General features: G+C 37.7%; 1 protein-coding gene across 1 annotated transcript; it reads right to left on the bottom strand.

The window, feature by feature from the left end:
• Window positions 1-1,115: 1,115 nt before the first annotated feature.
• glra4a (glycine receptor, alpha 4a) lies at window positions 1,116-46,719 on the bottom strand. The gene is made up of 9 exons (XM_084430139.1): window positions 46,339-46,719; window positions 20,372-20,505; window positions 19,595-19,662; window positions 18,772-18,995; window positions 12,802-12,884; window positions 9,793-9,930; window positions 9,328-9,542; window positions 6,479-6,628; window positions 1,116-2,061 (listed from the first exon to the last, which is right to left on the bottom strand). Exons 1-9 carry the CDS (start codon window positions 46,404-46,406, stop codon window positions 1,768-1,770), a joined length of 1,374 nt encoding a protein of 457 aa, XP_084286265.1. The 5' UTR covers window positions 46,407-46,719; the 3' UTR covers window positions 1,116-1,767.
• Between the last annotated feature and the right edge of the window lie 14,229 nt (window positions 46,720-60,948).

Here is a 60,948-nt window from a genome sequence, read left to right as displayed (position 1 = left end):
GATTTATTAAGATGAATGTTTAGTGTTTTTTTTGGAACTCAAGCCATTTGGGGTATGTAGGACTATGTGTTCGAGGGCAATTGGCTCCGACTGGTTTTGCTTTTTTAGAGTTGGAATTGAATGCAGCTGATGAATAACCTTAAGGTCATGAAAATGTAACAGAAGTAGAGACAGATCTTTTCTTCCATATGGTGCATACATCTGAGTGTACATCCGAGTGATCAAAAAAGAAAAAATGCGTGGACTTGGTTTTATCCATCAGTTGTTGATTGAATGGAGGATGATCTAAGATTAGGAGCTTGCAGTCGATTGTAAGAAAGGAGCTGGGTGGTTAAAATGATTGTAGAAGTTCCACAAATACTTTTTTTGAAACATGCATGGGTGAATCATTCTGTTGGTTGTGTTAGAAACCAGGGTTAATCTGTTAACAAATGCATGACAGTAATCTGAATCTACCATTTCCTGCACTAAGCATTTTGTTTCCTTCTCCGCAGGCTCGTCTGTACATATGCTCACTCACCCTTGAGAGACAATCTTACAGAAGACTAGATTAGTTACTCCTCAGACAAAGGGCTGTGTGCAGAGGTTGACGGCCTTAATTCATTGTCATTAGCAAAGAACGCATAGTCCTTTTCAAACTCATTAGCTGATAAAAAACACCTTGTGATTCCCATTAAAATCCTCATCCGTCCTTCTCCAGAGCAAAGGCTTTTCTCCTTCACCATGCATCTCTGCACATCCTCCAACGGCTCTCCGGACAGGACAATAAACGACGGCTTTTATGTTTGACTGAGGGACACATTTGGGGCTAGCAATAATAAAGAATGGCTGTGATGCATGATACATGTCTCTGTTTGTTGACAATTAAAGCCTAGCGCTGCCAAGGTGACAGAGCGTCACAAATCATCCGTTTCTTTCGGGCATTAGTTTAAACGATTTAACACATGATGGAATGATTTAGATATTTAAGTTTTCCCAAATAGCATGAATAATGTTAATGAAAAATAACAGAAAAATGACTATGAACAGAGTTTGTAACACATCAATCCTGGAAAAAACCTATTTTTGTGCTTTTGTGTAATTTTGTGCACCAAAGTACAAAACAACTCTGACTTCCTGGTAGAATATCCATTTATTCAAATTCAAAAGACAAAAAGAAATACACATTTGTGCTGTCTGCAGTCTGTGAACAACTCTGCATATATACACTTTATACAGTCATATATATTTATAATCTCATTATTTAGTAAAACAGTACACCATTCCCCTGTAACTGTACCCATGAATAATAAATCCCAATCCTCCCCTTCACAGCCCATTAGTTTGGCATTTTAAGATGTAAAAAACACATTTGTTTTGAGGTTTTCAAAAACATTCATTCAAGGATGCGCCTTGTGGTAAAATTCAAGTGAACGTTTTCTATCCAACCCAGAATCTTTCAGCCAATAACTCAAATGGAGCCTACAAAATAAGGGCAATAGCACTGGCTATTAGTGCAATCCACTCGAATGAAGATGTGAAAGAGAGGAGAGCCAAGTCCCCAACAGCAGCATTTGCATCTACGAGCCCCTTTCGCTCTAAGTGGGCACTTTAAATTCCAGAAGTCACACCTGAGCACATGGTTTTAGCACTGACGGCATTTCTGGAGTGAATATGCCTTTAAAATACACTTCTAGTGTGAGTATGACAGGTGGTTTTGTTTAAAATTAGGAGATATAAGGAAAGAAAAGAAGCCGTAATATGAACAAGTGGCATAACCAGGAGCGATTACAGGTTGGCGTGGATGTCCTCGTGTCGCAGCACTTTGTAGGTGATCCAGTAGAAGACGTTGAATATGAGGAAGCTGAGAGGAAATACTGCTCTGGATATGGTATCGATTCGCTTGGCTCGGTCCACAAACCGCTTCCGGATGGCGTCTCCGTCGTACAGCACTTGCACTGGGGGTGGTGGGGCGAACACGGTGGACGCCTCCACAGTTGTCCCATCTTTAGCTTGTAAGCAATGGCCCAGTCCGTACCCACGGAAGTAAAAGCCACGGCTTTCTCGAACAATCTCTTCCTCCTTTAACAGAAGAAAAGCATTCTTAGTGTTTTTAGTGCCAGGCATCAAAGAACATTTTTTTTAGAGAGGGGGGGAGGGGGTAGTTATACTGAACTGTAGATATGTAAAAAGTCAAATGTCAAGTGTATGTACATTACTTGCTTTTATGCATGCTACCTATGAAGCTTCATTCAGATCCTTTTTATGTCCCGGATCATATTATTATAACACAAAATAAGCTTGTTTTTTGTATAGGCCTAACCCGTATAATCAAGTTTATATGTATTTTTTATTTATTTATTACTATTATTTACCATGGTCCATTTACTGAAAAAAGTGAGTTTCTTGTATTTTTTGTCTTGTTTTGCTGTATATAAACATTCTTAAATCAATATTTACTTATGAAGCAAAATGACATAAGATATTAAGTCTTGTTTTCTGAAAAATGAAGTGAAGATATGCTTAAAATAAGAAAGAAATCTGCCAGTAGGGTAAATTCATTTTTCTTACCTCATTTTGCAGATTTGTTTTTTTGTTTTAAGCATAAACTCACTTAATTTAGATAAATTTCTTAATATTTTGTCATTTTTCAAGTAAATGAATCTTGATTTAAGAACGTTTAGATATTTCTATTGGGAAACATGAAAAAATTGCTAAGTAAATCCCTTTTTGCAGTTTAAAGTTTTTTTTCTTTTTCTTTTTTTTTTCGGTGCCAAAAAAGTAATTATGTAGTTATTTCATGACAATTTTCCTCCCTCTGTCTGACGCTAGAATGAAACGGACTGTTTTGAACAATTACTTGAAAGGATTCTGTATTTTTCTCTCTTTCCTCCATCCATACTATGTTACCTCTTTCCTCCATCCATACTATGTTACCAACCATGTTTGATGTTGTTGTTCGATGTCAGTTGTATATCTGCCGGCAAGACAGAATGCGCTCAAAAAAATGGAACAAAGCACAAATACATCAAGATGTTTAATATTTTTTTTTTATTATTTATTTTTTTTACAGTTGAACGGTTTTTAATTTGACACAGCATCATGATTTTTTAAATGACAATTTGAAACATCAGGAAAGATGGACGCAAGAGCGCTTCCTGCATGGTTTCCTGACAATAAAGAAGACTGTATGTTCTTTAGTATTCTACTTGGTCTACTTTTCCACATGTGGCACTTTGGCCTAGTTCTTGCCTCTAATGCCAAATAAATTAGTCATTTGAATCAGTTTATCTGTCAATCTTTGACAAATTACCCCTTTCCTCGAGAGGATAAGAAGATTAAGTTCTCGTTTAGTTCTTCATTAAATCCTCTGCTTGCACCTAAAAACAATCCAGTCAATCACATGCCTAGGACTAATGATGTGTTTGGTTAAAGATAAAGACACCATTTAAAGTGAGTTTAAAGTCACCTATGAACACAGTTTGGGTCAGTGCTTACCTTATTAATCATGGCCAGGCCGTGTCCAGACTCAGAGTCTGAGTCTAGCGTGTAAAAAGAACTCTAGGCTTCTTCCATTTGTATGAGGACTGAGGGGTGAATACTACACAATGAGGGTCACTCAACATGGCCACAAGAAAAGAAACCATACTGGGTGGAGGTATAAGCACACTTGAGCAATACTCTGTGCATTTATGTATTTAGCTATTAGCTATTATTAATCATTTAAAAATGAGCTTAAATACATATATGCTGAATTTCCAACAAAATTTCATGGCAATTCATAATATTTTACGTTTTGGCGAATTGATGGCTAATTTGTGTGAATTCGTCCATTTTTGTATGATCTGCTTACGCCGCAGTGACGGGTATGTTTAGGGGTGGGGTTAGTGGTGGATCTTCATGCTTACTTTTTTCTACTTATCATACGTTTTTGTACAATTCACATTACATGAATTCATATGAAATTGCCACTTTGTAACAATTACATTTTCCGTGAGATCATGTTGGAATTTGGTGTTATTTAAATCGCTGTACACATTTGAGGGGTATGGAAAATGTGTGAATACTAATGTCCCGTTTTACATCTGGCTTTAACATCCATTTCTAATCAAGTGGTCCCATGAGACGCATTACTATAAGGAATAAACGACAATTGTAAGCGGTTCACTTATGAAGTGTTTTCATACCAGCTGTGAACTGGGCCAGTAGGACGGAGGGGGTTCTGGGTTTATGGGACTCAAGTGTTTTCCCGTGGGCAAATAAGATGGGGGACACAGATGTTTTTTTTTTTTTTTACCCTGGCACAGGTGTTGCAATGCTGGTTGAGTTTGCTGGTGCTGTTCCCAGGGAGCTTGTTCACTCTCCACAGTGAGTCAAAGCTTCCTGCAGGCTGCCTGGCTCGAACCTCCATCAAGGAAGAATGAAATGTTTTGTTTCTTAGTTCCTCGTATATAACAGTTTGGAACATCTGTCTTTTTCTTTCCCTAAATTAACTTCTGGGGATCAATAGAGCACATCCATCCATCTATCCATCAATCTGTCATTCTTATGTATCTTGCACAGTTCAGTGCACTTTCAACCATAACATTTCTAGGCAGGCTGAGCAGACTCATTTTCATTAATATTGGCAACTGTGTAAATACTTCAACAAGAATTGAACAGCTATCAAGCCGCTGCTCTCCAACACCATCCAAGTTGCTAGGCAACACTGCTTATGAGTGTACACTTCTTTGCAGGTTGATTATGAACACTCCAATAAAGTACACACACTCAAGCTAAATCCGACCGTCACAGCAAAACTTGATAAGGTCCTAAGACAAGAGGATAATGTTCATGCTGATGTTTAAATCAGACACAAATAGCTTATAACTGGGTCACTATGGATAACTAATCGACTAGTTGTCCAAGATCTGGGATAACTTGATCTAGATTTTTAGATTTCCGTGGTGGTGCTTTAGCTGTTAAACAGTTTGCATCCCCTTTAATGTAATACAGTTGGAGAGACGTATTTTACCATTGTGCCACATTTTGTCCTTTTTTTGTTTGTTTGTGATGTTTTTTAGGACGTGTGCCAAGTTAAAAATAAAGTTAAACTTTTAAAAATGCATCGAGACACCACCAGTCTGTTCCATTTCATTGTGCTCCAACTAGATGTTTTTTGAAAGCAGCAACGCTCATTGTGGTTATTGTTAACTAAAACAATTTAAATTGTTACGAAAATAAAATATGAATAACTAACTGAAATAAAATAGTACTAAAATGACTAAACCTGATTTTTTTTTTTTTTTACCAAAATAGAACAGGATATTCTATAAAAAAAATTGAATATATATATATGTATGTATGTGTATATGTATATATGTAAAATCGAAAAAGCACATAAAAATATTAAAGCTGATTCAAAATATCAAATAATATATTAGTATAAATAATACTAAAATAACACTGGCAATGTGTCTTATTTAAACCCCCCTAAGCAATGCATCCCATGAATCTGAAACCAGTGTAATTAAACAGGGCTATCTTACATCCAATATGTTAATTAGTCATTCAGGCAACTCACAATTGGTCATTTTGAAAATATGTCCCTAAAACAGGCACGATCCTCTCAGCACCCATTTGTTAGTGTTTTCTTGAGCAGGAAAATGTGGCCTAATTTGTCTATAGTGTTATTATGGCAGGATGAAGCCAAGGATTTGTTGTATTGATTATCCTGGCCAGTAGTTGGTCCATCAGCCTAACAGCTCTCTCAGCCAGTGACCCATGCATCGATACCACCCAGATTGATCGTTCAGACCAGAGACTTTCTTGGCGGGAGAGAATAGGACAAAGAGTAATAGCCGCCAAGATCTCCGAGGCAGGAGGGGGAGGAGAACTCGCTCATTCTTAAAAGGAGTTATTCTCATTTTTCTCTCATTATTGATTCAGATTCAGCGAACACACTCGTAAATCTCCAGCACTGTGAGCTTGGACAGCAAGTGCTTTTGTACAAGCCCGGAAAGTGCCCTAGATGTTTTAGCCAACAGTTTTAAATGTGATTGTTGGGCTTTGATATATTGCAGTATTTATAGAAATTACATTTAAAATCTGTTAAACACATTTCATGTGTTCAGAGTGATTTGACTCTCCGAAGCCCTGGGGGCATTTTCTAAGCTTTTCGTTTAGAAGCCTCTTTTTAGCATTTCAGGCAGTGTCTGTGATCTTGGATCAGGAAGCAGGTTGTTGGCCTTTGGAAATTGGCTGTAGCGAGGCTTTACAAGGTGGCACAAATGGTGGGCTCAGCACATGGGACTGCTCACTATGGAAACAGGCTGATCTGAATTCCCCCACACGAGATGTGACAGCCAGCTGTAGTGTGGCCGTTGCCAGTATTTGGATGTGGCTGAGCACAATGAGAAGAGATGCGAGTTAAAGTGTAATCCAGGGTGACAGAACAGCCTGTATTTGTTTGTGTGTGTGTGTGTGTGTGTGTGTGTGTGTGTGCGTTCATCGCACTTACTATTCTCTGCCTTCGCTGCTTCTTGCGCAGCCTAATGAATTCTTTGTGTTGCCTTGAGACGAAGTTGACTGCTGCGTACTCCAACAATGCAGCAAACACGAACAGCAGACAAACGGCCATCCAGATGTCAATGGCCTTCACGTAGGACACCTGGGATGCACAAGGTCAGAGCAACATCAATAGATAATCAATAATGGCATTGCTAGGAATAATGAGGCTGTGTTGACTTTGGACACATATTTTTCATTAGCCAATTTAAAACAGCATATTTTACATAGGGCATAGGGCTACATCTGAAGAGGACATTATTTGAATTAATATTTAAAATCTCTTACATTTATAAACAAGTAGGCTAAATATAGGCAAAAAAAAAGAATGAAAGAAAACATTTCATAATTTAAAACGTGGTCTGTGCAAGTATACAATTAAGTTTTAACATGTTTAATTTTACATTTAGTTTATGACTTGTGTTCAATTCATGTAAAAAAACAAACATCCAATCAATTTTTTTCTTGCTAGGTTCACACAAATGTCAAGTTTATGTCAAACCTCTGTGTTATTCCTCAGTAGGTCGCCTTGTTCTGCACGTGCGCGTGCACGTTGACTACGTCTGACCTGACAGGAGTGGCGGGTTTTCCCGTGTTTTTTTCCTGATGTGGCTTAAGTGGTTCACAAACAGTGAAGATTCATTCACACCGAAAGCGTTCAAAAACGCGAGGATTTTTATTTATTATTATTTAAATTTGAACGTTTTTAAACTTGAACTTGGTGTCTTGAAAACGCGCCGACCATGCGCCAGACGACGAAAAAGCAGCTAGACGTGGCGCAGCGGTCAGACATGTAGGCCTACCTACTGCATGTTTACATCATGTGTGTGTGAACCAGCTCTTGGAGTCATAATATATATTTTTTTCTAGTTCTTATAACCTACAGGAATCATGTAAGTGACAGTTTTTAATTAAAAACAGTCAACAGAGTAATCAATCAAAAGTAAGCAATGCATTGTTGTAGCCTACATTTAAGTTAATCGGAATAAAGTTGAAAGAATACCCCAAATCATAATTGCAACCAGTCACATGTTTATTAGACCTATTTAAACCTATGTTTTCATTCACTCATATAGTTTTAAACGTGTAAGTTATGACTAATTCACAAAATGTAATGTAAAAGAGTAATCCTGTCCTCTCAGGCTGCCAAACACTAAAATGACCCAAAAAAAGCGCCATAAAAGTATTCTAAAAGTACTTTATATGACTCAATTAAGTTATCTGAAGCCATAATATAGCTTTATGTGAGGAACAGCTTGCAAGCACCCTTTTTAAACCTAAAAATGACAAATGGGACACCCTACGCTATGGTCTCGTAGACAGCCATTGTAAGTCCACAAGACCTTAAGTGCATATGAAGTGTGTCATTTGGGACAGGGCCCATGAGACTGTAGGTGTCCCATGTCAATTTAAGTGTCAGAAGGTTGCTTGCGACCGCCCCCTTTGTGGTCGATCGATATGCGCCCTCGCGGCGCACTTTTGCTGAGCCCGCACTGAAGCAAGCTCTGCAACAGACTTCTTCCGGACAGTCAAAGCTGCTACGTCACGAAAGTGTGGACTCGTAGGAAGACCCCGAGTGCTTAGGATGCCATTTTAGACAGGGCCGGGCGAGGGAGGTTTATTTGGACAGGTCCTCGACCCCTTGATTTTGACCGATTGAGCGAGTCTACTTAATATGTACACTTCAGGCAGATCCATAGACCACAATGCAACATGATTGTGATGTCACAGCAGATAATGCTTAATTTACCCCCACCCCACACAATTCTAGTGTGTGATATTGGAGTTATTTTTACATTTAACCGCATAATACTTGTAGCTACCTTAAGCTGACTGTTTTTTTTTTTTTTTACTGTCATAATGTATTGTATTGTTACCATTTTTGTTTGTGTAATTTTTTGTATTTTCTCCAACAGCACAAGCATACAAACCTATAGAATGGTGCGTAAAACAAATTCATAAGGAAAAAAACGGCAGATTCCTGTGATCAAGGGCTTAGAGCGTTCCATTGAACACATTGCAAGGGTTCCGCCAGTAGTGGACACTCGTGCAACGTAAGCAATAACGTACATCTGAGTAAACAAGGCGGAGAGAAGATGGCGAGGGTAGGGCATAAAAGAATGGACAAAAATGCGTTCCCAAAAGCAAGATTGTAGATCTTAACAAAAAGTAGATTGTAGAGCCATTGCCACCAATTGTCTCTGTGATCAACTTGCTTTTAAAAAACGAAGTGCTGATCTAATAGTAGTCTGCTTTCTAATTAATGTAAAATCTGAAATTATAATTTGGCAACAGATTACTGAGGACAGTAAATACAGTAAAAATTGCATCTCCCCCCCCCCTATATGTCTTCATTTAAAGCAGGGGTGGGGAACGTTGATCCTGGAGGGCCATTGTCCTGCAGAGTTTAGCTCCAACCCTGAAAAAAAACATTCAGCTGCCTGCAACTTCAGTAATCCTGAAGACATTGATTAGCTTCAGGTGTGTTTGATTAGGGTTGGAGCTAAACTCTGCAGGACAATGGCCCTCCAGGATCAACGTTCCCCACCCCTGATTTAAAGTGTTAAAATAATCGTTTATGTGACCGTTAAGGAACTGGAATTCGTTGAGCGGAATCATGTTTAGAACAACAAAACAAACAAACAAAAAAATATTATACATTTTTTATTATTCAGAATTCATTCATTTTTTCTCGTGTTCATTGATTATCTCATTATTTCACTCATTATCCAATAAGTGCACTGGTTTCTGAAATGTTTCTCTTTTTTTTCTCTTAGAACTGAGTAATTTTGGTTATGTTACCTTGGGTAGAGAGGCTCGTGAGCCGGAGCTCTGGGTAGTCATGGTCAGCACAGTGGTGATACCCAAGCCTACCCGAGCAGGGGCAGCATCCATGTTGATCCAGAAAGACACCCAAGACAGAATGACAATCAGCAGGCTGGGGATGTACATCTGAATGAGATAGTAGCCCATCTGTCTCTCTAAGTGAAACTTCACCTCAATACAGGTGAATTTACCTGGGAGAACACAAAGAGTTTCATAGGTAAGTAACTATGTATAGCAACTTTTAATGTATTGTTGTTTACACCTGGTTAATTATTATTGTCATATGGCTGGTTTATGTAGGGGCAACACCATACATGCATTTAAAAATTCATTAGAGGACCTTGAAATCAATTCTGTTTGCAACAGTGTACAGTATATGATGATTTTTTTTTTATATAGAATATTATTTGATATGCGTGAAGGTTGTAGTGGAACGTGTACCTGTGTTGTAATGCTTAGTGCAGTAGCCGAGATCTTTTTCCTCCTTTAGTAAAAACTGAGGAAGAGTCAAATCATCCGCCACCTGCACTGGGCTATCAGAAAGCCACTCGAAGATCAGATCGTTCATGGTGTAGCCAACTGTGAAAAGGGAGAGAGAATGAAATAGAAAAATGCATATCTGTGCATAAAAGTGTGAATTGCAACTGTCAAGCTTCCACTCTCATCCCACACTTTATGTACGCTGCATAAAAGGTCATCTGACAGACAACAAACCAAAGGGGTAGATTGATAGATTGAATATCTGGTACAGACCTTTGAATAGTGAAGATGTTTATATACTCTGGATTATTACATCCAACATATGACCAACATGAAGTATTTGAGCAAATTAATTGGAAATCTTTCTTTCTTATATTATTTTTTTCCTTATCCATGCTACTTGCCTCAAATTCTTCACATCCCCCACATAATTTCTAACAGGTCTCTCTCTCTCTGTAGAACACGTTGAGATTAGGGGCCTATTAAAAATGCATGAGGCATGCAATAACAGTGTAGAATACTTGACAAATCTGAATAATATTGATGTCTATCAGAGACCCTCAGGGATTTACCAAGACATCTATTATTCACAAACCTCCCCGTCCCCTTCCAAAACAACAAACCTATGAAAAAAAAGGATGAAGACTGAAAGTCCTTGAATATCATGGTGTCTTTGAAAAGTTTGGTGTGGTTCCAAACATTGCATTCAAACTAATACAAGAAATAGGAATGTTTTTCCAAGATGAGAAAGGATTTTTTTTGTGCCTATTCTAGCCTCAATTGTCAATATAAAAAAGGTATTATTTGCAATATATTCTTCAGTGCATCATAATTCTTCAGAAATCATTCTGATATGTTTATTTGATGCTCATTTTTTTATTTTTTATTATCTATATTAAAAGCAGTTGTGCAATAATTTGTGGAAACTGCATTTTTTGGGGGGGATTCTTTGAATGCAAAGGTCAAAGAAACAGGATTACACACACACTTAGATAAATTTAATGCATTCTTGCTCAATGAAAGTATTAGTGTCCTTGAAAAAAACTGACCCCAAAGTTTTGAATAGTGGTGCGCTGTATATTTCAGAAAGACTTTCTTTATGCGTTCCATGGTCACTCTTGGTCATATAAGCATAACTGATTTGTGTGCCCTTTATAATCCACAAAAGCTCATATTAATCTCTGTGTATAATACCTAAAAAACATTCATTTTTGAAGCCTTTATACTAAACTTTACATTAATATTCCATTTGTCTACTTTCCCAATTCTGCTTCATTTTTTTTTGTGCCTTTGTCATCTGGGTTTTTCCACTTGTATTTCCACATATCTTCCCTTGACACTTTTGCATACTAAGTGCCCCAAACTTATTCCTCCTTTGTTTTTTTGCTTACACCTTTGCTTTAACACTGAGATTTCTCTACCTGGATGTGTCCTTCCCAGACAAGGTGATCCCACCCCTCGGCAATGTCCCAACACTCGTCAAAACGGTGTTCAGCGGGCCCTTTCAAAGCCCTAAAAAGGTGCTCTTGACTAATCGGAAATGATTATGCCCTCAGTAACGGCTTTTGTTAGACAGTAAACCTGCCCGTCTTCCTGTGTGTGTCTCACTCTGTCTGACCCCACTCCTTAGAAGAGGGCGATTTTAACTGCGACTACAGAGGAGGGCTTTTTCCACTCATTGAATAAATACTGTAGACATACAGAGGACGCAGAAAGGACAGTAAAACAATATCTTGTAGTGCGTCCCCTAAATCTTTTAAACCATATGAGTCACTTAATGTAGAGGTGCTGCCTTTGGTCACCACACATAAATCAAATAATCCAAAAGGCAAATCCAGATGTAAAGCTAAGTGGCATCTGCAGTGCATTTCTGTATTGCATGGATATCTCATTTGGCTCCTCTTGTGGTTAGAAAGGGGAGTTCTTTTGTCTTAGGGATGTGGAATTAAAAGCCTCTTGGGCAAATGAGGTGGGCCACATAATAAAGGGGACACAAAATGAAAGTTTCATTATTGATATCCTTTAAATTGGTTCTAGGAGTTAAGATGCTATCTGCTCTCAGGGCACTGGGGTGGTGAATTATCTATTTCTTTGCCTGCCTCTTCCTTTTATCAAGGTAATAAGGAAGGGCACTAGACACTACGCACAGTTTTAAATTGAGGATGCTGTATCATTGAAACTTCCTTTTGCCGATTCTTCTTCTTTTTTGTGGAGTGAGACATTGAAAACTGTTTTGAGTAATCTCTTTTGTACACTTTTTTTTCAAATCCCATAATGCTCAAGGTTATCAGGCTAAAGTAGAAAAAGAAAAAAGTTAATTGTCATTGCCGTCTTAACAGGATATAAATGGCAACAGTTCATGATATGCTCTACCATTCAAAAGTTAGGGGTCAGCAACTTTCTATAAGAATCCTAAAAAAAAAGAGAGTTTCCACACAAAAATTAAGCAGTGCAATGGTTTTCAACTGTGATGATGATAATAATAATAAATGTTTCTTGAGCACCAAATCAGCATATTGATTTCTGAAGAATCATGCGACACTGAAGACTGGAGTTAAGGATGCTGAAAATGTAGCACTGAAATGACAGGAATAAATTACATTATATAATATAATAAAATAGAAAACAGTTATTTTAAATTGTTTTATTACTTCACAATATTACTGTTTTAACTGTATTTTTGATCAAATAAATGCGGCCTTGGTCAGCATAAGAGACTTTTCTTTTTATAAAATGACTGACCCTAAACTTTTGAAAGGTAAAGTATATGTTCACCATACATAACAGTGTACATAGGAAGGCTTTTAAAAACATGTAGAGTTATGCGTTTACTGCGTTTCAACTTCATGGCTATTGCTATCGTGCATTTATTAAAACAGTGTCAGAAGAATCGGAAGCAGCAAAGTGTGAAGCGGGGAAGGCGAGGAGAGATGGGGGAGGGAGAGATGAAGAGTAGAATAGAGTACTCACAGCTCTCTAGCTGCATGGTACAAGTCTGAATGTCCATTGGGAAATTCTTCAAGTCCATGGGACAAGACAAGATGAGTGTTAGCCTGAGCACAGAGCACAAAACAGGAAAGCAGAAAGTGAGGAATAGTCAGTAGAAAGAGTGAAACCACAAAGGGCAGAGAGAGACCAAAAAATTGTTTGCAAGGAACACTGAGGAGGAGAAGCAGAAGCAAAGAAGATAGTTGAAAAAAGTTAGTTGTCATTATTTACTCTTGTTTCTTGGCCCTCATGTCTCTTTTTTTTAGCGAATATCTGACCACTCTTTGGCAATAGAATTAAAGTGAAGGACGACGCTTCAAGCTTCAAAATTACATTTTACAAAAAAAAAAAAAACACCTTCAGAAGATTTTGAATATAGTGCATAAGTTGTATGCATTACTTTTATGATACTTCATAATATTTAACCTTTAAAGCTCTAGACCCCAGTTACAGTAATTGAAATTGGATCTATAAAACAACCAGTACATTCTTTAAAATATCTTCTTTTGTGTTCCACAAAGGTTTGGAACAACATGAGTTTGAGTTTGTTTTTATTTATGCATGAATAATTGTTGTAGAGGCAGAATTATAATTTCAGAACGCACCATTAATCAAAATATCAGTTTATACTGTCTCCGCATGAGTTCAGATCTATGGTCGTACACTTTTTCCCTTTGATTTGTGATTACAAAGTGAATCCCTAAATGTGGTGTGAATTGCTCAGTTTTTATCACATGCCTTTTTAGTAAAAGCAAACTATCTTTTCTTTACTCTTGTTTATCGTGTGGCTGTTACATTAAAGTTTTAGCCATAAAGATCAGTCGCCGCTATTAGAAACGTTGGATAGAGGAAACAGTGTAATTACCTGCTGTAATGCAATGTCTCAGAGAAAGACAAAGCCACCAGTGTTTTTTTGAGGAGCCAATTTCTTTTGTGCTGTGATAACCCTAAATTCAAACCCCAAAATATCCACACACACTGATGTGGAGACCTTTTTACGCTCTTTAACGCGTGATTTTTTTTTTCCTCCTTGCAGTTTCCAAAGTGGGACCAGGGCACGATAAATTGCAATCAGGGAAGGGCAGTATTTATGACATGTATTCCAAATATGTATTTCAAATATAAATTTGTATTTGATAGGGTTGATGAAAATGGTATTTTTGTAGTTTTAAAATACTGTAAAATACTTTGTAAGAAGTCTACATGATGACATCATAAAAATGCGGATTGTGCCTACTCGGTAGTTTGCCCAGACTTGTTGAGATCAGAACAGAAAATTGATCCATATGGAAGAAGGTGGTCAAGGTAAGAAACGTGCAGGCTGTCAGCTTTCCATACATTTTTTTGCATAAATTGGTATTATTTTGTAACAGTTCATGTTAAGTTTGGTGTTCGTTTTAGTAGCCTTGGCTAAATAGTTTACCAATTTACATAATGTTCTTGAAAACTATTATACCGAGCAGCAGCCCCACAGTTAATGTTAGCTTGCTACTTTCATGTTAAGTTCCTCAGTTGTGCACGAAAATAATTATAATAAAGCTTGAATGACTACCTGACACATAATTATTATGTTTATGATTAACAATGAAATTATTAATTATTTAGAAGCTAGTTGCTATTAATAAAGGTGCCTTCAGTTGTCTTCTTATGAATGACTTGTTTGTCAATAGTGGCTTTCGCACCTTTTCATAGTTCCTAGAACTATTGGCGGAAGTACCCGGATTTTGGTGTGTTCGCACCGCAGGAACTAGGAACGATTTTAGTTCTAGGAACTCCTTTTGGAGGAACTAATTTAGCTCTTACTTAAGAGTAGGGTCTAAACCAACACTTGGAACTGCCAGTGACGTTAGTGTGCGCTGATTGGCTGAACGCATGCGAAACACCAGCACCCGCCATTTTTAAAAAGGCTGTGTAAACACACAGATTATAGCCTATATATTTACTCCAGAAACTAACTCTATGAACATGTAAAACAGTGATAGATGGGCCTCTTAACCTTTACGCTGAGGAGAAAATCCTGGCATGGTCTAAAGTGCAAGTGCACTTAGGGCGTGTCCAAATCCACTTTTGCTAGTTTAACGACGGGAAAAATGGTCAGCGCGCATGGTCTAAAAGGGTTGTCCCTATTCTCTTAAAGCTACACTGTGTAATTTTTTTTAGTTGATTCTTAGCAAAAAACACTTAGTTCTTTCAAAAATATATGTGCTCATTAATGTATATTTGCTTCTTTCAAGTAATAAAGTATTCTCGTAAGTTTATAATCTGCCATTGAAAGTACATACGGGTGAGGGGTTCGAATGCCGGTCGCCATGTTGCCCCTCCATCTTGAAACTACATTAGCCAAAGAGGGACATAACTGTAAATTCAAGCTTCGCCTTTCGCGGTTTACACTCAGTGACTCAGAAACGAATGCGAGGGGGAGATTACTCGCGACGGCCGGCAGATTTGAAAGATTGCTGATGGAGGATCACGCCTATTTTCGAGGACATGTAGCAGAGTCACCAAGGAAGCGAAAGAGAGAATTAAAACGTCAATGCGACAGGCAAATCAGCAAGACCAAAGTCAATACTGGAGTATTTTTTCCCAGATGGAAAGAGCTCATGAGGAGCAAAGATTTTAAAACGGACGCCGAAGTTGCCTGCTTTCTTCTCGACAGGTAATTCAGCCTATTTGTGTAAATTCAAAGTTTTATAGTTGCTTGTCTAACCATAGCATGGTTGTGCATAACGCCAGAACGACCTCTAGTATAACTTGCGTTACTTTTCCTCACGTCAATGGTGAAAAAGTATTGTTTACCTTGTAACATAAATCTGTGCTGCGACGGATCACAGGTGATAGTTTTAAAGGCGCAATTGGACGAAGTCGAACTGAAAGCCATGTTAATCTTGGAATAATACGGCCACCTAAGGAGTTAAAACGCCCTCGAAATTGAAAGGAACAGAAACTAATATTCACTGGGTAGTCATACAATTTCACCGCTAGATGGGGGAAAATATCACACAGTGTAGCTTTAATGAGTAATGGGTGTGTTTTGGGCGTAACGTGCAATAAACCAATCAGAGTCTCATCTCCCATTCCCTTTTAAAGCCAGTTGCGCTCACGCCTTGGCGGAATTTACAAGCAAACTTACTTGTGCGCAAGATTAAAGTGTGCGAGCAGGGGCCCGTTTCAATAAGGAGGTTCAACCAACTCTGAGTTGAAACTTGAACTCTGAGTTGACTTACCCTGAGATGGGAAACTCTGAGTTTTCGGTTTCAGAACAGCTGAAATGAGTTAGTTCAATCAACTCTGAGTTGACTGACTCTGAGTTAAGCACATGCACCACAGCTATAAAAAAGGCATTATCAATGGAGCGCAGATATTATGAGTCACCATGGCAACAGCGCCAGACAAAAAGAGGTCTTCATATTTCTCACCAGTACGAACATTATTACTGTAATTTTACAGTATTAGAACATTAATACTGTAATTTAATTAAAGGGATTACTCTTAATTCTTCTGTAATTTAAAGTAAAATCTGATGTAATTGCATTACACTATACAACAATTCTGTATATTTAACATACATTTTTAAAAGGTATATTTTTAATGTAACCTTCTCCCTCTACACACTTTGGTCAATTCAAGAATAATTCATGCAATTGTATATTGTTTATTTGAAAGCATTAAAAGTGCAGTTTCTTGTCTCTCCTTGTATTGTTCAAGTGGTTGAGGTTGATATGGGATTTAGTAATTAGTAATAAGTAGACCAACGCTTTCTAAAGATAGTCATTATTACATTAATCTAATTACAGTGCTGAAGATGTCATTTGTAGTTAGTAATACAAGTAACTTACCCAACTGTTATAATATCAGAGGTTAAACTGGAAGAACAGTATGTTATTCAACCTAATTTTAATTTTCATGTAGGGGCAATCCTGCAGGTATTAAAAGAACATGGCAGCAGCTGAAAATTAAATATAAAAACATAATTCAAACTTTTTTTTTTTACAAACATTTGACATATTAAATAACTAAAGCATCCAGTGTCTAGCAGTGCAGCAGCATTTTTGGCTGAGGGAATTCCTGGAGGGACTTCAGAGCCAGTCCCAAAGATCCAAGGGCCTTCATAAAATGTAAGAGTTTTACATATGTGTTAGTTTTTATATAGGCTATTTTTGATATTTCCATTTATTTTACTTTGGGTTGGGTTTTTTGTTGGTCCCAACGGATTCTGATGGTAATATCTGTCTTTTGGAGCCTCTTGTCCCAACAGAACCACAGGCAGTTGTAAGTAGCCTACTCAATACACCAGAAATTATGACAAATAGTGTTATAAAGTGTACTCAACCAAATGCTCATCTTCGATGGGGATAAAGAGTTTCTGCTGCCACAGAGAGGCCTACAGAGGTAATGTTAATAGTATGTGTCTACACATCAAACAATCTACACATTCTGATTATTTCACATTTTTATGTGGAGTAGCCTATAGAATCAAAGTTTAAATCTAAGTATAAACAGGTATTCTTATCTCTCCCCCCGCCCCCAGAGTGTGGAAGAACAGCAGGAGGACGGTCCATCATCTTCTGTTGCACAGATGAACAGTTCAGTGATTTTCAGTAAATGCCACAGTTTAATTCTGTAGAATTTGTTTAGAACTGCATTATGTAACTCTAATCTACTACTGTGTTGTCAGTTGCCAGTTAAGGAGTTATATAGACTTCATCTTATAAAAAAATAAAATAAAAAAGCAGTAAAAATAGCAATATTTGATTTATTAATAAAAGATTAATTTTATTAATAAAAAGGTACTGAAAGAATGAATGAGGTGTTTAAACACTGCTTCCTCTTTAAAAAATGGGAGGAGACCGAAAGAAACTCTGGGTTTACCGAAGAAAACCTGCTCCCGACCAGGTTAGGTTCACAGAGTAAGTCACCATGGTAACTGACTCTGAGTATAAGTTACCTCTCTTTCAGAAACGGGCTTGACTTACTCTGCTTTCTCAGGTTTAACATAACACAGAAAACTCAGAGTTTCCCTCATTTCAGGGTTAACATACTCAGAGTTTTCACTTAACCTCCTTTCTGAAACAGGCCCCAGACCATCTACGGGACAAGCCGGATGTACACAATAATAATCTTTTACATTGTAATCCTTTTATCTTTTAATATTTGGCATGCTTGTGTGCTGCTGTATTACACACACACACACCCTGTGTATGTAATAAGCAGAGTGTACGCGCATTGTGCGCCCGCCCATAGGTGCATATTACTAATGCGCCCTTTAAATAACAAAGTAAATACTGCGCCATTGACTTGATAAGGATACAATTATGTGTCATTCGCAAACTGTTAAACATTAAACTGTTGGTTACTTTAAAACTAACCTTTATCTGGGAGATCACAGGGATATATGAATATTTGATCTGTTAACTGGTTGCAGATGTCAGATTTATTGCATGACTCGGGCAGAGAAAAGCTGATGCTATCAAACAAGGCATCAAGGCATAGATCAAATAGGCCAATTTCATAGGACATTCCATGCTCCCTTGTGTTGATACACTTAATTAAGGTATTTGGTATTTTATTTTAAAATACATTTTGATGTATCTTTGCCCAACCCACAATTACATCCATCATTAGAATCAACTTAATGAATTTTTTTTCTAGGGATGTTTCTTAGGTGTTTTTTAAAAGCAAAACAAAAATAGAAAGAGTACTTGGCATTAACAGTCAAGCATTTTTGTTTTGTTTTTTAGGCCACATAACATTTCTCATATTACGCATTTTATATTTTCTGCCAATTGTGATCTCCATTGTGATCATTGTGCATTCCTATTTATTTTGGCCCAGCTCACTTCTTTAACGTATATTTTGCAATAATATTTTAATGCAAAACCCTATCGCCCTTCGTCACAAATCTTCGTTAATTCCCCTTTGTTCTCTGAAATCTCTTTAGACTTCTCTGCTTACCTAATGCTGTAAAGCACATTCCCATTCTGAAATATCCTCAGCAGCTTGTTGTCTGTTGTGACTTCATGGAAGTTTGCACCTTTCTCATTAGCAAAGAACAAGTCGGGTTTCCATATGGAATCCAACATAGAAGGGTCCAGGTCTAGAGATGCATCAGGATATTCACTATAGGCCAGTCGAGGGTCGTTCCACTGCTGGCGTAGAAAGACGTTAAGCCTGTAATCCTGTAGGAAGAATAATAAATGTGTTGGGTCCTTGGGACTTGTTTCTGGACATTATTCATGTTCTTTTTAGATCTAATGTTCTTTTTTTTAATTTGCAAACCTAACACAGACTAAATCAAATATGCCCTTAACATGTTCTCCCCTGACATTCATTTCTGTTGTACAGTAAGTCCTCCATTTCCAATGATCTAACCTCAGGTTAGCCGACTAACAGACCGCTGACAATCTGTAACGGTCAACTGAAACATTCTGCTGACAAAGACACTTTGAGCACAGGCTTTAGAGGATGGTTGTATCACCTTTTCATTTCCCCCCTTAAGTTCCTGGTCGTTCTCTCAATTTCTCATTTTAATTGCATGGTGGACAGTTCATTATCCGCACATCAGCTGACCCACTGGACTCTAAACTTCTAAGTGATTTGCTCCTCGAGAAGTCAGGCAAGCAACTAAAACTCACCCAGCAGAAATATAATATAAATATAATAGAGCATGCTTCCCAAAACAATGAAGATAAGAGAAGGAATTCAGCTTTGCATTTTAGACAAGATAAGCTCAATCCTATTTGATTTTAAATTAAAATGAACCAGTGTTGTTACATACCATAGTTGTCTCAGTAATGGATCCAAAGCTGTTGATGAAAATATTACAGGTGACATTTACTGGTGGTCCTGTTGAAATAGAGTAGAGAAGTTTCTTATGTTTAGACTTGAATATACTTTTGTCAATGTTTGGAAAGTGAATGAAAAATAGATACTATTTGGGACTAGTAGAACTTAAAGGGATAGTTCACCAGAAAAATTGTTCTCACAATAATCAAATTTTCTCCATATTACCAAACCTCCAAAAATGACTAAAAGCAACATAAAAGTGGCCCATGTGACTTGTGTGCTATATACAAAGTCTTCTGAAAACATGATAGGTTTGTGTGAATTAAGATTGAAATTTAAACGTAAAATTAACTCTAAATTAATTTACCTTAAACATGAAATATTAAAACGGAAATTAGAAATGTTGAATTAAAAAAAAAAAAAAAAAAGAAGGAAAAAGCTATATAAACAAGCACATAACAAAAGCTGAAATAGTGTGTGTGTGTGTGTGTGTGTATATATATATATATATATATATATATATATATAGACATCCCCTAGTCATCATTCATCAAAATAATTATTATAAGAAGAACAGAACACCTTTTAAAGAGCATTCCCACTCTTTAGTGTATCTGAAGTAGTAACACACAGTCAGGTCACCGGGTTCTATCTACTGTCACCTCATTTAAGTTCCCAGGAGCCACTGCTGTCAAGCTGCTACCAGTTTCACAGTAGGTTATGTTGTATATAATCTGACAAAAGCTTGTTTGTTTACGTTCTGTCACACCTTTGAAGTTGGGTCTGATGCGAGCGTCATAGCCGGAGGTTCTTCCCATCAGCTTGTCCAGAAAGTCCGATGGGGACATAGGCTTCGGGCCTGGCCTGCTGGAGGACTTTATCTCCTCTTTACAGGAGCCCAGTCTGCCAGAGATAGAGAAAGCAAAGAGGAAGGAGTGTAGAAAGAAGCCAGAAAGAGAAAGGTGAGGTAAAGGACGATAGATACAGTCAGTGATAATGACAGAGAAAAACGTCATGAATCATTTTAACAGAACTTTTATAAAGAGCTGTTCAAATAGACTTGCTGAAAAGACCAGCATGCATTTTAATTCTAGTCTAGCTGGTGAAAGTAGTAAAGCAGCATTAAAATATATATATATTTATTTTTTTTGTGACCCGAAATACTGGTCTTTTCTACAGGGAATACAGAGGCATAATGCCTTAAACATACATTCTTCATGCTGTGTTTTTACAGAAGCCTGACACAGTGATCATGGCAAAAAAAAAAAAAAAAAACAACCCCCTAAATCCCTAGGCAGGGGAAGGTATTGTGTCTGACAGACTGATGGCTCAATTGAAATGCTGTGAATGTCACAGTTAGGGGGAGATGACTTTGATTCCAGTTCCAGCGGGACTCAGTCTGTGCCTGACAGACCTGCCAGGCTGGAGCAAGTGGATCCTAGAGGCTGGAGCCCTGGATTTGACGAGATCGTTTTCTTTCTGGATGTTTCACTTCAGAAAAAGTGTTTTCTCCCTGTGCTTTTGATTCAGTTTTAAGCAGATTAAGCAGACCCCAGTCCCCAGCCCTGAGCAACAGAAGGCCATCAGAATCTGTCTCCTCTTAACGCCAAACTTTCTGATCAGTGACTCTTTCTCAGTGTTTTTACCACAAAAAACGTAGAGTGAATTTTTGTGGAAACTCCCATGTAAATCACTGTACTTGGATTGCATAATGGAATAGAACAGAATAGAATCAGGCATTTATATAGCGCTTTCATATGTACTACTGTACACCCAAAGCACTTTACAATCATATCAGGGGATCTCTCCTCAACCACCACCAGTGTGCAGCATCCACTTGGATGATGCGACGGCAGCCACAGTACAACGGCGTCAGTGCGCCCACCACACACCAGCTATAGGTGGAGAGAGGAGAGAGAGTGATAGAGCCAATTCAATGTAAGGGGATTATTAGGAGGCTATGATTGTGATGAAGGCGAGACACTACAGGTGAATAGGGTAACATTTTAAAATAATAGATATCACCATGAAACTTCCTCAGTTGATTACTTACACAAGTAGTATATAAAAAAATGTATTACAAGTTTGAGAAATTTGTACGTTTAATTATGCAAATTAGGCATTATCTCATTAAATATGCACGATTTTGCATATATTTTCGGTAGATAGATCTGAACATATGATAAAGCCAGGTGCAAAATTCTTTTTTCATTTTGTTTACACACAAGATGAAAATAAAAACTCAGAGGGATTTCAGGATATATGCTTTCATTACCACATTTCATGTCCATAGCCATAAAAAATTGATTTTCGACATATTTTTTGGATTAAAATGTCACATAAATCAGGCCATGAATGATTTATTAACAAATCCCTCTGAAAATATCTTCAGAATACTGCTAAGTGTATAACTGGAAAGTTTGGTGTACATAGGTGCTACATAGGCTGAGATGTTTGTACTGGAGAATGACAAAAAAACTCATTTTGAGCAAACGGCAGTTAAAGATTTAAATAGCTCTAAATAAGAAATCGTCGTTAGCTTTAAATCCCTCTTTGGACATTCACGATTGGTTACTGATAGAAAGGAAATGCCCATATTTGGTTTACATAGCGTTGTGCAGGAGACTCAGAGCTTTACAGTGATACCGGTCATGACAGACTTCAGTAAACAGACGGATCTCTGCGTGTCGCGTTGGAATAATAACTTCCTGGTAAATTCGGGAGAAACTTACAGCCGCAAGTAAACAAAATGTAATAAAATAAACATTTTAAAGTATATTTTCAACGTTTTCTTTATAGCAGCTTGAAAGAACACATATTGAAGGAGTAAACTAGCCCAAAATCTCAAAACTGACCACTGCATGAAAAATCTATGTTTTTGCCTGCCGTGTCTCACCTTAAGGGCCAATGGGTGGAATGTGACCATGACACCGGGGTTACACCCCTACTCTTTACGAGAAATGCCATGGGATTTTTAATGACCACAGAGAGTCAGGACCTCGGTTTTACGTCTCATCCGAAGGACGGTGCTCTTTGACAGTATAGTGTCCCCGTCACTACACTGGGGCGTTAGGACCCACACAGACCACTGGGTGAGCAACCCCTGCTGGCCTCACTAACACCTCTTCCAGCAGCAACCTGGTTTTTCTCAGGAGGTCTCCCATCCAGGTACTAACCAGGCTCAGCCCTGCTTAGCTTCAGTGGGCAACCAGTCTTTGGCTACAGGGTGATATGGCTGCATAATGTTTGGAAAAAAAGTGTAACAAGAGGCTGTGCTCTCCCCCAAAGGCCTGGGAGATACTGATCTCTCTTGGAGTGAGAAAAAGTCCAATATGGGTTTAAATTTGCCTCACAGACCTCAGGGCTTCCTCATCATCCAGCTCAGCTCTTGTTTATCCGAAAAATGAAAGAAAGGCAGCTAAATGAATCACCCCCACTTTTTTAGTGTGGTCCAACTGCCTTAGAAAATCTGGCTTTTCACTCACATTCCCACTTTCTTTCAGAAGATTTTATGATGAGACTGTGCTAGAGCGGAGCATGCATTTTTAAAGAGTCGCAGGAGAGTGGAGGCAGCGATCAAGTTTGTTTTTTCAGCCTTGAGTGTCTGACTCACGTTTGCATCCAAGTACCATCGGCATCAAATTGTGTTTATAAACCTCACTGCCCTATGGCTGATCTGCACAACTGTGCCAAGTTCATATTTAAGTCTTTCTGAACTTGGGCAACATTTCATTGAGCTCTTTACAGGTTGGCTTTTCTCTTTCTCACTCTTTATTTCACTAGGAGAGAGACCATATGTTTTACTTTCTCTCTTTCTCCCTTTTTCTCCGACTCACCTAAACAATCTATGTTCTTCTTAACTCCACAGTGTATTACGGACAGTCCGATTAAATTCTAATCCCCAGAAAAATGGTTTATATAATATGTGGCTCAGGCACACAAAGAACAGCAATGGCAAGAAGCCATGGCAAAGGTCCATTGCTTGTGTTTGTGCTGGGTGTAATCCATGGTTTCTGTTGTTTTGGTTGTCTGGTATTAAAATATTTCATAGAGATTACGCAGTCACATTTGAAATGCACCAACTTGTCATTTCAGGCGAGTGATTAGACGTCTAGATATTTACAGTGTCCATTTTGAAGCTGTGGTGGGTGTTGTGGTATTGATGCACATTTTGTATTACATATTCTCCATCTGTAATGGCACAATGACATTTTTTCTATATAAAGTGGTAGAATCAATATCCATCCTTGAAAAAAAAATAGGAAAAAAGAGTGAATACATGTAATGTGTATGTATTTATTTACCATTTATTTATAGATAAATTGCCTTGAGAAAAGTGATAAGCAATTTTTTTTTTTATACTAAAAGCATTCTTTTGCATGTCAAAGTAAAATTTATGGTAGATGGAAGAAATATTGTCGAAACAAACGTAAAGAGGTCCAAAATATTATCATACATGTTGGAGAATTGGCAATGTATAAAACCATGAACATTATTTGTTCAAAGATTTGCTATGAATTATTAAATGAAGCATGTTTTCGAAACTCATGGTGAAGCGTGTGTAAGGATGCGCAAGGCTTAAGGTTCTTGCACAGTGAGTCCGAAATTTTCGTATCCATTTTTTTCGTATTCGTCATTTTGTGGCTCTGAATTGTCAAAACACCATTCAAACTGCTTGCTATGGATGCGAAAAACCCAGAAAAACTAACCCGATCCGAATTTTTTTAAGACGGACAAAAGTTTCAGAGGCAGTGTGTAAGCGTGATTGACATAACGTGAGGTCTTATTTATTTTTTAACGTGTTGCATCCAAATTTCGGATGAGAAATTCGGACTCAGTGTGCAATGACCTTTAGCCTTCCCCTGGCCATGGACTTGAGACTAGCGTGGAATTTTCTTGCTCAAACCACTGACTGCTGCTGCTTCTGATTGCTTTTAGAGGGAAAAGCTGCCCAAATTGCTGGTCTAGGATCAGTTTCCTCCATAATAATAGAATACTGGCGAAAGAGATTTGCTGTTTGCTCTCTTGAATGCATCAATTGTTTCTATTTACAACATGTTTTTGCAGCGTTGAGCCAATCATAAACTTATCTGTTGATTTCTTTAATGCAATGGCCAATCAGAGATGTTTAAATTAGAATCCACTCACCGCTCAATACGCTGGCGTTTTATCCATTGCTGAGTTCTGCACTCTCGCAAATCCTCTCGCTGTAACTTAACTTATAACAAACAAAATGTAGAGATTATGTAGGTTAAATAAGAGGTTCATTGTGGAGTCAGAACTTTGAGAGATCGTGATAAATTGAGATGAATGACAGCTTTTTAATTAATATAAACGGAGCGCTCTTGTAATCCATTCAGAATTTGAATACAACTTTGGTTTTGCTGCAGCAGGTAAGGCAATGGTAATTTATTATTCGAATTGATAAAACAAATATTTTATCGGGAGCGTTTGTACTGAGTTGTTGCTAGGCGACACGTAACTTGAAACAATGTTGTGACATTCTATTTTAATGGGTTTTAAATAGGAAGCCTTACCCTGGGGATGGTTCACCCTCTGCCTATGTCTAAACTGTATATCTCCCAGGTAATGTGGAATAAGCTGTGCCAGTGGCTCAAATAATTGTGATAGTAAGTTTTGCATCCAAATGCAAGAAATACCATTACATTGGTCCTGTTGAAAACTTTGAAACTTTTTCAGAGCGTCGAGAACTCGCATACACGATTTGTTTTTGCATCAATATAACAGACTTACGTGTCCAATTCCTGTACATCAGCACAGTCGTCTTTACCTTGATTGCAATCCTCATCCTTTAAAACTTAATCAGCGAGATGCTGGTTAGCTTTATCCAGACAAGAAACGTAGATTGCCTATCATCTGGCCAGCGGTGGGATGTTTTGATGTTCCGTTCAGTCTGTATTTCTCACATGCATGAGGGCTCGCGCTCTTATCACAGAATATGACAGAGCTTGTGTTTTAAAGCGAAACACACACTGGAATGAATAATATTCAATAATATTCAAAAAATATAAAAATTTTTTCTGTTTTTCCTGTTTTTCTTTACATTAGCACTTTTTTGGACTGATTGTTTGAATAAATTCACTTATTGGATTATTGTACTGAAAAATTTCCATGAGTTTAGTGTCTTGATCGCAAACAGAGAAGCGAAATCGGGTTACAGGGTAGTAGAAATTTCCATCCACAAGGGTTACAGGTGCTTGCGCAATTGTAGATGCTCCGTGATAAACTCCCAACTTCTAAGATAATCTAATTACGTGACGTAAATTACGTTAATGACGCAATACATGTGCTTCAGTAATTTATTTGCATTCAATTATTTTAATTGCATGCATTAACGTGTTAACTTTGACATCCCTAATTTGACATCCCTAATTTTTATTTACATTTATTTATATTTGCAAGCATTTAGCTTACCCTTTGGCATGTTGCAATGTGTGGCAAGTTTTATCAGACACATTTCTGTGGACTTATGTTATACTTCTGATTTGCATTTGATAGCAGATATCATCAAATATAATTAGTTTTGCCTCCTTTTTTCCCTTACCCATATCATTTTTTCATACCTAGAGGACCACTGAAGTAAAAAGTGGCACAGCTTACCCCACACTCCCTAATTATAATTTAGACTCTTTTATAAAATAATTTTGCATTATCATTTTATCTGTATTTTAACATGAGCTTAATGTTTCAATTGTTTTGTTATAATAATAGTTGTCTTTGCATGCACTATAATGATTTGTATGAAATATGATTTCCTCTGTCATCTTGGAAAAACTATTTCAGGCTGCATGTAGAGAAGAAAATTGAAAGACAAATATGACAGTTATCCCTTTAGTCTGCTTGAAATATTGCTACATACTCAGATCTCCTTTTATACAATTTCTCATGTCAGCAATTATTTCTCGGAATTTGTGGCAGGAATGAACGTATAGCCTCAGACGACATGCTCAGAGAGAATGATAAAACAGAAAAAGTGGATTTGAGCGGTGTAATAAATCTGTTATATTAAGTTAGCAGGTCACATGTGATTACCTTCCATCTCTCACAAAAGCAGTCTGTCAACAGTGTTCTATTAAAAAGTCATTAATTAACTTCTATGATTGACCTGCAGCCCTGTGAAACTATAATTGTCTGGAGGTTTTACTGCACTGATTATAGAGATACGCAGTGCCTGTGTGTTTAATCTTACATAGTTACTGTCTGTTACAATATTTCTTTTCATTTTTGTACCGATTATGTGGAAAGATTCATGACTGGATTTGAATCCCCCCCCCATGAGTTCTTAGTCATCAAAAATGGTTTCAGATGGTGAATACATCAGCATAATATAATATATCATAGCATGCTTAATTTTTCAACGACAACGCAGAAAAGTTTAGAAGGGGGTACAATTAAAGATTAGAATAAAATAACCCCTCTCTGAACTTTTCAGGGAGCTGGGAGATAACTGGGGGGATGTTAACAGAGGCAGATCTAAGCTTGTTTCATGCTGGACTGTTGCCTTCAGTTGGGTGATGACCAAAACATTTTTTAATGTAAGCCTTGAGAGATGGCTGACCCCTGCATCAGCCGTCATTAATTTATAATAACTGCCTTTACCCATTGCTCACTTCACAGTATCTCAGATCCGTTCCCATAAGACAGAACTGTACCAGCGCCGCAATCCAGTCACGTAACTGTGCAAACATGAGGGCTACTCATCAAAGTGTGAGTGGAGTGTTCCTGAGGTGTGGAAATGATGGGATACAGCAAAAGGGAGTCGCTTAGGGGATTCCCAGGAGGGCAGCTGATAAACACAGATCCACTGTGGTAGAGATGAAATGAGCTAGAAACTCCAAGACAATTTCTCTGTCAGTCTGACCAAAAAAAGAGAAAAGAAAAAAGCTCAGCTGAAAATGAAGGAAGAGAAAAACAGTAATTAACTGAACTTTATGTGAAGTGTTTGCCTCTTGTCTGACAGGAGCAGTATCTGTCAGCCTGGTCAAAACAAAAGCCATTGGGGTTGCTGGTAATGGCTCCACAGGAAGCTTTACAGGGGTACCAGAGGCCGGTTTAATGAAAGCTTGGGATTTTTCTTGAATCATTGAGATGCAAGAAAGGGACATTTAATGAGCCTGACCTTTCAGGGCCCAATACCTCTGTCTAATCCCTGAGTCCCTGTCTGAGGAAAGACAAGAATATTTAACACTCGTTCCTCGGTCAACACTAGCTCAGATATTATAGATATAACACTAGCTGTCGAATGGCTGAGGGCAAAAATATGCTAATACGGGACAGTCTGTCAGTGGTCGTGGGCGGAGCATGAGTATTATGACATCATAGTGCTCAGAAAATCCAAACGGTCTGATTATTGAGAGTGTTTAGACTTTTTGAGGATTGAAAAAAAGGAGTGAATGGATGGTGGTTGTGTCCACACACTGCAAAGACACATTTATATGCAAACACCATATAAAAGTGATTTTTGCATCCGATGACCTCTTTAAAAGATTCATTGACCATCTTTGTTGTCTCACAGACAGCCCTATAGATGTCAAAACAAACTGTAGAATATGTCAATTTCTTGGCTTTAAACCATTAGGCAACAGCAACCGTACTTTCATATTTAATTAAAGAAATGGACATAAATACATTATGGGTCAGTCCAAAGGGCCGTCCATATAGAGCCAATAGATCACTGTGGAGATGATCCTTTTCTCCATCATGGCCCCAGAATCCTTAAAGTGATTGTAAAAAAAAAAAAAAGTAATCATTTTATCACCTTCATGTAATTCCAAACCTGAATTTATTTCTTTGTTCTGTAGAACTAATTATGAAAATTGTCTTTATTTCATCGTATGGACAAAAACAGCTGAAACTGTCTTTTGTGTTCCACAGAGGAAAAAAGTCAAACAGGTTTGGAATGACATGAGGGTAAATGATGACAGAATTAAAGAGAAAACCATGACAGAATTTTTTTTTTTTTTTGGTGAATAATCTCTTAATCTCTTAAAGGACAATCTCTTCGCTTAGGGCCTTAATGACTTTCACCTGAGTATTTTCAAACTAGTTTGACATGGCAACAGAGAAACTTTAACAAAGGTAATACTGTAGTTAACCTCTTGAGAAGATGTTTGGGTTTGGATGCTGGTTTCTTAACTAGCTTCATTCAATCCAGTACTAACCATTAAGGGAAGCAGATCACAGTACCACCCTAGATTCAATTAGTCCCTCCCTGCATACACTTTGCACATGGCTTGCAAACATATGCTGCTAATTGCTTTTCATTTGGGAGCCAGTGATCAGAAAACATCTACATTTTTTAATGTGGCCACTTTTTACCAAAGGCAGGGGAAATGATGGTCATTAGATACCCATGAATGGATTTCCAAGTTTTTAGGACTATTAAGATAATATGAGATGGAGTTTAACAGACAGCTTAACACCATATAAACCTGAACTGCGATTTCAACCAAGAGGAACCCCTGAAAAATATAAAAGTTGTGTGTCCTGGTGCCTGTCATCAAGAGACATCTGATCAATTCCTTAAAGTGCATCTATTATGTTCTTTCGAATATTCCCTTTCAGGCAGTGTGTAATATAGCTGTTTGTAAATGTAAACTCTCTACAAAGTTAAGTTAAAATTGCACGATAAATTAGGTTATTGTCTCCCAAAAGAAAGACAAAATCGACTCTGAACCGCCTAAATGAGTCGTCTGTTATTCGGATCCCTCTGCGTTACGGTTCTATATTACTAGATAATACATTTGCATAATGCCCGTCTATGTTGTACATTGTCCGCCCACGAACAATGTGACCCGCCCACAAACACATAATTTTACTGGCGACTGCTTCTTAAATCTCGTGAGTTCAACGCGGGATTCGCAAAACTCTTGAAAGATGGGTCAGTGCCCAGTTTATTTTGACCAGCTTGCTCCTCAGAATCACAACTTGTAAGTATGATTAATTATTGATGTATATATTTTCTACCGGGTGTTCAGAATACATAGTTTTGTGTTTTATATTGTGTACGTTTCCGGCTAACTCGTTATTACTGTCTTACAGAACTAGTTTTCAACTAGTTTCCTTGTCCCAATTCACTGTAATTTCAAAAACTGTTGATTTCAGTCAATCTATTCTATTTGATATCCCCACGAAAGTTACTTTTTTCACGCTTTCCTTATGATCAACAGGATCATTGAGAGAATAGGATTTGGCTTTCGCCCTGCATTTTTCCAAGTTGTATTTGTCTTGGCTGATGTGATCTATGCCCCATTCTGTGGTAATGTTCCCATGTCCATGGAGACACAGGAGAATATTATGGTGGTATGTGGACTCAATCACCCACTGCCCTTAAGCACTGACTGGACAGATGCCTTAGTAGAAAAACATGTTTGGAATCTGACATGACTCACACATACAGGTCAAAGCTGCCCTTTTGTGAATGGAAGTGAAAAAAGCTCTAGAATAAACTACATTTGTCAGTGATACTCTCAACACAGAAATATCTTACAAGCCTTCAATGTGATATTTTTTCTAGACTGACATTCAGGTATGAACTAGAAAAAAAAAATACAAAGAATAAGAGGTGGACCATGCGGAAATCAAAGCGCTAAATATGGTGGATGTACTAATGGAATTCGCTTTAACACTATGGGCCCTATTTTAATGATCTAAGCGCATGGTCTAAAGTGCAGGGCGCAAGTGCAGTTAGGGCGTGTCCGAATCCGCTTTTGTTAGTTTAACGACGGGAAAAATAGTCGGCACGCACGGCGCATGGTCTAAAAGGGTTGTCCCTATTCTCTTAATTAGTAATGGGTGTGTTTTGGGCTTTACTTGCAATTAACCAATCAGACTCTCATCTCCCATTCCCTTTAAATGCCAGTTGCGCTCGCGCCATGGCGGATTTGCTATTTACATGACGGAATTTGATAGTGGAAAGACCGAACCACTGCTCCAGAGCGCAAACGTATCTGCTCGTGCGTGAGGTAAAAGTGCGCAAGCAGACCATCTACGGGACAAGTCAAATTTATTCCACCATATCTTTATATGAAACTAGCAAAAAACACTTTTTGCATTGCGCCGGGTGTAAGATAGGGCCCCATGTTTACTTGCACCATCATAATGTGATGAGATTTAGACAATATTGCGATAAACTTTACCTCATGTGAACCTCATCAAATTTATGCAACTAAGCTCATGATCGTAGTAACCATAATCATAGTAAAATATGTGGCATATGCCAATTTTAATCACAATAAACAGGCGTGTAAACACTTTAATGGCATTTATTCCACTCTGGCCAAAGTACGCATGGGCATGTGACGTACACAAATGACGCTGTCATGCGCAGATTCTTAAAAATAGTGGTAAAGAAAGCATTGCTTTTTTGGGGGGTGCTGAAGAAACTGAGGTTATGTTGACAACGTTGCGTGACATGAATATAATGCAGTATATTGATGGTTGAAAACATCGAAATGAAGACATTTGTTGGCACATCACTGAAAAAATTCCAATACATCCATAGAAATGTGTTTTGCATTTGATGTAAGAGAAGATTAAAACAGTGGCCAGTAACACACATACTGTTTGTGAGTTCATCATTTGTGCAGTGCATTGGGGTATGTGAATAATGTCAGAAAAATAACCACAATTCTTAGCGAATAATCAGAATAAAGAAAATTTAATGTAAACGGGACTAAAAAGGTTGCTCGTGTCATGTAATCATCTTATTGTGATTAAGTCCTTACTCTGATTATTGGAAATAATCACATTATCTGTACACATTGCAAGAATTTTTTTTTTCATCGATCTGTGTTTGAGTGGAGCTTGAAAGCTCTAAAATCATTAGTGTTGCTTCACAGCTCTTTCCCAAGCAGGCTTATTCCATGTTGTTTACAAATCCTGCATCATTATTAGTGTCTGTAGAAAACTCATTGTTTGAAACTAGATCTATGATGTGGTGGCAACTCAGTGAAAATGTATATCTCACTAGCTTATTGCAAGTATAAAACTCAGTTTATACTTTATTAAAAGTAGAGCTCAGCTGAAACTCACCACAACCCACAGATTACACATTTTAATTCATAAAGCAATCTTTTAACCTTGGGGGAGGCTGGGTCTGACATCTCAGAAGACCCGTTAGATTAGATCATGTTTCAATGCTAAATTTATTCTGTGTTGCTGAAAACCTTGAGAAATGGGTTTAATGCTGTGATGGTCTCATTTTTAATCTGATCTTCCTCTTTGCCTGTAGCCACCGTTCCCCCCAGATTCACAATTTGTTTAAACTGTGGTTTAGCTGTAGCTTTCTATCAGCTTAATTCTCTGGTATGCCATAATTAAGACACTAAAGCTATTTTTGTGAAATTTATACTAATTTACAGGGAAACTTGATAAGTAAGCAGTTTTTTCCCCAATCTAATAATTTCTGTCCGTCTGCTGTAGCCTTCTCTTTTCGATCACAGAATGAATTAATTGAATGATAAATGTGAAGTTGAAAGGACATTTCATCTAGCAACTACTTTTTCAAAAATAATTTGACATATTTGGCAGTACAGTATGCACTGTGCAGAGAAAAAAGTCATCACAATGTTGTTTGGTTATATAAACCCCTAAAGTATCAATTAATAGAATGGGCTTTGTTGTGCAAGTGATTTCTTTGAAAACCACATATTTTTTTTATTCATCAAGGATGCCTTTCCAGTTTAATTTGTAGACAATCAAACAAACATATATACATGAATCCCATTGCCGTTAAGATAAATCACCATTATAAAAGTTTGATGTAAAAGAAAGTTTCTCAGTATCTACTATTGTCCTCTCAGCCTTCATCTTATTCCCTTACAGAGACTTTGGTTCAATGTGGATTGTCTGTTGTCAGTCTGTAAGACAACTTCTCTGATTACTTGTCTGATGGTGCCAGCGCTCTGACAGAGAGCTCTGATGGGTATTTTTGTGACGTGATCGACTCTGTCAAAGCAATAAGCAGCAAAGCCTATCAGATTCACCCTCCCAAGAGGGGGTCCAACAGGCTCATCTCTCTCAGCAGAGACCATGGATGGCATTTCAGTATTGTCAGTCTGCCATTCAGTGTTAGACCTTTTCTCTTTTTTGGAGTGTTCATTAAAGGGGTGGTATAATGCCCCTTTTTACAATATGTAAAATAAGTCTCTGTTGTCCCCAGAGTGTGTATGTGAAGTTTTAGCTCAAAATACCCCACAGATCATTTTTTACAGCATGTAAAAATTGTCCCTTTTTGAGGGTCAGTAAAAACAGTCGTTTCGTGTGCATTCCTTTAAATGCAAATGAGCTGCTGGTCCCGGCACAGAGGGCGGAGCTTCAAGAGCTGGTGTGCTCCGATTACGCAGACAAGCACGAAACTCTTCTGCCTTTTATGTTTAAACTGGAGTCAGACAATGATGGAGAGACTCAAGAAGATGTGACAACATGTAGAATGCAACAGGACGTTTCTGAATGGTTAGTTGATGAATTTATGTAGCTGATATGGAGTTAACTATCTTCAATTAGCATATTCTGTCATGATTATCTATAAAATTGCTTGTGTGCAAACTGTTGTAATATGCCTACAGAGTGACATGCTATTGCATTTGTGTTATGTACTGCTATTAATGTATTCAATAGCTATGACACTTTTTTTTATTAATCTTAGTGAGTGTATAAATCAGCAGCAAAAGTAATTTTATAAAAATCTGAACATGTTAAGAAAAACAAATTACTATTAGTACTCTTATAAAATCCATTCATGTATTCATACAATAACAATTTTATATTTATATGTGAAAGTAAAGAATTATATGTGTGTGTGTATGTATATGTATATGTATATGTGTATGTATATATGTATATATATACTACACACAAATAAAATAAAAAAATATAAAAATTAAAATTAAAGATGCTTATTTTAAGTGTATTGGGCAGCTTTTTAATGGGGAAACTAGATATGATAGATACGACAGAACAAGACAGGCTTTTAATAATCTTTCAGTGCACAAAACCATGATTATATGACACGCATGAAGCATGATAATACGCTTCAAAACAGCGGCACAAACGCGTATGGCGTGTGCGCATCGCGGGTGCAGAATGATGTGCTTAAAGCGGCGCTCAGTAGCTTCGGGATTTCTACGCTGTATTCTCGCTTTTTGCTCGCAGGTTTCTCTCTAGAGCTCCCCCCACAGCTTCGGAATAGATATTTGACAACACTGTTGTAAAAACTCGTTGGTGATTCTCAGACACCAGAGGCTAGTAGATCAACGACATCAAAGCAGATGGGACGTTCTTTAAAACGCCTTCTTCATTCAGGTTCGGACAGCGTGAGGGAGCGCAATAATGACAGCATTTTAGCAGATTTCTTTTGGCCGTAAAGCAGTTGTTTACATCGCGAGACCTGATATCATGCGAGACTTCCTGACGCGGCGGCCGGTGGCCCCAAAGTTGCAAGTGCGTATTTTCCGCTCACGGGCACCAGGGGGGTGCGAAACGACCACCATTCAACCCGAAATAAGTATTATAACCATTCCAATGACTCCGAAGCTGTTCAGTTAAGGTAAAAAAGTTACTTAGTTCACCTTTAAAGCAACGTGTCACAGACAGTGCACAGCGCTGCACAAGTGCACATTTAAAAGTTCACGACACAAAGCGAAGAAATGTCGAGCGCATAAATCTTAGTGTCTGTCTATCCAATAGTTTATTGATCATTTGTTTCTTCACAGTTTTAAATTCCAGTTATTGTGCGTTAGATGCCAATTCATAGTCCTTGTGCAGTGTGAACAGACACGGTAGCAAGTCGTTTTGAAACGGCAATAAACTCCAACTAAATAAAGTCATTTTATGCAAATCCACAGCGCTTTATCCACAGATCAAGCATTATAACGTGAATATATCATATTGGAGAGAGTTTTACCCTGAATCCTGTCGTAACCGGACGTTATAGACCTTAATGTAAACTCTCTGCTCCACTGTCTCCAAGGCAAAGACGTCAGCACAGAGAAGAAAGATTAGGTTCCTGGCAGATGAGTGCTGCTGTGTTTTTTCTCTGTATGCCCATTTATGTTAATTAAATGAGAGTTCAGAGAAATTGGGCTGGAATTCAGGTGTGACAGAGAAATGAAGACCAGGAAATGGAAGAGTTTAATGAGTGAAGTTGAGCAGCAGTCAGTCTCTGCTTCCCTTCTATGTGACAGACTGCGCAATTTGCTGCTCTTACCCCAAAACATATCTCACGCATATGTATGTATAGTAAATCTCTAATTAGGACCTGCAGCATGCTACCCCAGGATGATAAATGCGGTCCTTTAAGTGAATGTGCTGTATGAATATGGATGGACGTGTCAGTTTTCATCAGGTTCTGGATTATTTCCATGGATTTAAACGAGTCTCCATCCACTCAAAGATCTGCTTTTTGTTGTCTCACACATTTATCTGCTACACTCTCAAGCTTGCTCAGGTAATGAGGCCCTCCCGTCTGCTCGCCTCAGGGGCTGTACTTGCAGTTGTGCTGGGTAGTTCACAGCTCTTCTCACTGTTTTCACTAGCTCTCCCTCAGGTGGTCCTGACTCATTCTGCCTTCACATGGTTTCCACAACATTTCACCTGTCTGTGAAGCCAGAACTGTGGGTCTGGTGCCAGTTTGGGCAGAAAAGTGCGTGGAGCGGTCACTTGCTGCTTTTAGAGCCTCCAGCTGTTCCTGCCCTCACCGTCACTGCATGCTTCTGCATCACATGAAATAAATTGATGACCACAATGGCTTGAGTGTACAGTTTTCAGAGCCGTTCTGGGAGAGGAGCTGTTTGTGAACTTGTGGTTCACTGTGGCCTCTGAAAATCATGCTGGATTTGTTTCATTTTTTTTTTCTTTTTGAACATAGGCAGTATCATTTTTAAATTATCAGTACTTTTGATACTGTATCGTAATATAGTTTTTGATATAAAAATATTGAGATTTTAAATATTTTAAATGAAATAAAAATATTGAGTATTTTTACTGGTAACACAACATTTCAGTAACAATAAGCAACATTGCTTTTTTCCACATTTATTAGGTTAATGCAAATGTATAAATATATATGTTTGCCTAATACATTAAAGTCCTCATGAAATCATCAAACACAATTTTTTTTGGCTTTTAGTATGAGTAGCCTTACTGTTATCTGTGAGCTAGTGTGCTCCAAAACAATAACAAAATTCGCATTTAGAAGATATAAGCATTCAAAACTTAGTCTCTCACTTCTGCCAATATGGATTAATGATTTTGATGACATCACTCTGCACTTCAGCTTCTCATCAGATTTTCTGTCCAATCAAATGCTTTCTAAAATTGGAAGCGTCCCTCCCCCTACATCAATAGACGTTAAAGCTGTGGCTAAAATCGGTCACTTGTTTACTATTTTCTATGGTGAATGGCACTATATATGGGATAGGGGACGATTCAGACAGTGATAAATATCCCTGAGCTTCCCAGCGGTAAATACGACTTGAGAGGGCGTTCATATCCAAATTTAACTAGGAAACTCGTAAGTTGTGGGGCAGCACTGACAAGTTTCTGTGCGTGTGTGTCTGTATTGTGTATATATATGTGTTTGTATGGGAAAGAGATTGTTTTCTATAGATAATGAAAGTTTGAAACATAATTTTGTGGGAAAAGCATAGAAAAAGTTGTCATTTTTATCCTTTTGCTGTTGAAGGCTGTAAGGACCTTTGAAATAACTGAAATCATTTGGCGAAGTGATATGGAACTGGAAAGCAGTCAAGACCTGCTTGGATTCAAGGTGATAATTATTATTTTTTTTTTAACCAGTAGTTGTGCAGGATAGGAATCATTTCTCTTTCAGCTCATCTAAACATGCAGAAATGGAGAGGTGCTTGCCAGAAGTAATGACATCATTTGTTGTTATTTCACACTAAATGACAACAAAGCTTAATGTGACATTTATTATAATGGGTTTGTGGGACATCTGTTCCCAATTCCCACATCAGTGATCCAATTCTCACTATTAACTATAGTTGCTTAGCATGTATTTTACTAGGCTGTTTGGCTGTTCATGAGTATTTAGTTATAAAGCACATATTAATGCCTTATTCTGCATGACCATATTCTACATCCCTTAATCCTACCCTATACCTAAACTTAACAACTACCATTCTAACTATTAATAAGCAGTAATTAGGAGTTTATTGAGCCAAAAGTCATAGTTAATAGTTAGTCAATAGTGAGAATTGGACCCTAATCTAAAGTGTGACCATTTATTTAAGATTGTTCATGTTCTTTAATTGTTGTTATATGATAAACGGAAAATGAAGTCTGATGATTTACAACCTAGGCCTATTAAATGGATTTTAAATATAATGTTAAATGTCTGTAACTGGCAATTTAATTAATTTCGTCAGAAATCACAAATTTTGCTATCATGTTGAAAAGACAATAATCAGTATTGCCCTTACTTTGTGCAAACAATTAATGCAAACAAAAGCATTTGCTATATAGCATTAATTTCACCTGCAGCTTATTGAATTCATTCTTAAAGTAGCTTGTTCCTGATAGTTAAAATAAAACGATGCTTCAAATGCTGTTCATCATTTTCTGAAGGCTGTGTGTCATCTGGATATTCCATGTTTAAAACAATTTGCATACTGTGCACAGTTTTTTTCTTCCAAATATCGTGCGAGTACTACATCTGTGTGGGATTTTGAACCCAGGTACTTTGGTAAATGATAACAAATGGTCTGGATGAGCCATTAGAGTTCCAGCATGCAGTATCTGGCACTCATGCTAGCGTAGTGAGGTCAAGATGTTTCTCTCACCTTTATGGACACCTGAAATAACCACTTTAATTGGAGCACTCTCCAATGCACCTCGCAGTGCTAGGCATCAGACTACCTCTGAACACTAGTGGGGTGACGAACAATTTTTTTCAGGCACTGTTGAGCCATTGCAAATGAGTACATTTTGGTGCTGGTTCATATGTAACGGAGGCCAGCTGGTAGTTGCTGTGCGAGTAAACCTCACTCCTCTGATCTCAATAGGCGCTCTAGCAACAGACGCTATAGAGGCTGCAGTCTTTAGCCTCCTTGTTAGAGCGCCTGACTCTCACGCCGGAGACCCGGGTTCGAGGCCTGCACAGAGCAGGGCGAGTAGGACCTGGGTGGAGGGGTTACATTGGTGCCGTGACCCGGATGGGAGTGAGGTTTAGGGGGGTGAGTGTAACGGAGGCCAGCTGGTAGTTGCTGTGCGAGTAAACCTCACTCCTCTGATCTCAATAGGTGCTCTAGCGACAGACGCTAGACTAGAGGCTGCAGTCTTTAGCCTCCTTGTTAGAGCGCCTGACTCTCACGCCGGACTCTCACGCCAGAGCAGGGCGAGTAGGACCTGGGTGGAGGGGTTACACATATAAGAAAAATGGTGATTAATCTCTATAAACAGAGAGAGGTACAGTTGCTCTCTCCCTCTAAGCTTACTCACAGTGTGGGTGGTATGTCATACACAAGCATCTTAGAAGCACTTAGTGAATAAAGTCCATACTTTGCTTAGGGGAGTAAAGGAATCCAGTGTCTAGACTAAGTTTGGCCTCACTCACAGTATATGGCCCTGTTTACACCTGGTATTAAGATGCGTTTTGTAGATCGGATCACAAGTAGACGAAGGAGACACGTTCCTGTTTACACCTGGTGTTTTATTCCGTCTCTTTTTTTCCACTTTCAGTAGGACGACTATTGGAACAAACCATTTTTCCATCATAATCATTTTTCAATTGATTTATCTATCAATTATTTTTCGATTAATCGAATAATCTAACGATTATTTTTTTCTCCCGGTTAATCGATTATTTTTTCAGAATAATTGATTAAACCTTTAGTTAATTTACCGATGAATAATAACCAATAATTTACCAATAAAATATAACCGTAACTAATCTATGTATGGACTTTTACCTAATGCTATTATTTATTACAAAAGATAAGGTTTATGCAGTGTAGATCTAGAAAAGGCGATTACTATGGCTGCGTTAACAGTCACTTTTTGGGATTTACAGCAGCAACTGCTTTACAAGTGTCAATCCTGAAATGTTTGGTTCATTCAGATTATAGTAGCTGCTTGACTATATTAATTCAGCTGTATGACCAAACAGTTGAAGTCACAACCGCATTCTAACTAACCATAGAGGTAACCATAGCGACATTTTCTATTCCTTTTCACTTCTTGTGCATTTACCTTGATGAGTTTTCTTCAGATTTCTGGGATTGTTTCATTCCTTATAATGTGTCATTTCCTGTGAAATCTAATAAACAGTGAGTGGGTAAAATCAGACATTCGCTAATCGCCTCTTGCTATAAGGCTGTTTTCACACTTCAGGTTCAAACCTGAGTTTGATTCTAAACTGGTGATTACTGTTGTCTTTTTACATGACACTTTTAGTTCTAAACCATGGTACGTCATCAAGAGCACTAAGGGTAGCTGTTAACGACTATAACCAAGTGACAGCTGTTGATGAGAAGATGCCAGCTTCCAAAAGCTCTTGTGTGAAAGTACCATAAAACGTTTGGAATGTAAAATCCTTACGAGGGTGTTTGAGAAACAGTTTTTCAGATGAAGCCACCATGCTGCATGATTAAAATGGCTTTGCACTGATTTAACTGATAATAGCTCTGTGTTCTTGCATGCTGTGTTCAAGCAGGGAATGTTGTCTCCGATCTAGAAGGTACACTGACAACACAACAGTGACACAGGCCGAAATGTTCCATTGTACAGATGCACATATTCTCTCTGCCCTCCAGGAATTTTGCACTGGTGCCATTAGTCAGAGCAAACAATGTCTGGTGTAGTCTGGCTTGGGCCAGGAAGATTGGTGGCCTGAAACCTTCTTTTTGGACATCAAGGTGAGGGTGAAAATAAAGACAGAGAAGAAAGGGAAAATGGGGAAGCGATGTGGGAAGACCAGATGAGCTGATAGTGGAGTTCTTAAGTAATAGATGGGGCATGGGCTTGCAGCTGGTTGTGCAGACAGAGATAAAGAGCAAGTCGGCATGGTCATGCATGTCTAATTCAACCTTTTTGGCTTCAGCTGTTTGGCAAACAGAAGGGAGTGTATGCCTGTTATATGCAACATATATCTCTTAAGTATTGTAGTGTGTCTGTTCTCTTTGTTGGTTAATTTGTAAATTTAAACTGGAGAGACGGGGGCTAGTTGTAGGAAAGTTGTCAAAAGGTTTTGAGTTAAAAGTCCAATTACACAAATGCTTTTGTCTAGCAATGTTTTGTATATTGGTTTCAAGCACCTATATTAGTTCATAAGCCTCTTTAAAAATTATTATTTTAAAAAAGGTATAACATTTTGTAATGTAAATGTTCATCTTCCAATATAATTTCTTTACTATTGCTGTTAGTTAAACAAGTAAAGTAAAACTGTGTTTATATGTAAACAAGTGAAATTTTCCTAAATGTCTGGTTGAGACAAATGTATTTATTTTCTATGTATTTATTACGCTCTCACAGCTGCTTTAAATGCTATAAAAAGTATACAGTTTATTAATTACAATTTCTGTTGGTCAAAATAATGATTTGACATTTTTTTCTGTTTTATGAATTGTTTTGTGTTTCATAATTTTACTTCTAAAAAGCATATAACAGAATGTTTATTGGCAAGTTACATTGTGACAACTTACCCCACTAGGACGTCAGCATGTGTTCAGTAAACTGTTTTTGTTTTTTTCTGGCCAATGATGGTAAAAAAGTCATTGCTTTTGTATAGTAGAAGCTTGGAGTCACACTGTTCATAATGGCATGGGTTGGCAAGCTTATCATTTGCATTCCATTCCCTAATTAAAATATTAAATCTAGAGAAACAAAAATAGTCTATTTTCCATAGGCATGAGGAAATAGACAAATTTGATTGTTTTCAGAATTGACCTTTACTATACATTGACCTATACTTGCACCAGGAGCATTGAATCGTTTACTGGACGGATGTGGTACAGTCACAAGCACTGGCATAATGTTCTCTATAATGGCTATATCTCTCTTTGTCTTGAATATAGCAATAGTATTTTACGGTAAATTCACTCAACTTAGACTGAGTGGCTCCATCCCTCGTGACCTGTTGTACTTCTCTTGTCAAGACAGTCCGTCAGTCATGCTAATGATTATGAACGTATTTCAGATGCCTGTGGCGTGACCTTAGGCCTTTCGCATCCTCCTTGACCACTGATGCTTTGCTCTTGAGAAACTGCGGCTGCTTCCGTTTCTCCATTAGGAAAAAATCAGCTGTCATGCAGGGTTAATGGATAAGGCCATAAGCTAAATAGATCAATAAACCACAATTGTCATGGCAACTGACCGGCGGAGCAAATCTCCAGCTGCTAGCATCGGCGCTATCGTAACTACCATGACACCAGAAATATCAATAAACCAAACACTGGATCGGCACAGCCCAGTTTCTGAGCCTGTCTGGAGGTCAGAGCGTTAGTCAGGCATTTACTGAAAAGCTGTGATTAGCACTATTGAATTTAATTTGTTCCTACAATAGTGGGCCGGAGTAAAGGGGTGCCCTCACAGAGGGTAATAATTTATTCAGCGTTCAGAGGAATTACATGGCTCTAGTGTGCTTGTGTTCTCATTTCATGCTGAAAAAAGTGCCGCCTCGCTCTCTGACATTGTGTTATCTGACGAGCACAGTTGTAATCCCCACTTCAGCTTCCATCTCCCCTCACCCACCTCCCAAAACTGCTTCACCAGCCATGCGTGACATAGGCTAGTGAACAGGAAAGTGGAGCAAAAGATAAAGAAAGAAGGACAAAGAGACTGATGTGTCCTGGTGGGTGTTGTTACTTGTGTTTACTATCCATCCTTAAAGTAAATGACATTGTGTCATGTAGCACAGTCTGGGGATGTGCTGTTTGCATGCTTCATTTTCCTCATCTGCAGGTATTGCGCTTTTTCGTTCTCAATGGCAATGCAATTTTATTATTTTTTCATTAGAAGCTGCACCTCCTGCCAAGACCTCTGTTTGCTTCCTATTATCTTTTTGAAAGATCTTCCCCCAGGATTAAATGAGTCAAAGCTGCCCAGCTGTTATGAGATCTTCAGCCAAACAACTTTGTTGTACCATCATTGGATGTGACAAAGTGACCAGCATGCACAGCAGCAAAACAAATGCCGTTCCAAAACCCAGTGAGCTCACTACAGAGGCAACATTTTAGGGCAACATCCTAATTGTGCCTAATTGTAAAATGTACAACATTTTCTTATGGGGGACCATGCCCCTGGATCCCCCTAGAACAGGGATGTCCAATCCTGTTCCTAGAGGGCCTTTGTCCTGCAAAGTTTAGCTTCAACCCCAATTAAACACACCTAAACCAGCTAGTCAAGGTCTTGCTAAGCATACTAGAAATTTCCAGCTAGGTGTGCTGAGGCAAGTTGGAGCTAAACTCTGCAGGACAGTGGCCCTCCAGGACTGGGTTTGGGCATCCCTGCCCCAGAGTGTCCAAGGTCCACCCAGCATAGTCTCACAAAATCCTGTGGAAAACACTCAATACCAAAAACTTTGGTCATAAAACGGCTATACAATAGTTTGGTACAATTAAAAATAGATCATAATTTATATATTTTTTTGTGATAAGCATTTTTATATGCTTATGAAAGTATTGTTAGCTTAGCAAGATGATAACATCAAACTACTCCAATACACAATGCTATTTGGACAGCACAAAGACTTACAGCTTCAGTAGAATGTTCCAGGTTAGGTGTAAGGTTCTATGGTGGTATTGATGCTGCCTTAGAAGGCATCTTCTTATGAAATGAATTGCCTTTCATCACATTCTGCAATAATGTATAGATTTCTATGGAGTATAAAGTTCTATATCAATCTATCTGTCATTCTATCTACTTGGACTCGTCCCTGAATTTGTAACCACATAAAGACTCATCTATGTGGTTTAAAGTAATAGCTCACTGTAGCAACCTCCAGTAGGGCTTTTCCAACTGGGCTTCAATCTGTCAAACCACGAGCACGAAGATAATCCCAAAGGCCCTTCATTTAAATGAGGCACTGTGGCCCAACCACATTAGTTACACTTCATGTTGTGCTTCTCTTGCAGCCGTGCTGTATGGTAGCTGGCAATGGAAAGAAATTCATTTCACCACAGCCCACTGGCTATTCACTCGAGCTCAAAATCATTTTTGCCAGGTTAAGAGTTAAGTACCAAAAATGTAAGAGAATAGTTTATGTTTGGGAATAAATTCACAGGCTCACAGCTGATCTTAACAAGATCTCTTGTCCTTTTAGACCTCTCTGAGTTTTTAGGTGCCCCACATGCAGTACTCCTTTCATTGTGTAAAAAGCAAAGGGCATTAACTTTTCTCACATCTCGATGGTGAGTGAAATTGGCCAGGAACAATCATTCACACTACTGCACTGCACAGCAGTCTGGCACCTCTCGGCTGTATGCTCACATCACTGAACCACTGCTGCTGTCCCACAGTTTGGTTGCAAACCCTGGGTTAAATCTGCCCCACCATCTACCGCTCTGCATACTGTTGTATGCTCTCTTTGTTTTCACAGTAGAGCTGCTGAGGTAGACAGACAAATATTTGTGGGAGAGGTGCTAGCACTGGTTTGCTGTGAGCAAAACGGGTGAATAACAATGTGTTGAGTTGCTTGTTGAATCCTGATTAGCAGATTTAAAAAAAAAAATCACCTAAAAAGTGGTTAAAATGAACAACATTAGTCATTAAAAAAGTTTGTTGTAGAATATGATTATTTATTTAAAAAAAAAAATAGTCTAGTCTTTAATATAATTGAGTTTTAAGCAAAATACTTTTTTTGTATGCAGTATCCAATTGGAAATACATGGCACATAAATAAATTAAATTAAATAAATTGATTTGCGTTTTTGGGATTGTGAGGTTCGTTTTTTTTATTTATTTTTTTTATATACTTTCATTCAGCAAGTACAAATTAAATTGAAAAGTGATAGTAGAAGAAAAGAATCCTGAAAAAAAGTATCAAGGTAGCAGCACAACTGTTTTCAACATTGATAATAAGAAGAAATGTTTCTTGAGCACCAAATATAATTTTTACGGAAGGACCATGTGACACCATAGACTGTAAAAAATAGTGTGACACCAAAGACTGGAATATTACCTCTGAAAATTAAGCTTTTACGTCACAGGACTAAATTACATTTTAAAATATCACATTTTTTAAATGATAATAATATTTCACAATATAACTGTTTTTACTGTATTTTTTTATCAAATAAATGCAAAATTGGTGAATGTGTGTGCGTGTGTGTCTGTGTGTGTGGAATATTGATTAGAGTTTAAAATATTTATTATTTAAAAATATTTCGACTGTGGAGCTCTTGAGATACAGTGCTGCCCTGGATGAGTGTCATTATTCACAAATATTTCAGATTCAGACAGCCAATCAGAATCAAGTATTCCAGAGATTCGTGGAAAGAATCTAACTAGTGTTTTGCTCAGTGGCCCCTGACCTCTGCATTTCTATTACTGCTGAGAGTTGTGCTGGTGTGACTTTGGGGTCAAATTTGGCACTCTCTCCTTGCTGATTGGTGGGAATGGTGTACTCTTGCTTAAAAATGTGTGTATAGCCCTGAGTGGAAAACTGAAATCGGTGTACTGTTTTATTATTAATAAGAGACAAAGTTTGAGCTGCAACAAATCCCTTTGTTTTCCATCTCAGCATCTTATATTTTCTTGCAAATCCCTCTGTTTCTGTCTTGACAGATGTCTTTATTTCACACACCAGCTGCTCTTTCAAACTACGTTTAGTCTCTCTTTCTCAAGGTAATGTTTTTCCTATGTTTTCCCTGAGGTTATTCTCAGTTCAAAACGTTCATTATAAAACTGTAAGATGTCTGTGAAAACAAATAGTGACTTTCTCATATTCATCTTCACCCAATCACTACACGGCTGACCTGTAGTCTGCACAGACATGCTGAGGCTGTTCTGAGTCACTCTTCTTCACAGTACATTTCGTAAGTTTCTGGCGGTCCTGTCGCTCTATGCTCATGACCTGTCTACCTGCTAATCAGCCACCCCTTTGGGTTCTACCCAGGTCTCTGCATGGCTCCTTTCATAGCCATTGTCGCCCCCTCACCTCAGAGTCCGACAGCTCAGCCCAAACACCGCTCATCTCTGCCTCCATGTTCTGAATCGCCCACACAGTGTCTGCAGGTTGACACTGAGCTAGTGAGTGCGATCGCTAAGGGATGTCATTTCCCACCCGCAAGTCACACCACGGGCCCTTCAGAGACACGAAGCCTTCTGTCCTCATGTGTGCATGTAACATGTGACATACCACAACATCTACAACATGTTCCTCTGCCAGTCACCCTGTCCTTGGCTGTCTCATGCACTCTGTCTCATACCTTCACTAGAGCTGTACCTTTTGTTGCATCATTATGACACCCAGCACTTTTCCTGTAATCTCATCTAGAATGGCTTCACTCAATCGCCTCTTCATCCCGTCAGTGTATGTCTTGCTCTCTCAGAGCGGATGCTCGTCGCCAGACCCAGGCTTTGAGATTATGCAAATTTTAGCTCCAGCCTGTTCACACCTGGATGCAATGGGGCATGAAACAGGGAGTGCACTCGCTGCAAAACTTTTCACTTTTTTCATTCAGAGAGGGGGAGAAAATCTCATTTTCCTTTTTTTAAGTTACTCTTTATATTCTTTATATTTTTTAAATGTTTTACTTATTTATTTAGAGCATTCTTAAGATTTAAATAGCACTGAGATTCTCTGTATATCCTTTCATATTCTTCAAAGTCTTGCTTTATTCGTGTGTTCATAAATTATGGAGCCACAACCCTTACTGTGAGTTTTATGTTGTTGGATATTGTTCAGGCACTCCAGGCTATCAAAAATATCATAAAATATATTTTAAAAAAAAATTCTGCTTGACAAAATGGTTCAAACTTTTTACCTTTAATTTAATAAGGAAAAGACAAAAGAAATGCAATATATGTTATTTATTTTACAAGGAGCTTATTTCCTTTTTCTTTTTTTCTTTTTTTGCATGGAATTTGGAAATTTGCTTAATTGGCAGGAGAGGAGCACACACTGCATTCTCTGTCAGTTTGAGTTTAAATTAATCACACATTTCAACCTAACAAAACCCTCATTTAGTATTATATTATTCTAATATTCTAATGAATATAATATTATATATTACTTATTACTTTGAACTATTACTCTCAAGAAAAAAACTGGAATACACAAAAAAGATTTCAATGTGACATTTCAGTCACACTTTAGATTGAGGTCCAATTCTAACAAACTAATAACTATGACTTTTGCCTCAATAAACTCCTAATTACTGCTTAATAATAGTTAGTAAGGTAGTTGTTAAGTTTGCTGAATAAATCATTAATATGTGCTTTATAAGTACTAACAAACAGCCAGCTAATAAGCAACTAGTTAATAATTAGATTTTTTATTTATTTATTTATTTATTAGCCTTTATTTAACCAGGAGAGAACCTCACGGAGATTAAAATCTCTTTTACAGGAGTGTGCTGGCCAAGATAGGCAGCCCAGTTATACAAATACACAACAACAATACAACACACAATAACTGGATCCTAAACTAATAAATGTTACTGACATTTCTTATAATGAACAGACCATACAACACAACACAACACTACACCACACAACCAATACATGCATGCTATTAAAAACCACTGCTTGTCTTACCTGATAAAGCCCCCTTGGAAAAAGAAAAAAGACAAGACGTATAAAATCCTTATGACCTGAGGGAGCATTCTCTTGCTCAGTCTCTCTCTCTCTCAGTCCGTTTGAAGAACTTAAACTCTACAGAATTACCAAATCCAAAGAGGAGCAGGTAAAACTCGACAGGAATGCATTGTCTTGCAGAGTGATCCAAGCCTGTCTGTGAGGAAACTTCTTCTGGCTTCCTCCCTGCTCACTTCTGTTGACTGGAAAATCCTCCACAGTGTCCCCCTCCCCTCCTCAGATGTCAGTGAGAATAGGTGAGAGCGCAAGCATGTCTATGTGTCTGGGTTTGTGTTTTGAAGAGACTATGTGCTTTTCCCTTTCTTTCTCGTTCTTTTTTATGACCAGCTGCTCGCTCCAGGAATTATAATGGAGAGGATTTAAAGGGCCAGCAGCGCATTTGAAGGCAAGGAGATGGCGTGTGGTGAGCCCACTGAGAAGAGGAACAGAAAGAGGAGGATCTAGGAGATCAGAGAGGGGGATGGAGGTTTTTCTGGCTTTGTTTATGATAGTTGTTTCTCTCTCTCCCTTTCTCTCGGGGTGGAGGACTAACCACTTCAAGGCTTTTCTTCATTACACATATGTATGTACTTGGAGTATGAAGGAAGATGAAGGAGACCAAAAAACCTGAGAGCAAGAGATGTGCTCATAACACATGCTAGCTGTCATATTAATATTTGAAAGCTGGTTTATAATGGTAAATACTATGTTATATATATACACACACACCATACAAATGACACCTACCTTCAAGGTTTCACTGAAGAATTTCAATATTTAAAGCACTTTAATGTTTACAGTGTGCAACTAGCATTACAAAGGAGTTTTTTTATTACGTTATGGAATAAATTTGATTAAAGCCCTATCCGGACAGGATTAGTTTAACATGGAGAGGTGGGGTAAAGTAATTATTATCAGAGCTTCTCAGAATTTTTGTCCCACCCGAATGTGCCATCTCAGTTATCATTACGGACAATGGCAGTAAAGATTACGGCAACTTTTACCTTCTGGAAAAAGGTCTGGAAAAATTACCTGGATATGGAGGCCCTTGAAAAAGCATTCAGTTGCATTCTAGTCTGTGGCAAAACTCAAGTGTTTTCCACATACCATTCAGATCAAAAAGAAGGTCAAAAGCACTTGCTAGAGGCACAAAACTTCTTTTAGCGTTAGGTAAGTGTCTATTATCAACATACATTGTTCGACCAGAACTAACTGTTTTATATATACAAATATAGGTTTGCACACATGATATCAGGAAGCAACGTAATACGCACATGACGACAGGAGGGTGACGGCAGTGCGTAAATCGAGTTACCCTTCCCACTTCTGCTAGTTTTACTGAGATGTCTTGTCCCGTGCGAATTGGCCATTATTATTACAGACATCCTGTGGCAAAATTACATTACTCCATCTACCCTTGTAAAACTAATTCCGTCCGAATAGGGCTTAAAATACATTTTAATTAAATATGAGTAATCCAGACCAGTATAAACCACCTAAGACCAGCATTAAAATTCCATTCAGCAGGGTGTTGAAGAAAAAAAATTGTGTGAAAGGGCTGTTTTTGGCTTTGTAAACTCAGATGAAAAGGCACCACATCAGAAATTTTATTCTGAATGAAAAATTACTTGTGGCTCCTGACCATCAAATTACCTCAGCTGGAGTCATTCATCTTCTTAGCGGATGACACCGTTGATACCACTGTCTCCTAAGGAGATAAAGGTCTCGCTCTTTTTAATCTTTTCAGGGGGAAACCGTGAGATTAAACACTCACCTCTACAATTATCTTTGTGCTCCTGATGTACAGCGCCTGGCTTATGAAATATGCATTAGAGCCTGTTAAATGAATGAATCAGAAGTGTGAAGCTTGAAAACACAAGCAACCCCTCTTTATTTATTTATTTATTTTTGAAAATGATTATTTTTTTTGGAAAGTATTTATCACGTGATATCCAGCCAAACATGTTGCTCTATATAATGAGGTATGTTGTTTTTGAAAGTCATCCATCCATCCATCCATCCATCCATCCATCCATCCATCCATCTCTGTCTGCTAGCTGCTTTTTAAATTGAAATCTAAAAGGCAATCACAAGCTTAATAGTTAAGTAATTCCATTAACACAATAAATAAATATAAATATATATATATATATATATATATATATATATATATATATATATATTAGAATAGCATCGGCTGGTGATGTGAAAATATTTGTATTGTATTTGTAACCCTCAGCAGGGTGTCAAGACTGCAGGTACCAATACTGCCGTTGCACCTTTATGCTGAGCTAACTCTCAGGTTTCCCTTGTGTATGGTGCTCACATGTCTGTAGGCTGACACAAAGAGCCCTATAGGACTGCTGACATATGGGGCCTGGAGATCCATCCGTCACTCTGCTGGGACCAAACACCATGAAGGGGGCATACAAGTGGAAACCAAATATAGTTGAATATCAATTGCTGTGACATCTCTTCCCTATTGGCTGCTATTTCTTGGCCACAAATCAAGTCGTTAAGTCACTCGTTTACACCTGTTGTCTCTGCTGTCCTTCACAGCTCCAGGAGTCCTGTTACCTGATTCATTCTGCTGTAGTACTGCAGATCTCAGTGACTTCACCAGCAGGTACCATTGAAAATTTGTTCACAAATCTATTCTGATTTGAAAGGTTTAGATTTGTGTTGTGCATATTACAAAATGATATGCATCAATTAATGCATTATTGTAGGTTACTCACTATTATGAACAATCTGGTTCCTAAATTCCTCAATTCTCTACCCTCCTTTTTGATATTAAGCACATACTGTATAACCAATGTTCTTAGGTAAATAAGACATAACATCATGCAGTTCATTCGATATTTTAATATTTTAACACAATGAATTGATAAAATAATGTATTTCTTTCAAAATTAACAAAAATAATACTGTTGACCAATACTGACGGTGTTGACAAAGGTCCAACTGAGGTTGCAACAGATTTAAATACTAGCAAATATTTGGTCAAACAACTGATTGACAAGGTAACAAATTAATAAAGCTAATTTTTACCTTATATTAAATTTAATTAAACAGTCCTTCCAGTGGTTTGCTTTTCCCCTATTAGCAGTATAGTATGTCTCTTTCTGGTTCTCCAGTATGCTCACTAGCTCACTTGTTCAGTGTAATGGTAAGCATTATTATGTGCCACCCTGTAGCAGCAACAGAAATGTTCTCAACGTGAATCCAAAAGAACCACATAAAATCACATACATTTTATTTGTGCCTGACCTGCATGATTTAAGGTCATAACTAGCATCAGACATGTTCGCTCTTCATTACATCAGGGTTTGCTATTGCTGTGATCTCATGTGAGTGACAGGTTGTCACTCAAAAAATGATGTGCATAAATAAAAACGGCAATATTCCATAAAAAATTTAATTGTCTTTAAAGGGCTGGTTTTTTTTTAGGTTGGGATAATGGTTAGACACTTAGTTGTGATGGTTAGGGTAAAGGGCTAGTGATTTCATTATTTCAATGAATTTCCTCATAAATATAGTCATGGTGTGTGTGTCTTTGCACATGTTATGTATATAAGGCATGTAAGTCAGGCCAAATATATATGTAAATAAAATCATGAAACAACATTCCCCATATGCAAAGAATATTATATCACTATATAAAGAGTTTTTGTGAGCACTTATCAGCTTACAAGTCAACACCATCAGGCAAATTTTGTTATTTTTTCATCTTACCCATGTGTTGTACAGTGGAGCAATTTAGTTTTTTTCCTATTTCCTATTTTTCAACTAATAATAGAAATTATCACACCGGGAAGACGGAGTTGACATGTTAAAGCTGTGACCACAGAGACTTCTAACTACTCTAAATTCTTAAAACTACATCATAAAAATGATCATAAAAGCTGCAACAGACTAGACAGATATTTAGACAGCTAATCAAATTCTTACAGCTGAGCAATGTTTCACATCTTTACTCATTTGGCTCTCTTTGCAGATATCCCTTTTTTCACTTTTGAACCAGACATTTAAATACAAATGCACATAACAATTAAGCTTGATTGTAATTTTCCGTCTAGAGAGGACTGAATTAAAGTCTCAAGTATCTTTGATGACCCTCTTTCTGATTCACAATGACACACTAAATAGCCAGCAGCTTGCTTCATTTAAAAAAAAAGGTTTGCTGATTCCTTTTTCAATGGTTTGTAGACAGTTTACAAAGCCCATGAAGGGCAGTAGAACCCTTGGGATTGTTTTAGTATATACTTGTTTGGTTTTGGCTTTTTTTTTTTTTTTTTTTTGCATTTAAATTTTTGGACTGTTAATTGTCTGCTGCTACATATCAAACCTTCAGATCAATAATTGTCCAAACCACAGATGACAAGAACGCCACAGTTAGTGATTTTGTTTGATGTCAAGAATCAGTGCTCTTATAAATCCATTTGATTAGTCTTAGATTAGAAAGTCTGCTCTTCAGAGATCCAAATCCTAAATGGTATTTAAGAAAAGTGTTTGTGTGAATCTGAATGCGATTTTGGGTGTCAGAAGGTTTTGTGAGGCTGTTGAGAGATCACGAATCTCCCCACACAGTGAAGAGTATGTGCCTGCTCATATCTCAAGCCCTCATGCATAAAGATGCCACTCTCCTCTTTAAATCCAATCTCTGTGGCTTTTATCTGCTTTCACACATGCATTTCATACTTCTGTGGAACTTCTTTTCCTTTGTGATTAGACACTTGCTCTGTTTGAATTACTACTATTTCACTTGATTGAGGAACATTTTCATGAACGTTAACACTGACAGACAGCATTTAATTCCTTCAGTACCTTATTCAATCAGTTATGGGCAAGCATCCAAACCAACTTAGTTACTTAAAATGGTGTTAGCTTGGGCTTTGAAATCAGTGTGGGAGTGATACAATTTGAGGGTTTAAATTTTGTTAAAAACATAGTTATTTTAAGTCACATTGGATGAGCCATGTTGAAGATTAAAATATCTTCAATTTTAATGTGCTAAGTCTATCTAGTCAGGGTTATGTTTTGTTTTGTCTTAGTTTTCATTATGTTCAGTTGCTATTTTCTTTTGACCCAGTGTCCCCGTTCGTCTCGTTGATTCATCTCATTCATTCATCTCATTCACCTGTACCTTATTAATTAACTCGTTAGCTCCTTTGTTTGCCCTCTGCACTTAACCCCTCAGGTGTAGTCTGTTCCTTGTCCTGTATTGTTTAACGTCTACGTTGAAGAGTTTTTTTTTCCCCCACTTTATTTTGATTTTTTCACATAAACAGAGTACATCACACAATTACAGATACCATTGGAATATCACATATATGTAATTAATTCCGTCTCTCTTGTTCATAGAAAGGACCATACAGCAAACAGAGACAGAATAAGGTTAATTCTAAGTTAAGCAATAACGGTGAAGATTTTTTTAGGTGTACAATTATACTACATATACTATCGCTCTTTTTGGGCTGTAAATAATGGTGCAAATACCAGTAAATTGACTAGTGCAAACCTTAGTAAATCACCTTGCATGATTCATTTAAATACTCTCCTCCCATAAATTTTGAATCTGAAAGGGAAACTCCTACAAATGCATATGCAATAAGGTCAGCTGCAAAAATAACTGCCCATACCTTTTAAGTTTTTCACTGCGTGTTTTTATTAAATCCTGACAGTAGTTTTTTTAACGGCTAAAGAGGGTTTGCGCCGGCTGTTAGAAAATCTAGCCCATAATATTTAAACGTACAGTATGTAACTTTTTCGCCGCTAGGGGTCGCTAACCTCTTACAATAACAAAGGCGTAGTTTGATGACGCAACATTTGCTAAGAATTATGGATCTTGTCGTCAACGTCAAGCCGACCGATCTAACAATTTTTATGGATGAGTGAATACATCGATGTTTTTATCATGACTGTGATATGAAGCAGTTCGGGATTGCTAAGAGACAGCTATCAGCTCCACACGCGACGCGAGTCCCGCGGATATAAAAGGAATAAGGACATTTCATTCTACCGAACTGCACGCAAGTGCAGAATTACTACTTACAGGTCAGTTTATTAGACAAATTAAACTTGTGAGGTAACGCAGCGCTGTTTCACTTGGTCTAACATTACACTAGCACACTAAACTGCATTTAAATGTGTTGAAATTTGTGTTAGTTTGTCTGTATGAGACTAGCAGTAAGCTAGATCAACATTAGAATAACATACAGATCATATTCTAACATTTTATCATTGTTGAACTATATAACATTGATTAGTTTTATGTAAATGTGCTCACCTGTTTAATAAAGTACATGTAGGAGCGTTCGAAGTCTCGGACTTGGAGCTCTCGTTTATATAACTTACTGTCTATGGGAGCTCTCGGCATCTCGAAAACACCGCGCTGATATTGATTCTCGTTTTAGTTCTCCTTTTTTATCCAAAGTCTGCTTGCCATGGTCCATAATGTTTGAACGAAACAACAGCGTGCAGATAGACATTGCAAACTACACAGTTGTCCACGTCTGTCGCCTTGGTTACTATCAGAGGGCACTGGTTGCTATGGCAGTACGAGCGGAAACCAGGGACAACGCGGATATGACGACATTGGCGGCGACAAAACGGAAATAAAGAAACGGGACGTGTCTTCGAATTAAATTACAAATTTGGTTTTGTAATTATTTACCTGGTTTGAAAGTTGTTGGAAACAGTCGGTATAATGTAAGTACACAACTAAAAAAAATATATAACATAGATATAGTGATTTTTGCTATTTTTAAAGCAAAAAAGTTACATATTGTGCCTTTAAGTTCAGTGTAAATATTTGAATTTTGATGGCATATTGATGGCATTTGATGGAAAATATGTAAAAGTTGCCAAACATTGTTATTTTCAAATGTTGATAAATTCAATCACAGGATGGTGGGAATGAAAAAGAACGGGCGGGTAAAGGCTTGTCTGTTAATATGTAGCATACATGAAAAATAATCCTCCAGTCTATGCTCCCTGTATGTGATCAGCTTAATTAATCAGCTTATTAAGAATTGTAGCATTACATAAAATGTATGATCACTTGTACTGTTACTGAAGCCAGCTTGTGGACGGGCCTCAAATTTAATTGTCTGGTGTTTGCGCTTTGTCAGTCCCATTCTGCTAAGTTGCACAAAATCATACAGGAAACCCCTTCAGCTCCCCTCAGTTCAGAACAGTGGGGTTTCACATGGTATCTGGTCCATCTTAATAAACACTTGTGCAGGATAAGGCATCTCAGCACATTTCATTTGTCACTTTGTCATGTTTTTACATCTCAGTATTTTAAATAATGCTTCAAGGCTGCACACACTTCATTCTCTGAGGTTGATATTTCTTCCCTTTGGCTGACACATAATTACATTGGAATCTATGAGATTCAAGCAGAATGATAACCTTCTAGAAAGTCATATTCACCAATCCTACAGTGAACATAAAAATCGGGGGTTGCTGGGAATTCCTCGCCACAAACAGCCAAATCCACCCTATTTTTCAAACGTGGAAGTAAGCTAGCAATCTAGTATGAATGTGTGAGACTTCTTATTCATTAGATGCTACACACACACACACACACACAAAGTGAAACTACTGTCATTTATTTAAAGTGGATTTTCATATTGAAAAATCATGTTTTTCTAAACCTGTTTCAGTTTCTCTAAAAGTAAATAACACTCATAGAAAAATCTAAAAGAGAATTTTGTTTAAATAGTAAATAGCTTGACACCATAGTGTTTATGTGCAGAACATATACTGGCTAGCTTTACTGACTGCAGGTATAATTGTGGATTTTATTTAAAAGAAGATTGTTTTTATAACAAAATATAATGCAGATTTTAAATGACATTACAATAAACATTTTTCTTTATTGAGATTAAATGAAACAAATGGTTTCAGTTTTATCTGAAGTGAAAATTCTTATTGAATTTTGTTTATGGTGAAATGAATATTGACCTACCAGTAATATTTTGCCAAGTTGGTCTAAATATATTTTCTCAGTGTTGTAAAAAATAAAGAAAGAATTACAAATTGCAGTAAATGGTAAAACTATTTGCGATAATAGAATAATATGATAACAAATACCAATTTGCAACATCAAGAAAGCATAACTAACAATTTTTCTATATAGCTGAAAGCAGTTGACACCAGAAGCTTTACAAGGTGAAAATGGCCATGCTCGCTCTTACGTTAAAAATAAGGTGAATAGAATTACATATGGGCATGGACAGTCACATAGTTTGCTGTCCTCTTTTCCTTTTTCCCCTTATGTTGACCTTTCTGCTTCTGACCTCGTTGTCTTTTTCCTTCATGTCAGGCTCTGATGGAGCCTAGCAGCTGTGGTGGATATGAATGCTGAAAGCTTTGCATTTACATTAATAGCTGGACAAGCTCAACTTGACATACAAAGGTCACATTGTAATGATGAAATGACTTGCTCTGGATTGCTCAGTGGCAAAAGTCAGTTAGAGAACAGACTGCCCACCTATAGAAAGTTAAAGTAGAATTATCAACACTCAAAAAAAGTGTTGTGTTTCATATCTACAAGCAAAAAAAATTACAGAGGTTTTTTTTTTTTACAGAGAAGAGTTGCACTTTCCTACATGAAAGGACAAAATTTTCCTGCTTGCAGGAGCCGCACTTGACAGTGGCAGAAATCCAATGACTTTTTGAGAAGATAAGTTTATAGACACTAAAATGTTTTTTCCTCACAGACGTTCCTCTTTTCAATCTTTCTGTGGCTTATTTTGAGAAACGTGTGTGTTTCTAAACATGATAATGCCTTTCCAGTACAACAAGGGCAAGTTAGCATGCCAATTATGTGATTTCTGGCCCTTTCACCCTGTTTTGTCCCCATTTACATTCTCTCCCACTCTCCTCTTGCTTGAATTTGATTGAAAATATTTAAATAAATCATTGTGTGGCGTATGTATGAAGATAACCCAGAGTTCTTGTTTACCGGTAGATATTCCCCACTGGTCTCTGGCAGCTTGCCAAAATAATTGTGATAATTTAGTTTAGTCTGTTTTGTTCAATCATTTATTTAAGTCTTTTATTTACATTGATTATGGATACAATGATCTAAAATAAAATGTATGAATTACATTTGTAAACAAATATTACACATGGTAGAATAATGTGAGAATAACATTCTAAATATTATACCTAATATTTTATATAATATTTAATATTATACATGCAATATAATATGACATTTATATAATAATATGTACTATTTTAACTATTTTATATATATATATATACCCATCTGAATATTATACAAGAGTAACATATTATTATGATTATTAATATGTTGAAAAGAAGACTATGATTATCCAGTGTTTTCTGGATATAATAAAATGGGGGTAAAATAAAATGGCATTTTCACTTTTAAATAAATGTATAAGAGTATAAATCGCTGTGAAGCTTTTTTTCCTCTGCTGTAAAAATACTCCATAGTTTGAGCCACTTTGACTTGCTTGGATGCACCACACTGTCAAAGTGTCAAAGTATTTAAGTAATTACTAGATTGAACTTTAGTTGCTGGCTGTGAGGACGTCATGGATCAACCGCTACGTGTGGGTTAATAGTATGTTCTGGCAAATAGTATCCACTGTATTGCCTCAATACTTTTTCTTTCTGCACTCCTAAAAGCTTTTGTCTGTTTGTTTTGTCCCAGATGTGTGCTACCTGGTGAAATGTTACAAAATCGATCATTACAAACATACATTTTTCATTAAGCATATGTATTTTAAGCACTCCTTCTAAGTCTCCAGGGTAGAACATATACTTGAATATAACAACCAGTATTTTCAAGGTTACTGGGAATGGCATTAAAGGCCATCCTGTCTTGTCTGAGTTGTTGACTTTCCCTCAGTGTTTATGTTGCTGTTGTTCTTTATCGACTGCGTCATCTAGGTTTGTATGAGTAAGAGCCCGTTGTGGAAAATAGCTGTCATGTTGTCATGTTTGTCAAGGAATGATGGTGTTCTTTTGCCATGTAAAGCATTTTAGATAAGGTCCCCTAACGGCTGATATATGAAAAAGGGATGTGAAATTGGTTTACCACAGTGTACTGAAAGAGTAAGTGGCTCCAAATGAAATGCAATGTGAGTGATGCAGCGGCTGAACTTGGAGTCCTGCTGTGATTCTGTATTGACAAGGAGCAGAGAATCCCAATGGATCCTCAGATACGTACTTTGGTCTGCTCCTTCATAATAATTTCATATTGATCGCTTGAATTTTTGTTTCTCATGCCTTAGAAATGACATGCACATTTTAATAAAGCGGAATGCACGAAACAAACTAAGCAGATCAAGTGTGAAATGAACGCAGAATGTGGCCTGGTTAACATTGTGTTTATGGATTCTTGTGTGGTCAGGAGCAATGAGGGATTTCAAGCTAATTTTTTTTTCTCTGATTGTTATTGACGGAGGGAAGAACACTGGTGTATGAAAGTTGAAGAGGGGCTCCTGGAGAGAAACTTAATAGGCACATGTGGGAATTATATATGATTTCATAAATTCATTTGAATCATAATTTCCCCTCACTGATAAATCTGTCGTAAGGAGAAGGCCAGAACTGAGATGAAGCCAGATGATGAATTTCCGATAAAGGTGTATGTGGTCATGACTTTTTTTCTCAAATTAAATGAATGATTCTCACATAGTTTAGAATCATTCTTAGGTTTTCTGAGGACGATCATGGGGGAAACCAGATCATAGATGGTTTGAGACTGCATACATTGCAAGTCCTGCATTTGAATGAGTACAGAACATTCCTCCAAGTGATGGCCAGAATCTCTAACAGTCAAGTTTTAGACTACCTGGGTCCACCAGTCTCTCTTTATAAATCTGCCGATCATGGTTTTGAAGTTTTTTTTTCTTCTTTTTGTTGTAGTAGTAGTTTGCTGTTGATGAAAAATAGCATTTTAACTATTAAATAGCAAATTCCTGTTAATTGAAATATTAGTGCATTAAATGAAGTGCTAATTTAATGTGTTTTCTCAGATACGAAGACAAAAGTCTGCTTTATTCCAGACATATTTGCTAGTGCTGTCAAATGTTTACCTTTGTTAGTTTGTGAATTCAAATGACCTTTCCTTGTCAAGTCAAATTAAAATAACTTCCAGAACTGCATCACATTAAGTTATTAGTATTCTGTCATCATTTATTCACTCTCATGTCTTTCCAACCCCACATGATTATCTTTCTTCTGTGGAAATTCTGTTCCTCTCACAAATCTTTGATATGATTTTCGACAATGTTATATATCTATTTGTTATGTTATACATATAAATGAGTCTGATTCTGACTCTAATGCACATTATTAAATGAGCTGGGATGGTTAGTCAGTGCTGATGCCCATTTCTAAGGTTCAGATGCCATTAGCCATTGTTCTCACAAAGGCCTTTCTGAGAGCGACAGATCTGTCAATGTACTAAAGGTTAGGCTTCATCTGTACATCTTTGCTCTCTTTAGGGCACACTCGGATTACACCGTGCAGATTTCTTTTTCCTCGAGCAGGTGGTTTCTAATACGTTCAAGGCCATTTTTTTCCTCCCACCTGAGAACTGGTTGCATTGGAAAATACAGCTACTGCATACCAGTGGCAGCGGAGGCACACTACCTGTCGCGGTCTGGGGAGGGAATCTTCTTTTTTATTATTATTGACTGCTTTAAAATAAAAAAATTTGGTCACTTTAAGACATAATATGTAAAAAAAGAAAAGAAAAAAGATGATACATATACAGCAAAAAATATATATAAATATAATTTCACTCACCTAGCCTTGAAGAAAAAAGTCTATCCTTCTGTCCTTTTTAATGTCCATGTTAAAAGAGCACGTCCAGCGGTTTAGTGAAGCTGATTGCTGTAGCCTATATCCAACTAAACTGAAAGGGCTTTAGGATTCTAGGACTTTAGGATTATTTTTTAATTTGTAGCTGCTGCTCAAACATTATCTTTGTGAATTTGTTGGAGATCAAATATTCAATATTACTACTACTTTATATCATGCTGATGTCTATGACTCACTACTACAGGACCTATGCAGGTATTCAATATCTGATTTCATCAATTGCAAAATAACATGGCAGACAGTCAGTCCTAGCCAGCAGCCATATCACCCTGTAGCCCAAGACTAGTTGCCCACTCAAGCAAAGCAGGGTTGAGCCTGGTTTGTACCTAGATGGGAGACCTCCTGGGTAAACTAGGTGGCTGCTGGAAGAAGTGTTAGTGAGGCCAGCAGGCGGTGCTCACCCTGTGGTCTGTGTGGGTCCTAACGCCCCAGTATACCGATGGGGACACTTTACTGTCAAAGAGCACCGTCCTTCAGATGAGACGTTAAACCGAGGTCCTGACTCTCTGTGGTCATTAAAAATCCCAGGATGTCCTTCAAAAGAATAGGGGTGTAACCCCGGCATCCGGGCCAAATTTCCCCATTGCCCTATGTCCATCATGGCCTTCAAATTGTCCCATTATATACTGATTGGCTTCATCACAGTCTCCTCTCCACTAATAAGCTGGTGTGTGGTGGGTGTTCTGGCGCAATATGGCTGCTGTCGCATCATCCAGGTGGATGCTGCACATTGGTGGTGGTTGAGGAGATTCCCCCCTTCTATCTAAAGCAGTTTGAGTGCAGAGAAAAGTGATATACATATATATAAATGTAACAAATTATTATTAATAATATTATTATTATTATTATTATTGATTGGATTGAAGATAAAGATGCCAACAATGGTAGTTAACACTCTTTCCTTTCACCAGGTAGAGTATAGAGCTGAATTTTTCAAACAGTTTGCTGTTCAGAAGCCCATGCTGTGCCACATTCTGGTATAAGTTCACTGCAGAAGCAACAGTCTTGCGTTCAGCTAGGCACACATCACAAACTAATGTAGGTTAATTGCTTCCCACCTTAGCTGGATAATTCTTTAAGCCCTTTTCCGTTCGCCTCCAACACAAGACGCCCGGTGCTCCCAGGTGTGCACAACTATTGGCATTGAGGAGTTTTGGGTTTAGCTGAGATTTCACTCCCACCCACCTCCAAATGTGTGGACCGCAGTGGTGAAAGGGAGTGCAAGGATACTAATACATTTGTCTGCTAGATCACTTGAGAGAGAAGTATCAAAGAGTGCTGCTAATTGCAGTGCTCCCTTCATACATCATTGAGTCAAGTGGAAATAATTCAACGTTGCATTCGGATTTGTTTTGCTAAAAGATCCCCTGACACCCCGGAGGAGGAAGAAGAGAAGACAGAAGAGGAGGAGTGTGAGGGGAGGAATTATATGCAGAGCTGAACGTTATGCTGATTCGGGTTTCGCGCCAGGTCGACTGTATGTGCCATGTTTTAGTCTGCGGATTCATAAGGGAGGAGAGATGGAATGAAAAGAATGTAAACCTGATTTATCTTGAAGTTGGCTTTGATAGTTGTCACATATACATAAAAAAAATACAGAGTGATTGCAAAAAGCATTTGGACACTTAAGCCGCACTTCAAATGTCTGAACATCTCTGCGTTAAAGGGATAGTTCACCCAAAAATGAAAATTCTGTCATCATTTACTCACCCTCAAGTTGTTCCAAACCTGTATGAGTTTCTTTGTTCTGCTGAACACAAAGGAAGATATTTGGAAGAATGTTTGTAATCAACAGATCTCGGTCCCCATTGACTTCCATAGTAGGAAAAAATATATACTATGGTAGTCAATGGGGACCGAGATCTGTTTGGTTACAAACATTCTTCCAAATATCTTTCTTTGTGTTCAGCAGAACAAAGAAACTCATACAGGTTTGGAACAACTTGAGGGTGAGTAAACAATGATATAATTTTTATTTTTGGGTGAACTATCCCTTTAAATAACAAAATATCAAACCAAGTTCCATCCATCCATCCATCCATCCATCCATCCATCCATCCATCCATCCATCCATCCATCCATCCATCCATCCATCCATCCATCCATCCATCCATCCATCCATCCATCCATCCATCCATCCATCCATCCATCCATCCATCCATCCATCCATCCATCCATCCATCCATCCATCCATCCATCCATCCATCCATCCATCCATCCATCCATCCATCCATCCATCCATCCATCCATCCATCCATCCATCCATCCATCCATCCATCCATCCATCCATCCATCCATCCATCCATCCATCCATCCATCCATCCATCCATCCATCCATCCATCCATCCATCCATCCATCCATCCATCCATCCATCCATCCATCCAACCAACCAACCAACCAACCAACCAACACCTTTCTATATAACTTTCTAAAGCTGTGCATTCATACTTTGTTACGTTTTATGTGTTAGATGCTGTCAATACTTCCATACATTTTATATTTAAACGTACAAAAATGGATGTGTAAATATTACTTGAGAATATCTACCAATACACAAATGGGATCAGGTTGTGTGTGAAGCTAGACCACACAATTAATAATTATATCACAAGACAGTACTGAACTGTAGTTCTGTGTTTGAACCTGTGGTGTACACTAAATAACTGATGTAGAAAAGCCATTGAGAGCACTCTGCT

This window comes from Rutilus rutilus (assembly GCF_951802725.1).
Source record: "Rutilus rutilus genome assembly, chromosome: 14".
Taxonomy (NCBI): domain Eukaryota; kingdom Metazoa; phylum Chordata; class Actinopteri; order Cypriniformes; family Leuciscidae; genus Rutilus; species Rutilus rutilus.
The sequence above is the reverse complement of the archived record's forward strand: the minus strand, read 5'-3'. Positions and strand labels throughout refer to the sequence as shown.

Coding starts and splice junctions, on each gene's coding strand:
- glra4a (XM_084430139.1), bottom strand. CDS start 46,406: ATGCTCCCTCAGGTCATAAGGATTTTATACGTCTTGTCTTTTTTCTTT. Junction 9,543..9,792: donor CACTAAGCATTACAACACAG/GTACACGTTCCA, acceptor GTGTTCTCCCAG/GTAAATTCACCTGTATTGAG. Junction 2,062..6,478: donor AGCAGCGAAGGCAGAGAATA/GTAAGTGCGATG, acceptor CTTCTGTTAAAG/GAGGAAGAGATTGTTCGAGA.